Source organism: Centroberyx affinis, unplaced genomic scaffold (genome assembly GCF_046629955.1).
Source record: "Centroberyx affinis isolate AG114_WGS23_722 - 3 ecotype Tasmania unplaced genomic scaffold, CSIRO-AGI_Caff_v1 ptg002878l_1, whole genome shotgun sequence".
Classification (NCBI taxonomy): Eukaryota; Metazoa; Chordata; class Actinopteri; order Beryciformes; family Berycidae; genus Centroberyx; species Centroberyx affinis.
In genome coordinates, this window is record NW_027281010.1 from 92733 (window position 1) to 158853 (window position 66121).

The window sequence follows — 66121 nt, forward strand, 5'->3', positions numbered from 1 at the left end:
CAGCAGCAGAAAAAGCACGGTCACCTTTTGGCTTCAACCGGGTTCGCAGGACAGTGAGAAACACCTGGTCAGAGGATCTAAGTGACCTAGAAGTGGAATGGGGGCACAGGAGGTCAGAGATGTAAGGTGCCAGTCCATTCAGGGCTTTAAAAACAAATAATAAAACTTTAAAATCAATTCTAAATTTGACTGGAAGCCATTGAAGGGAGGCCAGTATAGGTGGGAGGAGGGAGGAGCTAGTAACTCCTGTATACAGTGAGTTGCAGTAGTCTAGCCGTGATGAAATGAGAGCATGAATTACTTTCTCCAGATCATGGACAGAGAGAAAGGACTTGATTTTTGCTAGCTGTCTGAGTTGGAAGAAGCTTCCCTTTACAACAGAGTTGATCTGTCTGACGAATTTGAGGGCTGAGTCGAACAACACACCAAGGTTTTTTACGTGTGGTTTAGTGAAGGAAGATAGTGGTCCAAGGGATGTACAGATATCAGTGCTGTTGTCAGGGGGGCAGAATAGAACGATCTCAGTTTTATTGTCATTTAGCATAAGAAAATTTTTGGACATCCTGGATTAGAAGACAGAAGGACGTCATAGACGGGGCCATAGGATCGGTAAATCCACGCTGGTAAATCCAGGCCTTAAACTTACCTGGCAGCCTTGATTTGTCCACCTTATGGGTGCAGACAGTCAAAGGTCTTCCCTTGATGTCTGACAGGTTTCCCTGTGTTGAATGAAATCGGAGTAGCTTGTAGAGAGAAATGAAACTTGTGAGCCATCTCCCATCTGTCCACTCTTCAGCAACAGGGACTTGAAATTTGCTGGCAATTACAGAGCGCAATCAGTAAGACTTTGCTGTAGTGTTTACTGTAGTGCGGCCCTGAAATGAAATAAGTCAAACTTTTAGAAGCTACAGTCAGTGGTCACCTGCTTTCAGTCGTAATTTGGCAACCATCATTAACAAAATACATGTCAATTTCTTGCCATTTCAAAAGTTGATTGATAGCAGGTCTACTGTTAATTTGATCTAATCATGGCTGCATATTGTAACCAGGTGCAACAAGTGTTTTTTTTAAATAATAAAGCCCTGCAACACTGCTGTTTTAGAATATTCTCTGTGGCACTCGCAAATTATTTTGTTATTTTAATTTCACATTTTCTCTAGCAGTATGGGTGGGTTTTCACTCAGCCTACAGCATCCCAACCAATAATTTCCAATCTCACCATCAAACGCAGTAACAAAAGACTGAAGGGATGGTGACAGTTCATAAACCACAGGACTGAATATCTGTGAGATTTACATTTCCTAGTAACAAGGCGTGGGACAGACACTGCCTCAGTGGAACAAGAGCAAGAATTTGTAGTGCTAAATGAGATCTGCAATCTAACAGATGCCCCAGGTTGTCCCCGACCATGGTGTCTCACATCTATGACTTAATTACTCCCTCTGACTGGAAGGAGCCCTGAAAAAATAAAACACTCAGTTGTGTCTTGCTGTGATGGGGCGCACACAGAAGGGAGATTATTTGTGATCCCAAACTGGCAAAGTCTGGCACCAAACACTGAAATAATAGATTAATGATTAATGAACATATTTGACACTTTTCAGATCCACTAAAGCTACATTTGCTCTGACACTATTCATGTTGTGTCATTTCACAATGAGGTCAGTGTTTGGATAAGAAATTATATAAACTTGCAATACTAAATAACACATTTGAAGTGAATAACTTATTAATCAGTAATTGAGCCTAACAGCTACAGACTATAACGTAAGGCTTTCAATAAGACCTTTTAGCTGTACTGTATTTTATACATTTATTACTGTAGAGAACTCATAGGCATAGCAGGTTTTGCAGACATAAATGTCCATTTCCTCACTTACTCAGTAGTGAGAGCTGCTGCTGCTATAAACAGCTTTAGCAGCTTTATCAGTCACATCAGAGTAATATGTATATTGTGAGATTTCTACCCTCAAATAGACTCCTCCTAGAATTTACAAACAGCAGTGGTCATACCCTGATTATTGTAGATAGCCAAGATAGTATGCAAATGTGTACTGGAGTACACATTTACAATTAAGTTACAAATTTATCCTGCCCAGGGCCCTTGGTAGCTCGAGGTGCCTTGCAGGGCCTGTTGGTAATGCAAGCATGGCCATCGTTTTTTCTATCTTTCTCTCTCTGAAATTGGACCGGAGCTCAGAGGCCTCGACATGGAGCTTTAGAATCTTTACCTCCACAGCCTTGGCAACCTGGGTTTGAGCCTGAGTCTGGGCCTGGGTCTGAGCCTGGGTCTGAGTCTGTGCCTCCTTTTGAGCCTGAGCCTGGGCCTGAGTCTGTGCCTGATTCTGGGCCTTGGCCTGGGGCTGAGTCTGGACCTTGGCCTGGGGCTGAGCCTGAGTCTGGCTCTGAGACTGGGTCTGAGTCTGGTTCTTGGCCTTGGCCTGAGTCTGGGCCTTAGCCTGAGGCTGAGACCGGGCCTGGCCTGGGTCTTGGCCCGGGGCTGAGTCCGGGCCTCGGCCAAAGTGGGCCAATCCTTGGCCCAGGCCTCGTACTGGGCCTGGGGCGCAGCCTGGATGCCAAGGTACTGCTCTTGGTGGAGCATTTCTTTGAACTCCTCAGTTTGACAGTGAACAGCCCCCTTTTCCACCTCAAAGGCCTGGATCTTGATGGCCTGCTGCTCTGTATCATTTTGTCCGCTCTGCAGCTGGAGCTCAGAGGCCTTGACATGGAGCTCATGTCATTTAGTTCACTATTGAGTCCTAAAAATCTTAATTTTCTTAAAATAAGTGAAAAAATCTGCCAATGGCATTAGATAATTTCACTTGTTTCCAATGCAAACCAATTAATTTCAAGAATTTTGTAGAATCGAGTGTCATTTTCTTGATAGTAGTGCAGTGATCTGCCTTATTCTGCCGTGTTTCAAGATATTGACACTAATTTCTTCATTTCATTGGAATGATGAGACTAAATGACTTGTTAAGATGGACTTTTTTTTGCAGTGCAGTACTTTTCTCTGTTGCTCCGTTTGTTCTGCAGCATCAGACTCACAGCCCACTGAGTCCACACCAGCTACAAGTGGGCAGGGTCAAATTAAATGGGAAGCAAGCGGACACAACAGATAGCTGGGAAGTCATTGTCTTCGGTGAATTATTCAGTGACTTTGCAGAAAAAAAAATACATCGAGTCACATCTGGGTGCCAGGCCTGTCTATGTTTTCATGCTGTTACACCAAAAGCCTCAGGAGGGCAGCAGTGATTTTTAGATGGGTTGATATATGAAACCTGTAGTTTGGCAATGAGGACAGAGGACGGGAAAGACTGTGTGTAACGACGAACCTGGCTCTCATGCCTCTCATATGAGGGTTTCAGGTACATTGGCTAAACCTTTATCAATTGTCTGACTAAAGATATTTGACATCATTACCTCCACCATAAGCACGCACACACACACACACACACACACACATCATCACATGTATACACTGTCCATAGGGCTGAACCTGAAAAACAATCCCTTGGTCCCTCTTTCACACACACACCTGCACATGCATGTTTGTCTGTAGTGTTTGTCCTGTTGCAGAGGTCGATCCGAAAAGAAGGAAAAGAAAAGACCGAGGAGCACAGTGAGGAAATACTGCAGCGGTTCAGCAGGTTATACTGAAATACACATTCTCTTGTCAGGGAGGTAAGAAAGAGAGGAGATTGAGCTCGTAAATCAATGCATCTTGGTTTTGTTGCCTCTAATATTTCTGCCCACTCTACTCTCCTCTTTTCACCCTCCTCCCTCCCTCTGTCTCTTAGCACCTCTGCTCTCTTCTCCACCTCTCCTCCGCATCCACCCCCCTCCTCTCTTTTTTCCTCTTCTTCTGTCCTCTCCTGCCCTTATTTTCTCCCGCTATCCACCAGATCTATATAGAGCTGTAAGTCTCCAGAGTCCCTGAGGGCCAATGGATGCTTAAAATTCTTGCCTGTTGTAACCTCTCTATCACTGCCTTCCGTCCTGCCCGCCACTCCACCAGAGGGGGCGTGAGGAGGCATCCATCTTCTGCTGGCCTTTCTGAATATTTTACAGAACCTGAAAGTGCCAGTTAAACTCCCAGACTCAGCTTGACCCTCACGCCCCAGTATCACAGCAGGGATCTCCTCAGATCAGTCCAGAACAGGTAGAATATTTTACTTGACTTTGATATACCGAGACATCTTTTGTCATCAGATAAGTTTGAGATTTCTTTTTAAGTCTCTGGGCACTAACCGCTTTTCAAAACTTGACGAAGTGCCTAGTTGTATGTTAAAGAGGTTTTTGGGGGGTGGCACATTTGTGAAAGCGCACACATGCATGGCACTGTGAAGCTCGATGGGTACAGCACAGCATGATAGGGTTACTAGTTTGATTCCCTCTGAAGCCATTAGAAAATGTATATGCTCGTGGTACTATAAGGTGCTTTGGATAAAATACTTCAACAAATTAAGTATGCTATATTATGTTATGTATATCTTACTATGCGTACATGCAGTGGCAAAAAAAAATTCTGATGAGATGATGAGAAATACTCTACTGATACAAACATCCACTGAAGCACTGGCAAGGAAATCTGACCTGATGCTGTGACATGACCTGGTGTTGTATAAGTCCCACATAATCCCTCTGTCAGCCCAGGTAAGAGAAATGCTCAACAAAAAGCTAGATCACATCGAATACCCTTCCTGTGTGTCCATCCATCCGCTTCTACATAAATGTGTTTCCCAGCAGGCGGTTGGAGGCAAGCCTCTCACCTGTCTGTCATGGCACTCCGAGGGCAGGTTGTCGGTGTGAGGATATTCCACCTGGCCGGTAACTCATTCTAGGCATCCCGCAGGGTGAAAAACTGATGTTTATGGCGGCCATGCTCCAAGAAGCACATTCATTCGTCATCAACAGTGGAACGTTGGCTGACATCAGCAAAGGGAAGAAGTTAGGGCTCAGTCCTGGCCTCGGTGATTCATCTTCGTCTGAGGCTGCTTGGAGCGGGAGACGTCCACAGGGCATCACTTCCCTGCACCGCTGGAGAGACCTCAGAGCCAGCACCACCAGTGCAGAAAAGACTGGCTGGCTGGCTGCTGTGCTGAGTGTTATTACACAGGTATAAAGACTGCTTTATGTTCAGAGACTGGACTCCAGGACTCCCTAGAGGTCAGAGAAATTCAGAATCAGTTTACAATAATGCTGGCTCAGAGGGCTTCAAAAATGCTTTTATAGCTCCTGTTGTCTTGGGTGTTCTTGAAACAGTTCTGTGTACATTATTAGCCAATCTATTCACAAGATCCCCTGCCAATTGGATGCAGCACTGATAGGATGAAATCGAGCCTGGTTGATCTAATCCTCATTCTTGCTGGTTTGATGGATAGGTGGAAGTCCATTTTATCACCATTTAGCTAATGGAGCGCAATAAGAGGGGTTAAGGAATGATTAAGATGGAACATCACTTCAGTTCAATATCCATCTCTGAGCTGGATTACTCTCAGTAAAGGTTAATAGATCTACTAATCACATGACGACCCCTGTGTGCACTGATCGGTCATGGCCTGGTCATAGTTCATCTGAATGTCAGATTCCAGGTTGAAAGGTTATCCAGGTGATCTGCAATGTATTTGCCATTTGAACAATGCGTTTGGTTTTATTTCTGCATATGACCTGTCCTGGTTCGTACAGCTACTGAAATAATTAGATCAGTGGCAAGATAAAAAGAAAAAGGCCACATATCGTACATCTAGAAGTTAGGAAAGATTTGCTCACATACAGAGAGCAACATATATCTACATATTTTTATGGACCATGACTCATATTTGATTTTTTTTTGGCATTTTGCCTTTATTGGAAAGATCACAGTGGAGAGAGACAGGAAAGAGAGAGACGGGGCTGCTGTGACTTACATTTGAGAAGCATCACACATACGCAAACACACATAAACACACTTACACACACACACACACAAACTACCAGTAACACAACACACATATCCCTTTTTCTCTCTTTGCACTCAAACATACACACTTGCTCGCACCTTGCACGAGACACACACACACACACTTACTTTAGACTACCACTCTTAGACTGACGCAAACAATGCAGCAGACAAGTGAATGTGCGATCAACTGGAATTAGACCGATTCACAGTCTTCCTCCTGATTTCATTGTGGGGGACAATGAGAGTGGTGGCTTGGCAGAAATGGTATATAAGATAATATGAAGTTTAAGTGGTATACTTACATCACCAGTGAGCCTAGATCAGCATACCTATGCTTTGAAATAATGTCACATCTTCCATTTGTGACTATTTTACAGTGCATTCCTCTTAGTATGTGTTTGGCTTAGTTCAGTTGCAGATCCAAAAATGTAAGAGTGAACGTTCTGTTTCTTGAATCCCTGACTACACTTTGGCCCTCTGTCCAGTTGTCACTGTGGTAATTTCTCTTTCTGGTTAGTATTTATCTGTCTGAACAGCTGGATGAACATCAAGCTTCCTGTTTAAAAACAGAATAAATCATTATAGGGATTTTGGGGAGGGGGGTGAACCATGTTGATCCACTTCAAATAACCCCCAAAAACCTCTCAGCCACCTGGTAGCAGCTTTTTATCTGGTTGTGGTCACACATGGTGAATCTGACCACCTCTCAGTCATCTCCACTCCCATCGACTAATAGCAGCAGCAGCAGCAGGTTGCATGTTGAGACAACAGCTGAGATCTGGAGCCATTCCCAGACTCAACAGTCAGTGGCCTCTGCCACTGTCAGTTTTAATAATCACATCCAGCCAAAAACTACAGACTAACTGCTCAAATTAAAGCTCTCTGTTTTAAATGCAATGCATGCATTAACCCTGCATCCCAAGCATTGCAGAATGTGTAGTGAATTCAAGGTACTCTCCTGAGATCCTACAAACTCCATTAGTTCTCCACAGTTTTATTGGCATTTAGAGATTGTTAAATGTCCCTCTAAGGCACATATTTATTTTAATCAGCTTCTGCTGTCAGGGAAGGAAATGTTTATTCGCCAATGATGCCTGCATGCATAATGCTGTCACCTTGGCACTGATGCCACCTTCTATTAAAGCAGGATGCACTGAGGCACTGGACACCGTGGGTTTAGTTGGCAGACATATTCTCTGTCAGTAAAGCTGATTTATTTTAGGCATAAAGTGTTGTTGACACAGGTGTACTTGCATACACACAGACAACAACCTTGCGAACACACACACGCTAACGACAATCAAACAGTAGTGTCTGAAAGGACCTGGAACAACATTCAGAGGAAGTCAGGTGGGATGTTGGAGAGAGGATGCCGGGGAGGACAAGTCTGTGCATTGGCTCAGCTCATTAAATCCTAGGTGTTCTGTACTGTAAATCTGATGTCAGCACTTAGTCTGATGTCGCAGTGTGGATCCAGAATGGATGACACAGCGTTGATGAGCCATAACCCCTGGCTCACAGACACAAAACTGCTCATCTCATCGTCTCAGTCCATCCCCGGTTGTAGGGCACACTGCCACAAGATGACATGCTGTTTCAGTTCAGGCTTTATAGTCACACTGATGCTCAGTGTACCTCAACATAAAGAGTGTATGAAATTTTAGATCAAGACAGATGAAGTGATACAGAAAAAATGAAAAAATATAATTACTCAGGGTGCAAGAAGTTAAATGTGCCCTAAAGGCCTGCAGTATCACAGACTAAAAATACATTTTATATTCATTGTACTTTATTATTTGATGTCAAGCACACTGACCTCTCCAGAGAAAATATGTCTCAAATCTGTGAATACTGTATGTACCAATATGTGAGGAAATAGTCTCAAAGTGACAATACTGGAAAGAGCTTCACATTTAGCAATGGAGCCGGACACTTACAAGACCAAAGGGACGTGCGCACGAGTGTGTGCTGATCATTTTTACAATCTTGCCAAATGTGTAGTGTGCCATGACACCACAAGGCTTTATAATGCCTGCATCCATCTGCTCCATCCTGCACACCACCATAAGGTCCCAGTCATGCTGTGGACTGGGAATACACAGCTGACAGCTGGCAAAACTTTTACAACTTCTGACTTTTTATATTCAGAAATTGGCTGAAATAAAGATGTTAAGGTTAATACGAAGCAATATTTATTTTGGATATGAGCATCTGTGAATATGGCCAAAGAACTTCACTGTAGACTACTTTAATAAAAAAAAAAAAAAAAGATATAAACAGAAAAGTGTTGCAATGGATGGTAAGAAGCAAAATGAGTTCTTCAATGGGAACATCGGAAGGTTTATTTATTATAGGGAAATTAATAGAAACAGTCACGATGGGCTGATGTGTTCCTGCATAATAGACTAAATTCAATCTTTAGGACAGAATCACATCCTAAATTTGACGAGTCAACATCAAAATGACTCAGAAAAATCACTGATCCCCTTGACCTCGTGTGCATTTAATTTGCTCGCAGCTCTTCCCCTAACGGCGATTACCCACGTGGGTCTCACTAATCTGACAGACTGCACATGTTTACTGATTTTTTATCATGAGAATAGCCGTGCCTGTTGCTGTCCTGCCCCGCAAGTAGAGCCGTGCTACCGGAGCAAAACAACCCTCTCACACGGTTTACAGAAACCAAAGTTAGCGCGTATGGAGAGAGACCAAAGCCATTCCTGATGGAACAAGACGAAGCGTTATGTGGATGAAGAAGTCAGCCAACCTACAGGAGAGTGAATTACTAGGCCTGGCGAATTTCTAGGCAGTTTTCTCCCCTGCCCGCTAGAGTTAGGGATAGTTACTTTACCGGGCACCAGACAATGTGATCGTTTGTTTCCAGCATTTTCTTTCAACCGAGTGCAGACAGTCACCAAAGCTTTCTTCGGCGCGTACTGGAGCGCTACAGCGGATGGCCAGGACCTGCCAGTTTACCAAAATGATGCTCAACTTTCCTCTCAGTCCAGTGTTCCCAGTTGTCGCAGTGGCTGTTCTCACAGCTATTACCAAAGGTGAGGTTTACGACAGTGGTTGGTTTGTGGTAAACAAGCGCATTCACGCAAGTTATTTTTTTGCATTTCTGAAATAACAGATTTGTGTTTATTATTCTCCATTGCGTAGACCTACTGGGATTATTGATGGAAAAGTGTATGAAAAGTAGAAGGAAAGTAATTTATAATCGCCAGCTGTGTGTACAAGGCAAAATTATTGAGGTTTGTATTTAAATGAACCTTTCCTAAATGAAGACATGACCTTGGTGGATTTAACTATATAAAATATAAGCACCTATTAAGGTAAGCTTCCATACTAAAACTTAGGCTACTACTTATTACGTTCTATTGCGTTCATAAGGAGGCCTATGAGTAGGCTATTGAACCCTATAATATTTCAAATATTTTTTCTTTTGGCTTTTTTGTGGGGGCGGTGGGGCAAGGGGGTCAAGCCCATTTCCCTCTTACCATCTCTGTGTCCGTTTTGATGTTTCCCTGTATCCAAATGAAAGTGGCAAAACGCACTCCGCCATATACTACACAATACCGTGCCTTGGGAAAATTCATCAGTGGGATTAGAGATGCTTGAAGTTGCACAGCCGTGTCTGTGGTTGTTTAGAGATAACCTGCATTAGGAGCCATGAAGTTAAGCTGTCTGTCTCTTGGTGATAAAGATATCAGAGGACTAGTTTTTGAGATTGCCTGTTTAAATCTCTCTCTCTCTCTCTCTCTCTCTCTCTCTGGGTGTGTGTGTGTGTGTGTGTGTGTGTTTGTGTGTGAGAGAGAGAGATTTCCTGTGTGCGTGTGTGCATTCAGGATATAGTGTACGTGTGGCTGCTTTTTTTCTCCTTCTGTAGGACTCAGCTGTGCAGCTGTTGTCTTAATGCTTGTCTAAATGATATAGTTCAGCCTCTGATATCTGCCTGGGAACCATGAATATTCATGGCAGCATTATCTTTCACGGTTGTCCAGTGGTTGAGATTTACTGCCTGTTGTGTCAGGAAGCACATCTGAGCTTGCCCTAGCATTTACAATAACATTTTAAGTATAAGATCATTTTCTTGTCTAATGGCACAGATCAAGGTGCTTCATAAAAAACAACTAAATCATTAAATCATTTATCAATACAAATTTTATATTACATTCACTGATATGCAGCAGTGTGGTTCACATCGGTATACTAATTTTTAGTCTACAGATCAGAGGCTAAATTGCCCAATCACAACTTTAATCTTAGTTGCTATACATTTAGAATCAACCAAGATGGAAATAATCAGATCTTATTATCAGAATGGTTTTGAGAAGGCTTCATTGAAATTAATTTATCTTTGATATCTGCAGATTGAGATGCACACAGTCTGGTGTATCATAGTAACATCCAGCCGTGTGAGTGTTAGGTATAACCATCAGGTCAGTATCAATATGTTGGTTACTTAGCACCTCACCTCATGACCTTCCACCAGTCAGTTAATGCTTAATGATCAGAGGTGTTGCAGTGTTACTAACTGTGCCCTTCTCAGGGATGAGAGGGTCAGTTTCCTCTTTGTGTTTATTTTCTTCCAGTAATTGGTTTGTCCAGTAGGGCTGGGCAATACGGCCAAAAATATTATCACAATATATTTTTTCATTTTGATCGATAGTGATAATATCACAATATCCATATATTGCTCCATTTTAAAGTTTGAAGCATATTCAAAATGCTTAGGGCTCTAGCCCTGAAGGAAGCATAAAGTTCTTATACTGTAATATACTGTATGTAAACTAATCAATACCAACATGACTTTACATTCAGATTGCCTCAACAAGGCAATACCTATAACATGGGCTCCAAATATTAGTAGCTTTTTTCTCTTAAACTAGCATTGGCAATTGTCTTTTTCTCTCAAGACATTTCACATGATTGTTTAGGTTGAACTCCAGCATTGCTGGCAGTCAAAGGACCACTAATAGCTTGGCTAGTGTTCAACGGTAGCATGATACCACCAAGTCACACTTCCTGTGTGCTCTGTGTACCTTTTCACATGATGGAAGAGGTTGGCGGTGTTCATTGTCATGATTAACACAAGCGTCAACATATTTTGTGTAGAGTGTTGCTTTGTGGTTTGTCAGACTTGAGATAGCCAAACCATTTCCATATGATAGAAGTTGTGTGATGCTGCTCCATCTCCATCAGTCACTGTATGCTTTCCTTCTCCGGCTGGCTCATTTTTCTGTCACCACGTATTGTATTATCTTCTCTGGTAACTCAACAAGTGTGGTCACTCTGTATCATCGTATTGTTGTTGAGAGAGTGTGTGTACCTCAGCAACATCAAGCTTATTCTTGCCATCTGATTGGCTGTTGGTAACTTATTTTTGTTGTGAGCCCTGTATAGACGCTGAAAATGATTTCATTGAAAATAAATACCAAAAGTTTATCATCGTTATCGTGGCAAATTTTATTGCGATAATTATCAATATTGTTTTATCGCCCAGCTCTACTTCTCACGTCACTGCCACTGTAGTCAGAAAGATTCAGTTGTGTGCAAGTTTTTTTAGTGATTGATAATGATGTGTTTGAATTCATTTTTTTAGTGCCAACCTACAGTATTTGTAGACTAAATAATATGCCAGCTATAGAGAGGGCCAGAGCCTTCGTATTCATAAAAAAGACTCATATAATATAATTCATACAAATTCTGCAGCGTTGTCTACCGGCTCGGTGTCCGTGTCCGTGGCGTTATTGTCAGCGGTCACCCAGGTGAAAGCCAGTGACAATCAGCATGTTAATGAGCTGTTACATATTCAGTGTCCACACGTGTCAATGTATCCACACTACTTGACGTATCAGAGCAGCAAACTCAATGCTTGTCAAACCGTATTTTCAGAGAAAAGTGGCAGGCGCAGAAAATCACAAAACAATTTGGAATTTTCTGTCTGCGAACACAACAGCTGCCCAAACAGGAGAATGTCATTATGCATAAACTGGAACTGGAACTGTGATAATAACAGAAGGGTGGTTAGTGTCATTATAAATCTGCATAGCACATCCAGTGAGGAAGTGCATCTGTGTCATTTTCATCAAGGTAAAGCATAGGCATGTGTCCGTTTAACACAATGTCATATCTAAAAGACAGATCTATAAAGCCAGACCTGTCAGTAATGTGTTTTCCATGGCAACGGTATTATGACAGTATTCCACTATGCAAAATTGTCAAGAACGGCAAGTTGAAAATATGAATTTAGAATTGTTCAAAAAGCTGTTTTCAGTCAGAATAATGCTGAATGACACAATGAAATGTGATTGTGAAATATTAAAACCTATTTTCATGCAGTGTTTGAATTCAACATTTAACTTACTGCCTCACGGTTAGATGAGTATTTTTTGTGTGATGGTGTGGCTTTATGAATCGCTTAAGGGACATGCAAATGATCTGCAGAGGGTGTTAGTGCTAAAAGAGCACAAGTGGTAAATCACATTTTTGTATTGCGATATATTGAATATATTCAATATTTCAATATATTATCCCGTCCCTATACTACTATACTACTTATTATAAACATTGACATCTTTATTTTTTTAGTCTTTGTTTTTAGTTTAAGATTTGTCCATTTATTGTTGAAATATGGTTTGAAAGTTTTGTCCGGGCACCTCTTGGACTTGGCCCACCAAAGGTTTCTCCCATTTTTTTTTTAAATACGGTCTTCTTGGGAGTTTTTTCTTGCATACACTGAGGGTCTAATGCTGGGAGTGCCAGGTAGGCTAGGCTAGGTTAGGTAGGCCTGTTATGTCTCTCCAACATACTATTTTGTGTCTTGTGCTTTGTTTTGCTTCCTTGTGTTTTATTGTGTTGCATACTGTATTACATCATATTGTTCTGTCATTGAGTGTTGATTAGTTAGACCTTGGTAGGCTCATTCTTTGTAAAATCCTTTGAGACATACTTGGAAAAATTAGGTTCTGCAGTGCCCTACTTGTAGCTTTTGACAAGTTACCTCCAAGCTACATGGGAACTCAGGTCTACACATTAATTTTTGTGCACTTCAGCATGGAGGCTGGCAAATGATCAAGCATCTTTGGCAGGAGAAAGTGGGTGCTGTCGCATACAGCATCGTGTTTGGACAAACTAATTACAGTTATTCCACAGAACATCACAAGAGAGGTTTTTACCACTCAGAACATTGATTGAGTGACATTTGCCATTTCCATTATTATATATCATAGGAGTATTCGGAGATCAGAAATGCAGCTTTATAACAGAAATAAATTGTATTGGGTTTCATAGTGGTTAAGGTCACGATAATGGTCTCTCCAACTGTTAGCGTGACAGGATTTTATAGATCACTGCTTGAAAGGCAAGAGAGCAAAGTGTGCTTTCTGTTAAAAGAAATCAATACATGATCCCAAAATTGACAATCTCAGTGTAACAGTAAAAGATTTTAAGTAATTGTTTTTTCACAGATGTTTCATGTTCAAAAGTAAGCAATATAGCTAGTTTAATTAGTACTACCCACATGTTACCAAATCAAGCACAGAACTCATCAGTTTTGGCACCCATCTCTGCAACTTTGCGTTGAAGCAGTAGTATTAGCATAAATTGCCCCCTGTAGCACTAACCTCTCTTTGTGATTTCTGCCCCTCTAGTTGTGGACAGCCAGAAGGTATCTGACGACATTGGGACTTTCTCCACTCCATCCCCAGTCTATCCCACGGTGGGCTTTCAGGTCCTCAATGTGGACCATGTGCTTCTGAGGCAGAGCAGCATAGAGCAGCCAGGGAACTCCAGCCTGAGGGCTCAGAGGCAGACTTTTCTCATCACTGGTCCAGGGGCTGGGCTCCTTCAGCCAGCCGTCAATGCCTCATATGGCCCGGTGACTGTAGATGCCCCCATTCTTCCAGACCTGCTCCTGAGCGGTCGTAGGATCCTGCCAGTCATTTTGGGTCACCAGGTTCGTTCCTCAGCCCCCATCGTCAAGATCCTCTTCCACATGCCCACAGAAAGTGACATCACCATGATGCAGGGAACGATGGAGTCTGGAGAAGATGATGGCAAGAAAGGGGCTGGAGCCAAAGCCAAGGACGGGGCTCACTGTGTAACGGCATATGCCTTCTGGGAGACTCGGGAGGTTCGTGGGGCATGCCTGGTGTCGCCAGGTGGTTTCTGTGTGGCCCAGTTGAAGCCAGAACCGGCCTGGTTCAGCCCAACTAGCCGATCAAGCAGCTCTAGCAGGGAGGCAGGAGGGACCGAAGGAATGAAGGGGCTCCAGGGGAACCTAGTAGAGGTGTACTTCCAGAGCCGGAGGGACCAGACAGGCCAGTGTGTGCCCCAGGATAGTCTGCAGCGTGTGGGAGTGGGAAGGGGAGGGGGTCTTGGGGGCTCAGGGACGCCCATGAGGAGGATAGGAAGTGTCAATCTGCTTAGAACTCCACCGGGGAACCCCACCTTCCTTCGACTGAGACTAGGAGGCGCTGTGGTGGTCCAGACCTCCTCCAAACCCCTGAAGACCTCAGAAGTGGCAACTTTCTACATCTTCCTGTCTAGCGCATCTACCCTTGAAAGTTTCACACTCAGGTAAGACATTCTGATGGATCAATATGTCATTGTCCTTTTTATTAGGGTTCTCTCTATGGGCACCACAATGTCACAAAATCTGGGGAGAGCTTGCAATGGAGGTATAAAATATTTACAGTTGCAGTATACCTGTTTACCACTCTTTGGGCATTGAAACAAATTGACATAAACTGTGCACCACAGTTCGGCTGCTGGCCAGCCCTGTAGTGTTAAATTTGACACTGGCCTATGATAGACACTTTTTGGGGTACTTTTCCATATCAAAATTAATTGTAGGTCATAGGTGTGACGTGTGTCGTCCTGGGCAGCTGTTGAGGCCTACTGTAAATGCATTCTGCTGGCTATTCTGCATGCGCAGAGGTGCTCTTGACGCTAGATTTGAATGGCTATTGAGGTAGTCCATAGGTTATTGATGTAGGTCAGTGCTACAGCCTGTATCTGCCCTGTGGGTAGGGGAGATCTACGTGGAGGACAAACTGATATTTCAGGGAATCAGTTTAACCATACAGTAAGTATGCCAACATCACATTTGCTCCCTACTGGGTCACAGTTTGAAGCCATGCATAACTAGAAAGTAGAGGAATAGGGTGTTTTGCATGGGTAATGTGTCATTCCCAGGACAGAATATTATTTTTCAACTATGTTGCCCAGTTTGCAGAGGACAGGAGCTTAGTTTAACAGAGAATTTTACTGTCACTGAAGCATGTGAAGCAGAAAAAGAGTCTGGAAAGAAGTTGAATCACCACGATGTATACTTGAGCATCTTCATGAAGGATAAGTTCCATGCATTTAAATGGTTACTTAAGACCACTTGAATAGCAATGGGGCGTGCCACCAAGGCCACAGCGTAAAATGCTTGAATGCCAACATGACTTGTGTTGTCTGCCAGTTCCGCTGGCTTCATAAATTAAAGACATGTTATGTCCTGTCTAGTGGCAGTCTACCTCAACCCCTCTCTTACTGGGAAAGTTATGGAGAGCACTCTTCCATAGACAGGGAAATAATTGCCAAATGATTCACCAGTTTTCATATCTCAACATCCCACTAACGTTTGAACAAGGTTCTCTGGATATTTGACTTCATAAATAATGCATCTATTTAATGGAGCAGGAAAACAAATAACTAACAACTTCCTGACTCCCTTGGGTAAAAGTTAACTTAATATAAAAGCAGCTCTGTCACGCCAAAACACACAGTTCAATCTGTTTTCAAAGTCACTACTCGCTGCCTTCGATGCACATCACCGGGTGGGAAAAAATTGTTTTCATTAGAATGCTTTAGATCAGTAAAGTGTAAAGCCATCTCAGTGAGGTTTGTATTTCCAGCCTTTACTCAGCTTAATGGTTTTTGTTTGAAATGCAAGACAATTTTCTCTTTAATCCCTTGATTTAGTGATATCACTGCAAACATCCAAACCTCACAGTAATCTGCAGCTGGATGTCAACAAGGCATAGGGAGAGAAATACAACCCATACATGTGTTGACCCATAGGTTACTTAGTAGAACCTGTAGCAGTGTGTCCAGAAATGATCAGCCCCGCCAATCCCACTGCTCTGCTGCATTTACATACACAAGCATGGGCATTCCTGCACGCACACACACACACACACACACACACACACACACATGCACTTACGCGCACACACTCACTGACCTGAATCTGCTGTGCAAGCTTTGGGGAAATTATGTGAATAGTTTGGTAGAGAGACACTTACCCTTTAACTCTGGGGTTGTTTTGACTATTTTTAAGGATTTATTTGCTCTCCACCTGAACTTCCCCCAAATCCACATTCACTGACCCCCTACTACTGAAGTCCCTCCAGTTAGGTCAGGGATTTCAGCCCAAGTGTTTCTGACCTACTGCCACAGCCAGAATGAGATTGGACAAGAGGAACGGTCTGAGTCCAGTGGTTAAGTCCAAGTGAAGGCTAGCTCCGAGGAGCTTGGCAAAGTGATTGATTCTTCCTGGGAGAAATCCCTGCTCTACTTCACTCTTTGGCCCAAGATTGAGTCCACTCCACCAGGGTTAGGCCAGATAATCTGTGGCCCTGATTGAAAATGACTCGAGAGGTTAACCCTTTGGGATAGAGATGATCTGGGCTGACTGCCAGGATTTCCCGTGTGCATCTGTATGTGTTTGTGTATGTGTGTTTGTGTATGTGTGTGTGTGTGTGTGTGTATGTGTGTTTGGGGCAGGGTCATTGCATCCACCTGATAAGCCAACTGCCAGTTTTAGCTTGTAAACATAACCTTTGTTATTAAATGTATCTATTTTCAACATTTTCATCACACGGAATTACTGACATTTCAACAGATTGAACATCAAAAAATCTTTGAACTCGCATTTGGAGGCGGAAAGAGGTGGAAAGATGAACAGAAAAAAACATATTTTTGTGTTGTGTGTGTAACCGTTCAGCATCATATATTGAAAATATCCAGTGTTGAAGTATCTGGAGAATATTTATATTCAATTTGAGAGAAACACTGAATGTCATCTACATAGACACCAAATTTATATAAAAAGAGCCTCCTTGCACTTGTCCTCTTCTGCATGAATGGCTGACAAAATTAGTAGGCAAACAACAGAGTCGGGGGGGTTCAAGCTGTAACTTTTTGAAACAAACAAATTGAATGATGAGTCTGGTAAAACAGTAGTAAAGAGGTATGGGAGCCACAAAGCAAAGCTCTCGATTTGCTGATCAGTATTCGTTGCAGCCCTCACCTATGGTCACAAACTCTGAGTAGTGACCGAAAGAATGAGATCATGGATACAAGCGGCCAAAATGAGGTTTCTCTGCAGGGTAGCTGTCCTCAGTCTTCAGGATGAGGAGCTCAGCGATCCGGGTGGACCTCAGTGTTAAGCCACTGCTCTTCCACATTGAGAGTTGCCAGTTGAGGTGGTTTTGGGCACCTGCCAGGGACGACCCCCTGGGTGCCTCCCTTTGGAGGTGTTCTGCTCTGTTTGTCCTGTGGTCACTGTGACTCTGACCTGGATAAGCAGCAGCAAAATGGATTGATGGATGTAGTTTGGTAAAAGCTCAATATGCAACAAATGTGTATTTATCACTTTGGAAAGATAAACGTAAAATATTATGACTGTCCTTTGTTGAAAAATGATCGATTAGTTCACTCTTCACTACGATCACAACAACAGGAATTCTATTTTCCGTTACCTCTGTCTTTTACAAATGAAGAAAAAAATGATTTTTTTTTAACAATTAAACAGTTAAGATAATAGTCTTAATTTAAGTCTCCAGTGATGACAGCTGTCACCAAAAATCTGAAATACACAGGTGATATACAAAATTTTATTGCATATAGTCCTGTATGAAAACCTGCTTGTCTATAGCCTGTTTTTTTTTCACATGACAGGTTTTTAAAAACAGATGTTAAAGGACCATAGCGGTGTTTTTGCATGTTTTAGCTCATTCACTTGAATGCAGATATACTTTACATTACTACTGACCATTTACCAAAGCATACCATACTTTTGTAGATGTTTGAATGCATTTGTTCTACTCGTCTTCTGGTGCGTTCAAAAGCTGGTGGGACGCTCCGACATCCGGGACGCCAAACAGCATTGCATTCACGTGCTTTTTCGTTGGAAAATCAAACCCAGAAGACAAACGTTTAGCAAACATGGGCACCATGACGAGGATGATGTGGCTTGTTCATAATTTAAAAAAAGTTATGATGATTAGTCTAGCCAACCACCAAGTCGAAATTTCATTTTTCCCAAATTAATTTTCATTTTTATTAATTAATTTTCTAAACGAGGCCCCAGTTTTTTATTTTCCTAATTATCATAATTTCATCATCTGATTATTTAATCTATTTTAGGCATATTGAGGCATATTTCTGTTTTAATTCATTGTGAAAACGGAACCAATCTGGCAATCTTATCCACTGTTTGGGTGAATCCATGTCGATCTTTGCCTCTGGCCATTTGTTTTGATCCAGAAATTGATCTCTGCACGATTATGTCTTTGTGCAGCATTGGTTGAATTGCCAGCAGTTGTTGATTTGCATCAAAAACAATGCCATTGTGTTTGTGTGTGTGTGTGTGTGTGTGTGTGTGTGTGTGTGTGTGTGTGTGTGCCTGTCTGTCAGTCTGTCAGCCAACCCTGCCCTTGACCCTGTCTCAGCTGTATTGATTAGTCTGGCTGGCATTTGATAACGAGTCAGTATTTGTAAATGTGTGTATTTGGGAATGTGTGTGCATGGAGTACAAGGACATGCATACTGACCCTGAAAACACACTCCAGCATCTAGAGAACTTGTGTGTATGTGTGTGTTTGTGTGTGTATGTGCCTTTCTGTCTGTCCATCTGTCTTTATTTGTTACTTATTTAAATGCCAGTTTGTGGCCAAAATAAGAAACAGATTGTTTGCTGTTTGTTAGCATGCGGCCACTCTGAGCCATTATTGGGCTTTTCTTCAATGGATGCCCTCACATTATTGTGATTTTTTTTCTTTCTAATTGTTGTTTCTCTTTTTGATACCATCTGCTGACAGTGACAAAGTCCTGATGGAGGAAGATACCTTTGATCCTGTTCATCCTGTATCAAACTAATGGAGTTTGATACAGAAACTTTTAGTATGTGACAAGTCCGCTAGCACTTTTTAGGTACTGAAGTGGTGGAGTAGAGTAGGTGGTATGTATGATTGAAGTGAGTGAACTAGGGATGCCCCGATACGGTTTTTTGCTGCCAATCGCGATCGTCTATGAGCCATATCTGCCGATACCGATCGCCCATACCGATAGTTTTTTTTGTTTTGTTATAGCAGCTGGTATAGCAGTATTATAGGTCTAACAGTTTCCATTTTACATACATTTCATCCATCAAATTGAGTCCTGGTTAAAAAGTATCCACATTTTCTTTTTTTCTACCTCAATATTTACTTGATCATTATGTAAACAAAACCATGTGCGTTCTAGGTAGCGCAACATGATTTAGTGAGATAACCGAAGCACAAGACTCAGACTGTTGCCACTTGCCTGTGTTGTTGAGTCGAGTTAAATAAATGGAGACACCCTCCGAAGATATATATCCGTTTCAGTCTTTGTTTTTGTATAAGTGAATGTTCTTAAGAGAGAGAAATGAGACTTTCCAGTTGCCTCTCCGCTGGTGCAGAGTGCAGACCATTATGTAAACAAACGCACATGGCATGCGATGAATTGGTCGTCCAGCCCTATGCATTCCATGACTTTTCTTGTGATCGCCTTAGCCTTCTCACTATCACGGCTGTACACGTGGGTGCTCTCTAAAGTGGTTTGCCTTAGCGGCCGTTGTGGTGCTTTCTCTGCTTTTTTTTTTTTCACTCTCCGCGGTCAGCTTAAGGAACTCGCCATGCTCCGCTGGGTGATGCAACTTAAGGTGCCGTATTAAATTTGTTATGTTGAAATTTTTCACCTTGCTTACCCCACAAGGTATTTTGTCCTGGCATACATTACAGATGGCCTGTGTTGCATCTGTCTCACACACTTTGTAAAAGTTCCACACCGCCAACATGTTTTGAGATGAGTTAGCATGTGACAATGACACCAACTCCGCTGAGAAATGGCTCACGTGTTTTGCGTCATCGATCGTTTTTTGCAATCGGCAACTATAAAGCGTTATCGGAATTCTCCGATCTCATATTTGTACTGAATATCGGCCGATTACGATTGCTGGCCGATCGATCGCGGCATCCCTAGAGTGAACCTTTGTTGACTTTAAAAACTATACCTAACACCAAAGTGCTGTGGTAGCACAGTCTTGTTGTAACTAAGAGAAATAACAAAATATTTAATTCATGCTTTTACTTAACCACTACAGTTAGAAAATCCCAGAGCTAGTTCCTGGTATATGGATGTACAGACACCAGCCTCCAGCAGGTTGATACTTGTTTGACTTCTACCATACTGCCTGCTGTATGAGGGCACACTGTATTTCTCTCATGCAAGACTCTTGGGGCTCTGCACAGCCTAAAGTGCATACCGTAATTCCCCTAAGCACTGCACATTGCGAAAAGCATTTTACATGAACGAACGAACAGACAGAGCCCGGCTCCTCCTGATCGCCTAATGAATAGACAGTTTTATCTCTTCCAACGCGCTGACTGTTACAATAGATAACACAAGACACTAATGAACCTATCTAGCAGCTGTTTCCTCAGAGTTAATGCGCACTCATGCAACACACACATATACACATACACACACACGCGTGTGCACAAACACACACACACACGCACACACACACACACACACACACACAAAGACTGAAAACACATGCCTGGTTTTAGACAGACACATACACACTGCATCTGCTGCTTAGACTTTGGTGTGACGGTATCGAATTCTGAGAAATTCTGACAAATATCATGATTTAATTATCTTTACTATGAAAGGCTTTTGTTGAGAAAGGTAATCAACATTACATTACACATCCCAGGGCTGCAATATAATCTGAGAAAATTTGGCTTCAATATGAGCTGAAACAGTTTTCCTCAATAGCTTCATCTCCTATACACTGTGTCCTTCTATCTTCCCGTCTCACCTTTCTTCACCCTGTGTTTCCTTGCCTTAAACCTCTCTTGGCCTTCTGGACTCCTGACCTAGTCAGTCCTTTCCCCCACATCTGGTCCCACCAGCCCATGCCTTGGTCCCTCACGTGTCCTTGCACCTCCCCCTCTCTAAGCCTACATGTTAGCTTGGAAACCACCAACAAGCTGTCTGGCTCCTGGATCAGAATGAACTAGGTTTTTCAGTGTGTGTGTGTGTGTGTTTGTGTGTGTGTGCATGTGTGTAAGGGGCCAAGTGGCACAGCTGGAACACACCCAGAGGGAGAAGAGAAGATTAGTGCCTCCTTAGGACACACTGGCCTGGTTAGGACATAAAAAAATGTCTAAGGCATTATCATTCATAAAAGGTTGTGGCAAACTGAAGCAAAGCTCCCAGTCATGCAGAGATATGCACACACACAGTATATACCTATGCTGATGTTCAAACTGTACATTTCAGTTGGACTAAAACAATATGAATAAGGATAGATACATACCTACACAAAGAAAATGAACATGTTCTTTGAACTATGTAGATAGATAAGGGAACACACAACAATTTTTCCAATACTCAATACCTTGTAATACATAAACAATTTTTTTCTTGTGGTAGCTATCTTAGCATATCACACAAATCTGACCAATAACTGATTTGGCAAACTCATTTCAATTCATTTCGTTGATTGTTGTTCAGCTGCAAGAAATGAGACCTCATTCATGCATTTCTGTTGCATCGACTTGCGGTCCTCAACCACTGACATCTACAGTAAAATAGCAATTTCTCACCTCAGATCGTTCCATCTCAGATTACACTACACAATACACTAAAATGAGGGTTAGTCAATGAAATATTGAGATGTGCACAGGGGTTAACTGCTTTGCAGTTGCAGTTTTACTCATTCTGTAAGAAAATTAGAGCTCAGTGAGCGCTGGGAGGCATAGCAGGATTCCACTGAACTTGCTTTTCACCTGTTTTAAGACTGCAGGATTTTCCATGCAGTTCCTTTTGGGAGGTGAGCAACAGCGCAGCACATGTAAAAATAGGATTTATACAATGACTACGTAGGTATGATAGGTATATTATTATTATTATTGTTATTATTATTAATATAATTATTATTAAGGGCATCTCAGAGCACATTTCTCCTTGAGGTGGATGGGCTACAGCAGCAGAAGACCATTGCTGGGTTCCACTCCTGTATAAGAAGATGAGGCTACAGCAGGTGGTGTAATGGTGTGGGGAAGTTTTCTTGGCACACATTAGGCCCCTTAGCACCATTTGAGCATCATTTGAATGTCACAGTGGACCTAATTATTGTTGCTGACCAGGTGCATCTCTTCATGGTCACGGTCTACCCTTTGTCAAATGGATACTTCCAGCAGGATAATGCGCCATGTCACACGTCATCTCAACAAGGATTTTGTGACTTTAGTTTAATTCAATGGCCTGCACAGTCCTCAGATCTCAACCCCATAGACCACCTTAAGGCTGAGGTTATACAGGATATTCTCATCATGAATGTGGTGCTGGAAAATCTGCAGGAACCGAGTGATGCTATCGAGTCAGAATGGACCAAGATCCCTTTGGAACATTTCCAGCACCTTGTTCAATCCACTCCTTGAATAGTTTATGCTGTTTTGGAGGCAAATGTTTCTACCCCATACTATCTAGGTGCACCTAATATAGTGGATACTGAGTGTATATGTGAGTGCAGATTGGTGAAACTTTGCATTGCTCATGTGTATTATTCCCATATCTGAAGTTTTTGTCTTGCTTTGTGACCCAGTCTGTTGTCATGTATCTACTCTAAGTTTCAAAACCCAAGCTTATAGGTGGTTATTACGCCTCCAGGCCTGCCTAGTCAAGTCACATTATCAGCAATGTGGTGTTCTCGCTCTCCTAGTGGAGTGATGTGTGTGTCTGAATCAGACATCTGATTAACTGATGCCTGGATCTCCACAGTGCTAATGGGAATTAAATACCCCTGCTGGTTCTCTGTCTGCCGGCAGCCGGATACACATCAGTCTGTTGGCGACTCACCTCGTTAGGCACAACGTGAACGGAAAAACACAGATGAACACACACACAAAACACACGCACATGTACACACAAGCACACACAAATGCTCTCACAAGCAGATGCACGCATACCCACACACACACACACACACACACACAATTTCTCAAGAAACAAACACATGTACACAGGCATGAAACAAAAAAAACACATGGACACACACTCGCATGCATGCAATAGCTCAGATTGCTATAAAATGTCAGATTTTCCACTTGGAGAACATTATTGCACAGTAAAGTAAATGTACATAAACTGATTCTCCACTATATGATACTGTATTGCAGTCGGACACAAACATCAATATAACAATATGGTTTTTATTTCAAGACCCTTGTTGGTACGACACAGTTCAGTGATTGGTACTGAAAGATAGCATAAAGAAACAAAATTACAAACAAATTCTATGAGTTTTCTTTATCATACTCCCCACAACTCATGCCAAACCTCTGTCAGTCAATGAGGAATCTGTCAAAAGATTATGCCGTTATGTTAATAGTCCGTATTATAATTCATACTGCGTACTAATTGAACTCTGTGTGTGTGTGTATGTGTTTGTGCTTGTGTGTGTGTGTTTGTTGCAGGGCCACGGTAAAGAAGGGTCTGTCATTCAGTGCAGCGCGGCCCAGTGACTCGGCGCTGTGGGACACTGTTCTGGAGCCCGGCCGAGGAGCAGCTCCCAACACTGTTTCCATACACTGCCAGAGGAAGGTTGCTGTCACTGCAAAGAGGTCAGTCCACTGCATGCACAGTATGTGTGTGTGTGTGTGTGTGTGTTTGTGTGTGTGTGTGTGTGTGCCAGCCACTTGCACCCTTACTTTCACTCCACATAAAAAAAACGAAAAACAAAAATAGAACACTTTTCATCTCTTATGACCTCTTATTGTCTCTGTCATTTATGATAATTTCAATAATCCCTACTAGTCACCATAAGGGACAGCTGTCATGTCAATTGTCATGACCAAAATTCCTTAAAGCATAAATCCACTTCAAAGCAGAAGGGACAGATTTCAAATATTCAAGGATTTGTTCAGAGAAAAAGTTATTTGTTGGTGGCCTTGACCTCAGTTGTTGCACACAGTTTGTATGCATGCACATGCCCACATGTGAGTGTAATAGCACAGTACTACTGATTTACATGTAATATACAGTATAATATAATGATACAGGGGCTTTGCAAGTAGACTCAAGAGGCTACTCATTTATATATCTCAAATTATCTATATTGGAAGAAATTAGTCTTAAAAACCCAGAAAGACATTTCAGCTCCACTTGCTGTAGATAATAATTTGCGCAAGAATGCTTCTACCAAAAACACTCTTAGAACATCTTCATATTGAACATTCATTCCTAATGTCAGCAGGTGGTCTGACTACAGAAGATTATGATGATAGGAATAAGAACATCCTAAAACAGAGGAGGGAATAACTCCAAAGTGACATATAAACAGGTTAGAATGGTTATCCATCTTACTTTAATCCTTAATCTTCATATCACATTCACATCTTGTTACAAGTTAAATTCTGGCCGTGTGGCCCTGTTTTCTTTTCTTTAGGATGCATCAAAGCCGACAGTGGGGCACAGCAATGCTAAGAAGTAAGAAATGAATGCAGGATTGTTCCTTGCAAAAAAGGCACTTGGTGAGCCTCAAGGGAGACCAAAGAATATATATAAAGAACAGAAAAAAGTCTTACCACTGGTGTTCATTGGAAGAAAGGGGCACAGAGTTAATACAGATGAAAAAGAATTCCAAGGCACTCATGTGGATGTATAGTAGAAAGCCTTTATTCACTGGGCTAGAACATTTTAAAAAGTGCTGACGACTGACACGCTGCGGCTCCAAGAAGCCTTCATCAGGGTAAAGCGCTCAGAAAACAGACACATATTTATATATACTGTACATATAGGGGGTTTCCTGGCTTGGTTGGCTGGGGTGCATAGCATGTAGCCACAATGGCCTGGGTTTAAGTCCGGCCTGTGACCCTTGTCCCCTGTCTCTGTCCATTGTAAACTATACTACTCAATCTTAAAAATAATAATAATAAAAATATGCGATAAAAGATTAATAGAGGGAACTACAGCATGTTTTGTATTATTTCATTTTCACTTAAACTTCATGAAACATTGGAGTAAGAAGAAAAGTTAGGATGTTATTTTTTTTTCCAGGGGACTCTGTACATTTGACACTCTAGCTAAGCACCAATTTTACCATCCAAATTGCATTGTAGTAAAATAGATTATATGATATTTGATTTGCACATAATGAGGCATTTAGACAAAGTAGCATTGAGTAAAATAATGTATAAAGGAAATGAGTGTGCTAGTGAGATTGCTTCCAAAACAACAGTAAGTTAACAGCGAGTCAATAATACTTTCATAGTACTTTCTGTGCCTGATTTTAATAGTTCATTACATCAGTGTTGCCTGGAGCTGGTGGCACACATTGGAAGCCACCTCTGCCCAGCAACCTCTCGCCCACGCAGACGCACCACCCGCCGTCCGTCCGACCCACTTATCCGTAATCATCCATAATCACGGGTACGTTATCCAGGCTTAAGCGCTTGCACGTTCAGAGGGGGAGATTAGGAAGGAGAGATATTCCAAGTCGCGTCCCTTGTGCTGAGCTCTCACCAGGACACACACACATGCCAATGTGCTTGCACACACACATACTCCCCCAAGTGCTTCGAAGTGATGATACGTCCAGGGGTTTAAAGCCCGCCCTAATAGATGGATTTCCAGGAAATAGGGGAATTAACCCCCTCTGCATTTTCTCACTGTCTCTGTCTGTTTCTCTCTCCCTCAGGCCGCGGCCACACTGATCCATTGTGTCTGTCCGTCTCTGTTAATTTCAATTCATTTTCAATGAGAGCTGTCCGTTGTCTGGGCATCGCTGATGATGCGTCCGTCTCCGTCAGATTTCCGTCCGTTTTGAAGGACAGAAAGTTCAACCCAGTTGAACTTTTTCTGGATGGACAGATTCGTCACTGTCCGTTTAGTAAATACGAGAAAAATACAAATACAAGTTGTTTTTTTTTAATCGGCGAACATGTTGATGTTCCAAAACAGCCCAACGGACAGAAATCTATCCGTAAATAATTCTGTCCATTTTCTGACGGATCAGTGTGGCCGCGGCTTCACACTCTCACTATTTTGAGTGGGGAGACTGTTTCCAATGAACCATATGGAATCTGTCTCAGTCCATTTTATTTATGAAGTTATCACAGAGTACACTTACAGACTCTAAGCTCTGTACAGACCCTAAGCTCTGTTCCGTGAAGTGTGATGGTTAGGTGAAGGGTGCTGTGTCTACAAATATGAAATTCATTGGAGAAATCTTCTGCTTTATTGCTTTAGCAATGTAAGATAAAAACACAGGAAAACAAGAGACCGTTTCAAATAAATTAAATAGACAGTTTAGTCCTGTAGCTGGAATAGGACTTTTTACCAGACAGTGCAGATGGCAGTTGCAAATTAGTGCAAATGTGCATGCTAGTGGTAACTCTGATTTCAAGCAATCGCCCAAGCCACATGGGGCCTGAGGCATGTTGTAGAGGTAGAGACAGAGATTAGGCATTGACTGGCACTAATTCCATACAACACTCTGCCAGAATTATTGCTTTCTATTTTTATCTAATAATTCTTTTGACATATGAAGTCCTAATCAATTTGCCGGTAGCTAGTAATTGATTTACCTGTTACTGCAAAATGAGATACTGCAAATGAGTGAGTAATATTGGTCGAGGTGCTTTTGAGGTGACAAAATGTGCAAAACACATTGGACACCTCATAATTTAGTCTATTCTTTAGTCTGTTTTGCATTCTGTTATACAAAGACAATCCATGCAGTCCTTGAAAACCTTCTGTTTTCAAAGACTTAGGGATATATTTCAACTCCAATCAGTTGATATTGTACTAAATGCAATGTTCCATGAAATCTCACAGAGGCAAACCGATTTCAGCAGGTTTACTGAAGAACATTTGTACAATACAACTTTGGCATCATTTTGTTGGCTGGCTAACCTATCTGTACTGCACATGTATTCCAAGTTCAGGTTCAAATTCTCTTGGTTGCCTTGGTTACTTAACCGCATCACTCCTCATCCTTACTACACAGTCAACATTAATCCATCACATTACGCTACATTACAAGATGATTTCTGATGTATCACTACTCAAAATAATAAACAATCTTCTCTTTCCTGACGTTCCTATACTATGCACCTTACAAGCCGTAACAATAAACTTTTGTTTCAGCAATTTCAAATTAGTTTTCCTTTCTTTTTAACTTCCAAAGTCCCTCTTTTGGTCTTCCAGTCTTTTACCTGGAAATCATAACAGGAACCTAACTCTAGGCTTCCAGGTAGACTACAGGTTAGGAATCTATATGTTAACTTCAAAGCCTTTCAGGTGGGAAGGCTGTTCAATAACTATGCCACACGCTGTAGTTAACACTGGAAGTGGTGGAGTCACAGGTAAGATGCTTTCTTCTCCAGGCTGGGTGTTTGTTCTTCCTCATCCAGCTCCTCACCCTCCTCAGGCTCAGGCAGAGATGTAGTCAGGGACAGAAGATGCAAGTGGCTCTTGTTTCTATGAAGAATGTCTCTCTCAGTGCGGATCAAGTAGGATCTCGGCATGCTGCATTTTTATAGTACAAAAGCAGTGGTGGCCCAACCGTTTTCATTGTCCAGCTTTAGAGCACTTAAGAGTCAGCTTCCACTTAAGAGTCAGCTTCTTCTCAAGAGTGGGAATAGATGTCTTCAACCGGCGTCCAAGCATTACCTGGGCTGGGCTAAAGCCTGTTGCCTGAATAGGTCTGTAGCTCAGTAATGCTGGGAATGGATCCTTCTGTTTCAGGATGAGTTTTACTGTTTACTCACAGCTCTGTCAGATTTCACCATGAGATGAGGGCTTGTGATGTGCTGAAAGTGATATGCTCTGCATCCTGGAACTGTTTATCACAAAATTGAGGACCTAGGTCTGTCATTAGAGTAGTAGGGCAACCCCATCTGGTAAACATGTTGCTAAGATGGGACCTCACAGTGTTGTTGACTATCAGACTGTCAGTTGTCTGGTAGATATGCAATATTAGTGTATCTGGAAAAGTAATCTACCACCAGTAGGTCACTCTTTTTGTTCACCTCACAGATATCAGGGTCTGCTTTGTAAAGGTGTTGTGATGACTGGTTCATTCTTTTGCTGCTTGACAGAATATGCAGCTACACAAGTCTGTATCTCTTTACTTTTGCCTGACCGCTAAAACACCATTCTTGACACTTGACGATTCCCTGGTGACCGTCATGAAGTCTCTCTGTGACCTCTGACCTCAGGCTATTGGAAACTGCTATCCTGTCACAGTGGAGTGGCAAGCCATTACATGTGATAAGAACATATTTTGCTGGAGAGCAGGACTTTATGCTCTCTGGCACTTTGGATGTGTATCTTGGCCATCAAGTATATTGCCTAGCCATTTAACCTTAGATACCGATACCTTGTGCCTGACGAAGAGCTCCTGCGGGCTCAAAATGTTGCTGAACAGATAGTAATCGGAGCATAAACTAGTGCAAGTTCTGCCCTCTTTTTTAAATTGTTTTCAAATCAGCACCTACAAAACTTATGATGTGCGTATGTTTACCTGAAGCTTGGCCTATGCTCTTTAACCTCATCAAGATGTGAATGAGGTATTGGCTACAATGCTTGTGTAGCTTCCTCTTGGGCCTCAGTTTTGTCTGTCAGCTCGACAGATGACATTGGAACCAATGGCTTACAGTCCATCTGGATTGTAAAGCTGTATAAGCCATACAGTACCTGTAAAACTTCTCACAAGTAAACAAACATCATCTAAGCACTCACTTCAATTTATGCATAGCGAGTCTCTGCACCTGCTAGTGTTCTTGAACAGTAGGCAACTGGCTGTAGCTGTCCCAAATGGCTCTGGAGCAGAACGCCTCCTAGTCCATAGCTTGTTCCATTGGCACTGACAATGATAGGCTTGTTAACATTATAAAAAGCAAGCACTAGTGCCTCGAACATCAGCTACTTTACATCTCTGCAGGCCTGCTCCTGTGCTGGACCCCATACCCATGCTGTGTTTTCCCTTAAGAGGTTATTAAGGAGATGGGTCACATCTGCTCGGTTGGGTTTGTAACATCCCAGATAATGTACCATGCCTCAGACGGTTTCAGCTCTGTTGTGTTCTGAGGAGGAGGAATATTCTTTATGGTCTCCACTTTCTTCTTACCAGGTCTGATTCTGTGGTTGTAAATTAAATGACCCAAGAACTGAAGCTATGTTTGTCACAGCAGACATTAGTCTTTGTTCAATCTGGTGTCGCTGAGTGTCTTGAGGAATCTCAGTGCACAAGGATATCAGCCATGTATGCTGTTGCTCCCTCGTGGTCCTTCAACAAGTTGTTCATCTCTCAGGAGCACTGGTGTTTCCAAAAGGAAGGCGGTGGGAGAAATATCCTCCAACGGGGTAAATACATTGTGACTTTGGTGCTGTCTTTATCAAGAGGAATCTGCCAAAATCACTGGCAATGTCAGTGATCAGCCATCCGTAAACTCAAAGGACTCTATGTCGCCCCCCATCTCCTCCTACTGCTGTACCAAAGTATTGTCCAACCCATCCTGCTCTACTGCTCCACCTGTCTCTTTAACATGCTCTTTGTCACAAACCGGGTTAAACTTACATGCATAATCAACACTGCTGCCAAGATAATAGATCTCCCCACTCCCAACCTCTCAGAGCTCAACTGTAAGGCCATCACATGCTTTGCAAATACAGTAGCACTGGACATCACATACCCACTCAATCGCCACTTCACTGTACTGCCCTCTGGGCGCAGGTGCAGAAGGGCTCGCTTTGGCAAAAGCCTGATACCCGCAGCCATAGCAGCCCTAAGCAGGGTGACTCGCTGAGGGAACTATGAGTCTTGTCTTTTTATGTTGTTTTTGCCCGCTACTATTATGTGCTGCTGTGTTATACTTTATGTATTGTTACTGCCTGGTATTGTTGTGTGATGAGGTGTGTAAAGTGTATTGTTGGTTCTCCTTGTGATGTACAGTTTTGTGGAAAATAATTTCCCCCCGGGGACAATAAACTAACTAACTAACTAACTAACTAACTAACTAACTAATGTCAAGCAGGTAGAACACCTTAGCATTAGCTAAATTAGGCAGAATATCATTAATTCTGGGTATGACTGGGTAAGCTGGAGATTCACACTTGACCAGTCTTCCTCGGTACCACACTGTACCACACAATCCAGCACCTGCTTTACCTTTGTGAGTAAAGGGACTGATTTTCTTCTTGCTGTGGTGACAGAGTTTGATCTTCACCGGAGTGGCTTTCAGACTGATCTGAAAGCTCAGGCCATGGCTTTTGAAACATTACTGCCTAGAAAATTGTTGACTGATGGGTCTTAAATGACATTGAACTCATATAATAGCGTGTTGCAGCTAGGAATTTTCCAGTGCTTGTGAGTCTACTCCCTGGCCCATCTAGAATGGTTTTACATATGTCAGATTAGGCTGTGCTTTTAGATTTGAAAATGCATGTGTGTGAGTATTTTGAATCTGTAACTGCACCGTCGAAGGCTTACTTGAGTCCTATACATAAGTAATGGCACCTAGAAAAAATGTCTTTTGCTCATTTCCATCATTGCCATCTGCATTTACATCATTGACTTATAGAGTGTGACACATATCCACTTAATGGCCTCTCATCACATTTACTGCACTTTCTTGCTGCACAGTGATCAGTCTTTAAGCGCTTTTTGCCACAACGTGAACATTTTCCATCTGCTGTATATTCCGGGTGTGATTGTCTCTGCCCTTGTTGCCGCTGATTTCCACATTTGTTCCTTTTTTCATTTTTTAATGCGACTTTTGACCGCACAGAGCTTCCTCGTTTTGCTTTGCGCACAACTTCACACAGTGCCACAGCTCCTTCACGCTCTGTTCTGAAAATTGCCCTTTGATCTGTTCCGACTGGCAGGCATGCCTACACGCTCTCTCTAGCATCAAATGAGACATCATTTGCAATTTCTGTGACAATTTTTTTTTTTACCATAATCTCTGCCAGCTCATGTAAACTATATATTCTTCCACTCTCTTGACTTGTTTTTGCATGCGCTGGTGGAAACGAGCCCTCTCATGTATCACATTCACTTCTGGTACAAAGTATTTCTGCAGTTTGTCCAGCACAACTTCATAGTTGTTCTCATCTCCTTCATTTTTGTAGTCAAATACTTGCACTTCACCTGCTTCCTCATCTGGCTTCAGGCTCAAGATATTGTACTACTTGACAATAATTGTCCTTTTGTGTATTTTTCATTCTCATTCCCTTGTAAAAGTTTAAACAAGATGGGATTTTCTCTCCCACACTCACAAGGCTGCATTGCTATCTATATAGCATATGACAACTAACCTGTCCCTACTGGGTACTATAGGTGTATTTTCAATAATGTCATTGGATGGATAATAATATTACAGTTTTTACATTTATATTTATATTTTAATTTTTGAGTTGTCACTTGCATCAGAGTGTTAAAGTCCTACCTTACCTTCCAAATGAAGGCCTTAATCAAGAATATTTAGTTGTAATGGGGATCAAACATGCATGTTAGCCCAGACTAACTGAAGTTCTAGCTCATGTTTGTTTCACTCTACAATACTACATAAGTCAGGAAACCTCTGAAACAATTCTGTTTAGTTCATTCAGTTCCTGTGATATCGAGCTTTGATTTTGCTATTTAGAGGTCTGAGTGAATAGTAAATGTACAACACTCTTGTAACTAGATGGCTCATCTTTACAAAACCTTGTTGACTGAATATCAATACGAGATGAGACAGGCTCTCCACTAGACCTTCAGTGGGAGAACTGTTTGCATTGGTTTAATGAGAATGAATTGCTAAACACATAATATAGTTTCAGTTATAAAGTGTATCAAGTCTCCTGAACCTCTAACTGCAGCTTTTCTGTATTTTAACCACATTTTATTTTACCACTTCATCACTGAACAGGGGTCTGCTGGAGGTGTTACAGCTGGACTTTGTGCCGAAAGACGTTTCAGAGCACGCTGAAAGTCAAATAGTCTCCTGGCGTCTGGAGTTGCCAGGGAACGTCAAAGATGTCGGCATAATGCGGATATTCACCACCCAGAGAGACTATGTGGGGCTGGCGCCTCTGGTCATGGTGAGAACCTACTGTATATCTGTGTGTATTTGTGTACTGTTGAATTTCAGTGTTTCTGTGTGTGTATGTGTACATGTAAGTATACGTGTGTCTGTATGAGTCACAGTGTGTGTGCTTGTTTGTTTATTAATTTTGTCTCCATTCATCTATGCTAGATACTGTCATACTTTCATACTGTCATGCATTTACTGCTTATGATTTTTGTGCTGCTAACATTCCCTTCGCAGTGTGCAGAGAATTAACTTCCCTGGGACATGCAATTAAGTCAACACTGGTTGTCCAATAGTGTTGAGGCTAGACTGAGAGAAATTTAGAAGGAGCCGAAGATCTCAGCTTGCTCTCCGGCCACAGGGAAGAGCTCTGCAGTGTAACTTGGGCCCAAAACTAGCCATGCTTTAAATGTGTTCAATGAAATCTTAATATTAATTCTATATCTAACTGGTAACCAGTGGAGAGACGCTAAACTTGGGGATATATGATCTCTTCTTAGCACTAGTTAAAACCCTAGCTGCTTGATTCTGAAAAAGCTGTTGTTGTGACAGTGAATTATGTGAATCACGTCTATTGTATAGTCTCATCTGTGCTGTTTTAGGGAGGAGGAGGCTGAGGATGCTATAAAGGCCCTGCAAAGTGTATTAAGTGAAGTCAAGCGCCCCAGAGAGAGTATCAGATGGGGCGAGGATCTGTTAATTGTAGAGAGGCCCCATGCCAGGTCACTTGGCTTCCTCGCACGGAACAGCAAAGCGGGGCAGGCGAGGGTCTCACGCTACCTCACTCAGTCTTAATGAAGTTGGCCTTCATTGCCAGGGTAACAGAGTTTCAGAGGCTAAACTTCCTGATAATGCCCTTGAAGGAAAAACAAGGGAGAGACAACCACCGGCGTCACAGACACTCAAAGTTGGGTTACAACTCAAATACGCAGTCATTTCACCTGTGAGTGGATGCCAGTAGTGCGCTCCTGTTCATACTGAACCACTGGCACAACCTGCTGTGATAATGTTTTCTGCTCTTTGTTCTGCCATCTAGATTTGTAAGGTTTTTTTCCACATAACAGTGCAGTGCAGAATTACATTCATCTTCAAACAATGAGCAACTGTATGCCGCGCTTTGTATGATCTGTCCTGCGTTTTGTCATATATCAAACGATATTGATATAAAACAAAAGGCAGACACGAAATCTTTAAAAGTAATTTTGGCTTTTTAAAAAGCTGCATATTGTTACTGTTGTTATGTGCCAATTAACTCTGACAAATAGTAAAACCCCTGAAAACATACTTATTCTGTTTTTATAATGAATTATTCCTTTTGAAAAATAATAATTACTTTCATTTATCATCAATCATTTCATTTTTCACATCAATTTAAAATTATTTAATAGGTCTACATTGCAGAGGTTGATAACTCTCAAATAACTTGTGCCTCTTTGCAAATGACACTGTGGTCATGGTGTATTTTTTTTATGGTTATACTGATTCTCCACTGCCATTGTATGCTGTGTTGTACTAGTCTCAAAAACCTTTACATTTTGCACAAACCACTAGAGACTACAATGTAGATCCATAAGTGTTTTGACAGGAGATTGAGTAGGCTATTTTGTAGTACACTACTCAACTTGTTAAATCAAACAAGCTGTCATTTACAGGCTCCACATGAAAAGAGGAAGCAACATTTTTGTTTCTTGGAACAATGGAGTGAACAAGCCTGTTTAATAAGCAAGCTGTGGCTATTTTCCCTTAAATTGATTCAAAATGTGTGTAACTGCATTCGCTTATTCATCGCAGAACCGATTATAGTTTAAACCTCCCTGGAACCACCACCACCACCACCACTGAAAACTTTTATCACACTAAAAAAAAAGTTGCTTGTAGGGAAATAAACTGATGCAACCCTTTGCAATGAATTATTATTAACGGCAGGAGGCACGGTGGCTCAGTGGCGAACACTGTTGTCTCACATCAAGGAGGTTGTGGGTTGGATTCCCGGCCCTTTCTGTGTGGAGTTTGCATGTTCTCCCCGTGTTCATGTGGGTTATGTTATATCTGTTTATTTAAAACATGTAACGACAACAAAAAAAAAAAAAATAAGAAACAAAACAAGAAAATCTATTAAATAGGCAAAAATGTTGAAAAACAGTCCCACTCCCACAGTGACAAGACACACAAGTCAGGTGGACTGGAGACTCTAAATTGGTGTGAATGGAATGGAGTGTGTGTTACTTCTGTGATGGACTGGCAGCCTGTCCAGGGTGTTTCCCAGCCTTCCCAGCGCAATGCATGCTGGGATACGCTCCGGTCCCCCGCTGTGACCCTGAAAAGGAATAAGCAGGTAGATGCGATGAATGAATGAACGCTCATGTAAAAAAAATACTGTTTTGGAAAAAGATTTCAAATAGAGAGCTGACGACTTGAGCTGCGCTTGATTGCTGCGCGCCAGACTCTCGCGGAGCCTGTGAAAGCATCAAAGCATCAAACGGCAAGATCTCTCAGTGCGGTAGTCGTGGCACCCTGGAGCACCGATGTTGCTCTCTGATTTTGTTCTACCCTCATTCAGTGGCTTATGTTTGGGTCAGTGTCGGAGTCTGAACTAGAGCATGTCCTTTTGGAATTGCGGTCAGCAGCTGTCAAGCCGACAGAGTTCAGGATGTGAGGCTGCCAGGGAACATCTGCCGAGTTGCTGCCTGACGCTTAGTCCGCAAGCATCAGGAGAAAAAACTGATCACCCAGAGATTCTTACACACACACACACACACACACACACACACACACACACATACATACGCACTGCGCCACCTATAATAGATTAAAAAGAGGTTATTAGAGAATTTATCAACTGGAAAGTACTTCCGTAAATCCGTGTTGAAGGAGGATTTAAAAGTGTAAAGGAAAAGCTAGATGGGGGTTGATGACAACTTACAGGATGTATAAGAGCTAAGCTGCTGCTAAGCATTGACATAGATGTACAAGGTAGGGAAATGGGTTGGACGAGTTGAAATGTAATCAGGTTTAGGTGTTAGTGTGAGTAATATTGTTGGTGTGTGCTTGGTATAACGTAGTAGAGGATTTGAAGATTTATTATTTTCATTCAGGTGTGTGTGTGTGTATGTGTGAGAGAGGGAGAGAGAGAGAGAGAGAGAGAGAGAGAGAGAGAGAGAGAAAGAAAACACCTGCACATGCATGTATCATCATAGAAATCTTACATCATACAAATATTTTTCAGTGTGTGTGTGTGCGTATCTGTGTGTGTGTGTGTGTGTTACATCTATGTAATGTGTGAGAGCATTTGGTAGCCTTTGCAGACCAACCCCATCGTGCATCTATCCTGTGTTATTCCAGTAGGATATTCAGACAAGTTTCTCATGGGCATGGGTCTAAAACACAGAAAATGCAAATGTGTAAAATGACTGCCTTCTAAAACAGTTGCATTTCTAATTAACCTCCTGTCTGTCTGCTTTGAGTCTCACATGGAATCAGAACGAAGCAGTTAAATTCTGCCTGTCTAGCAAGATAGCACACTGTCTGTCTGTCTGTCTCTCTGTCTGTCTGTCTGTGTCTGTCTGTGATTCTGTACCTACCTAGCTATCTAACCCTGAGTCTCTCTATCTGCCCTTTCCTCCCTATACAGAACAGTGATATCCTGAACACTGCAGTGTTGACTGGTAAGACGGTGTCAGTCCCAGTGAAAACTCTGGCTGTGGAGGCCGATGGCTCAGTCACCGATGTCACCAACTACACCAGCTGTAGGTCTACAGAGGAGGATGTACTCAAGGTAAGTCAAATCAGGGGTTCTCAAACATTTTACATACCCAGTATCCCCAAATAAACTGATGGCTAGGTGCTCTTGTAAATGAATAATAGGAAAATGAAATTAGCCTTTATTTTGCTTGGGATTCCCTAGTCCTCACTTTGAAAACCACTGACTTAAGCAGCATTTCCTAAGAGGAAAAGATCCAAAGCTTTCCAAAGATACCAAATATGTCATGCTGAATTATAGGGAAATGTGTATGAAATGGTGCACAAACATCAAGATTTTTTCCATTTCATGTAATTGGATTTGAATATTTCACTCAATTTAAGCGTGCCATACCTTCAGTGAAGCGTTGGAATGAGCAGATACAGACTATGTAACATTATCGTACAGTATGGGAAATGTTTATCCTAACTTTGAAACTACTTAAGTGGAAATTTAAGGGGAAACACAGGGTGCGAGGGGTTAAAATGAATTTGGAGGCATTGAAAAACAAAATACATTGTGGTGATGCTGCTGTACGTATATGCCATCAGGTTGCTTTGTGTATGACGCCTCAGAAACATCATACTCAACAGGTCCAGCACTAGACCCTGTGTGTGTCAGAGCATCGTGGATAAAAGCAGACTCTCCCATATGGCATTAGAGACGGAGCTCATGATCCCACCACTCAAGCCCTAAGCACAGTGATTTGTGTAATGGATCCATGTTACTAGGACAGTGGGAGTAGAGAAAGAGATGTTTTGCAGAGAGAGAGAGAGAGAGAGAAAGAGAGAGAGAATGATAGAAAAAGAAACAGAATTATGTTGTTTTCCATTAGACGACATGTCACTCACTAGCTTTGTGAGTGTGAGACAGTGTGTGTGTGTAAGCCTGTGTGAGAGAGTGGGAAAGAGGCAGCCAGAGAGGGACAGAGAATGAGTTTGTAATGACTTCTATAACGGTAGTGGAACTTAATCCAGTTATTATTATGTCTCTCAACTGTCTCTGACGCTGCCTGCGGTCACTGACCCCTCTTAGAGGAAAGCCATTGACCGGTTTAAGTTAAAGGGTGAAATTGCAGGCTCTCTCTCTTTTATAGTACAACTGCTACCTGCGGGTTATCTCTGTACCAGAGATAGTGTTCATCACACATCTAGAATCTCACATACACTCGCAAATGTATGCATGACCCCTCACACACACACACACACACACACACACATTTACATATTTTCATATATTTACATAGACTTACATTCATTTCCTGGAGACTTACCCTAACCATAACCACTACTTGCCTAACCCTAACCCTAACTCTTACCCTGACCTTAACCTAACTCTAACCTTAACCACTGACCCAAAAATCAGCTTTTTACCAATTGGGGACATGGCTTTTGTCCCCAATTGCACAAGCCGTCCCTAATCAACTGGTCTTAAGTCTGGTATGTGTCCCTGAAAGTGACTTAAGTCATACCCACACACACACACACACACACACACACACACACACATACAGTATTTACTGATTCACACAGTGCATTAATGCTCAGACATGTACACATACAAACATAAGACCAGACGTGTGTGGATGGACACACACACACACACACACACACACACACGCAGTTAAGTCGGAATAGAAACCTCTATTCCAACCTCATTTTTGACCTGGACCCTATTTTCCCATCATTTTTCATCGTACCAATCGATTCTGACCAAAATCTTGTGAATTTGACTCTCTAATACAGTCCTATCGGGCCAGTGGACACAAAAAAAACCAACACCAAAAACACCCACATTGATTCCCCGCTCTGTAATGACACAGGTATATTTTTATTTTTCAGTTTATCCATGGTCTGACAACTTTCACTATTTATTTTGCACTACTTTACACAGTGGCACATGTAGACAGGCAGCTGGCAAAGAGTAAACAAGGAAGTGCTAAAACAATGACCAATGAAGCATCAAAACTGTAAGGGGAAGGTGTGACTTAAGATCATTTTCATTTACATCTTTTTTTTAGCAACGTGCCATTAGAGCAGGCAATTGATGTGACATTCTTTGGGTGCTTATGGGGTTGATTTTTGGAGTGTCACGCATCCAGGCAAGCGAGACATAAGAGATATTTTGCCAGAATTGATCAGTATGATGGGAAAAGGTCTTAGGAGATTGGTTTCCCTCAACATTTCCACAGGAGTTCACAGTTTGACTTACCCTGGAAGTGTTATACCCCCTCCCGTCCTCTCTTTCCTTTGCTTTTGTCCTCTCTTTTTTATGCCTCCCCCTTTTTGCCTCCCCCTCCAGTGCTACACTCTATTCTCCAGTCTAGTGCTCTGCAATTACCTCTGTGGAGCTGCTGGTTTGTTAAGATAAGTGAGGCGGCTGTGGAGATAGGCCTCCAATGTTAAATAAGACACACCAACTGCTGTGTCCCACCACACTGCTCCTGCTGGTGGGGACTGCAGTGCTCCTCCATACAGCACTACAGGAACAGTCATGGGGCAAAACTAATTTTTTATTCAGTAACAGTTTCACAGAGACCACAGTCGTAAATTTACATGACATAAACAGAAACATAGTCTGGATTCCCTGGCCAGACTTTGGAAGTAGTTATTTTATGAATAAAATCTGTAACTGCTTTTTTTTTTTTTTAGCTTATTTGTATGGCTGCCCGTGTGTGTCCACTCTACTTTCTTTGTCAGTTCCTCACTGAAAACTTTCTCATTCATTGTCCATGGGGCTGAAAATTAAAAAATGTCCCCCCAAGCACATGAATGTGCATTTAATTAGAGTAATTTCTAATTATTTTGTGTCAGAGTAGTCGTGATTCTGTCACTCTGTCTCACTGTGTCTCTTTCATTCTCCTTCTCCTCCCTCTCTCTCTCTCGTCTGTCTTGTCCAGGTGTCAGAGCGCTGTGACTATGTGTACGTGAATGGGAAGGAGACGCGAGGGAAGAGCAGGGTGTTGCTCAACTTCACCTACAGCTTCCTGAGCGCCCAGCTGGAGATGAGTGTGTGGATGCCCCGTCTGCCCCTGCTCATTGACATGGCCGACCCCGAGCTCAGCCAGATCAAGGGCTGGAGGGTCCCGGTTACAACCAGCAACAGGAGGTAAGGCCCGATCAGTTCTGACCCTACACTTTTTATACATCGATTCCAAAGTGGTAGTTGAGCACAAGGAGGCTGTGCAGTGGTACTGAGGATGTCAGACATGGTGCGCAGTGCAACACTTGGGCGCAGTGAGAATTTTAACTGACTTGGTTAATATTTTACCTACCAAGTGGGTGATACCTCTGCACAGTCTACATTTCAACAATGTCTGACCGCCAAGATGTCAGTGTCACCTTCCTACTGTTCTCCTCTTTGGTGCTTCATTGGACATTTTAATCAACTGCCAAGTTCATTTTCTGATCTGGGAGTCTAAACTTAAGTTAGATACTGTTATCTATTAAGTACACTTATAAGCAAGTAAGAGGGACTGCAAGACGTTCCTCAATTCACGCGTCTCTCGATACATTTTCAACTCAGGATAAAAGTCACTTGGGTGGATTTGTCAGACCTGAGCAACAAATCCTTGGGAGACCCACTGTACATCCACAATGGATTAGATTGCGGAGATAGAGTAATATATATGGTGCAGTAAATAGGTTGCTATGAAGACTGGAGAATAGGAACATTAAATCCCTTCAGCTTAGCATGGTTACCCACGCTCTAATGTTTATTAAAGAGATGGATAGAAATATATATTGTCAGTCATAAAACATAATCACATCTGTGTTAGTTACATTAGTGTATTGGTATTCTCCATAGAGAGGAAACTGTAGAGGCAACACAGTTGCCCCGGGGATAAAGGTTAGTGGGATTTCACTCAATACTTACAGTAAAGTCATTATTTTTTGCTCGATACTAATAACGATGGCACACTGATGGACCATTTGTTTTCTCCAGGGTAAAAAAATTCTTTGGGGTTTCCTTTTTCCTAAAAAAAAGCTAATAATCTACCCCAGGCACAACCAGATAAAAGGTCCAAATTTCTGTGGTTCTGGACTGAGTCTGATTGTAATGGCATGAGTCTCGGCTCATATTCAAAATGTGTGATTATCCCAAAGTTTTCTCATGTCTGTGTTGCTGCATGCCACTGTGTGGGTGTGGCTGGGTGTACTTGGATGCATGTGCACATACTGTATGTGTGTGTCTGAGTGTGTGTGCAGACCATGCTTGTGCACAAGAAATGTCAGCTGTCTATTTGGCAGCCACATCACAGACTGACAGTAGACACTGGGCCTCATTTACAAAACTTTTCTGAAATTCTTTTTACTTTTGTTCTTGAGAAAAAATGGCTACAAAAAGCAACGTGGGATTCATAAAACATGCGCAACCCCTCAATTTTGTACGTGCCCTCAGATGTATCTGGTGATGAATGCTAATTGTTTGGAAATTGGATACATGTACCTGTTAATTAGCTTAGTTAATTAGCATAGGTAGACACCCTGGTAACCCCATGAAAGGCCTGCTGACTTGAGTGTTGTGTGCAAATAGATAGCACTGTAGAAAAGTGGTGGTGAAGAGACGAAAACTTTAAACTCTGAAATAGAAGTGTTGTTTTCGGGAGTGAGAGAAAAAAGAAATAAAAAAATGCAGGGCAATAAATGAATGATGCAGTCCGTTCAGTAACATCAGAGACTTGCACGTTGGATGAAATTAAAAAGAAAAGAAATGGCTTGACTTAAGTGAGAATCTAAAAAGCGCATAACTTGAAATAAGCGCAGTGTGTTAGCTATGGGTGGACGGCATGGCACTATAGAGCTATTTGATTTGGAAAATTTGATTTGATTTGATTTATTTGATCATTTTAAAACAAGTTACACATATACAATATATTGTAATACACCTGGTTAAAAACCAATCAAGGTCAATGAGTCAATATAACAATAAAAACAACAGACCAGTAATATACAAATACTATATGTCTTATGCAATACAAACAATTCTTAAATTCTACATAAAACCAAAATTATCACCACAATCAAATAAACTAAGATGCCACTAAAATGGCTTTCAGTGATCCACCAGCCATGTTTTCACCATCATTTTAAAGCTACTCAGAGTGGAAGTAGTTTTAACAGTCGAAGGCACTGATTTAATTCAAGCAGCATAATGATCTTGAGGAGTGTGAGGGTCGGTGATAGGTGTCATCAGCCTTGAGACACTGGCTAATTTAACTTCCAGTCAGTCAGTGGAAAAGGTCACTTACCAATGAGCCGTGCATCTCCAGCAGCACCTGGTCAAGACCACCCTGCTGTTCTGCAGCACCAGCGAGGGAAACAACATTTAGGAGGTTTAGGTTGGCATCAGATTAATTGAGTGTTTATAGAATGTTGTTTGTGTGTGGTTGTGATTTAAAAAGGGAAAATGCTTTTGGAGAGGGTGCTTTGATGTGCACATGTGTAGGCTAGAGTCTATTGTTCCTATGCTGTTTGGCAGGCCGACAATAGCATGGAAATCTGTTTTTATTTGAGTCTGTTCTACTGCAGAATATGGAAGTTTGATATATTAGGGTGCCAGCGTAAAGAGTAACTAAACTCCAAAAAGCATGCTACTGAAACTGCCATCTGCTATTGGCTGATCTTTGGTGCTATAGGTGATGTCACCTTCTATAGAGTACAACAGGTGGTGACATGGCAGCAAAGATCAGCCAATAGCAGATGGTAATTTCAGTAGCATGCAGATTTGGGTTTAGTTAGTCTTTAATGATGCTGATGGATGGCTGTGATACACCGGCCCGATCACATATCTGCCTCAGCAAACAGCACTGGGACATGTGGAGGGACAGGCTGGGACCTTTTTTACTCTCCTGGTCAGTTTTAGCTCCAGGGTGTTGCAGAGATTCAGGAGAATTGTCCTTGAAAGTCTAAATTACATCATGAGCCATCCATCGCTCTCAGATATCTCTGCGGTCCCTAAAGACTCGCTCTGTCCCCAAGGCTGCTCCAGTAACAGCGGATGTACCATTGTCGGGTTTGACTGCACCCTTGTGGGTCTTTTTGTCATAATTAATCAGTTAATCAGTCACCTAAACATATGTTTCCAATTGAACGTAATTGTCTATTATGACAATGAATTTGTTCATATAGCTTTGTTAATACGCTTATTATCAGTAGCGTATTTAGGCTTACAAATGCTGTGATACACATTTTGTTGTTAATATGAGGTCTATAACTACTTAAAGTGACTTTAAATAAAGATTAAAACGTTTTAAGTAGAAAACTCTTCAGTCCTCAGAGAAATCTATCTGCCCTCACACATGCTCTAAACACACATTTTGAACGTACCCAGGAACAAATTCAGGGAAGAAAAAAAACATAATGAATGGTGAAATGTTCATGGAAACGTTCTTAAGTACACTTTGAGATCAAATCTGATCAAACACGTTTTATGAATAAGGCCCATTATGCCTTACTCAGTAAATTCACCAATTTGGCCAAGGTAAAAATTAAGAGAAAAGAAGACCAGAACTAAACTTAAATTAACATCAGAACCTGTTTTTGAACTGGTAATTATTGATTCCACATACTTCTATGGCCAGTTTGTCATTGTAGACCTTCCCTTGTTAGCTTAATGGCAATGCATTTTGAATTGTCCCTTAGTATACCACTCATTTAAATTCAATCATGCCATGTTGAAATGGTAATCACACAGAAACAACACTTTAGTGTAGAATAATTATATGTCTGTAAATATGAGTTTTGTGCTTTGTACATACAATTATAATAGCTGGTTTCATTCTCAGTGATACTGTACTTATACTGTTTTTAGAGCATTTGACTAATTCTCTTTGTTTGCATTTTTGTCAATGTGCTTGTGTGTGTGTGTGTGTGTGTGTCTGTGTGTGTGTGTGTGTGTGTGTGTGTGTACATCCATGTGTGTGTCAGGTCAACATGGGACAGTGAGGAAGAGGAGGAGATGAGGAAGGGCAGGGGTTGCATGCTGCAGTACCAACACTCTCTGCTCCGAATTCTCACACCCTTCATAGCCCAGTCTGCTTCTGAGGTGCTGCCAGACCCTCTCTCTGGGGTGGAGCCCGTCGACCACTTCCTGGGGCCTGACTGGCAGGTAAACAGGCTCAACAGCCAAAACCAAAGCTGAAGTGCCAGCACTTACTAACAGGATTTGGCATCTTTTATGCCTCCAGTCTTTACCTCCTGGAACAAGATTTGTTGTTCCTATTGTTGCCAGGAAATAAATAAAATCCCATGTTCCAAGAATTAAAAACAGTGGTTTAGAAGTTTAGTTTAATTACAGGAAATATAAATTGAATCACTGGAAGCATAATGAGCAGACCCCTTGTTACCACAATCTTTTGAAAATCCATTTAATAGTTTTTTGTAATATAAGCTTTGGCTAAGGATGTAATAAAATTAACGCAGTTTCTTTTAATTTCATTACATATTCTGCAACTTAATTGCTGAGTATTTTTACTCCCTCCTGATTGGCAGGTGGATGTGACCAACTTGGTGCGCCACTCTCTGAAGGTGGTAGATCCTGATGTGGCCAGGCTGCAGGCTGGTGTGGTGCTGCAGGGACGGGCTATGGGCACTACTACTCTACAGGTGAGTCATGAGGTGTGTGTGTGTGTGTGTGTGTGTGTGGTTATAGAGGTTTTAGTGCATTGTACACTACCAGTCAAAAGTTTGGACACACCTGATTGAATGTACTGTTTTTCATTATCTTAAAGCCATTTTGATCTAAAGGCTTATGCTTAAATGCTTGAAATCTGTTTCTTAGACAAATATAAATAGTGAAGTTGATGCCTATGTATGAATTTCTTTCCAAAGCCTTTGTCTTTCCATCAAGGCAAAGGGCGGCTACTTTAAAGAATCTAAAATATAAGATAGTTTTGATTTGTTTAACACTTTTTTGGTCACTGCATGATTCCATTTGGGTTATTTCATAGTTTTGATGTCTTTACTATTATTCTAAAATGTGGAAAATAGTACAAATAAAGACAAATGTGTATGTCCAAATGTTTGACTGGTAGTGTATATACTGTACATGTGTACGTGCACCTGCTGTACAGAGGAATTAAGTGTGTGTGTGTTGCAGGTGCTGTCCCCTGTGTCATCATCGGTGCTGGCTGAGAGGAGCATCAGGGTGCTGGATGATAAAGTGAGTGTGACAGAGCTGGGGGTGCAGTTGGTATCTGGACTGTCTCTGTCCCTGCAGCTCAGCCCAGGGAGCAACAGGGCCATCATCGCCACTGCAAACACACAGGAAGTCATCACACAGCTCAAACAGGTACGTAACCTGAAGATTTTAACACACAAGTCGTCCGGTTGTGGGGTATAACAAATTATTCATTTTTACAGTAACTATTGACAGTGGAGATAAACAAATGTGAGACGTTTACTTGGCTAAGATCACAGTGTAATACATAGAATAGCTGTATAGATTTTGGCCCATGCACAATACAATATAGATTTTATATTTAAAGAATATCAAGCAAAAGAAAATGACTTTAATATGGCATGCTAAACCACATTAAATGAACAATTAAACAAAAGTTACAGAGCAGAAATAGCACAAGACTATAGAAGTAATATCATGGTAATAAAAACCTTCTTCTTCTTCTTCTTCTTCTGCTTGAAAGAGCATCCATCAGTTCAGCAACTGCTAAGTGGCTTGTTACAAAATATAAATCATATTGGACATTAAACATTTTTAGAAACTACATAATGCAATGCATTTAATCAGTTCAATGTCTGCTTATAAAAAAATAGTTTTCAGTTTTGTCTGCACATCGTATTTCCTTAGGCTAAGGGTCAAGGGTTAAAGTTAAGGTTCTCTAATAATGCTCAATAATCGTTTTTCTCTTATCTAAATTTTGTAATAGTCAAAAGGGATTTGTCTTTTGATATAATACTTCACTTTGTACATATAGATTAAGAAGCTTCATAATGTAAGTTTGGGCAACACTCATAACACAATCTTAAAAGTAATCAGTAAAATCTTAAAATTTATTCTAAATTTCAACTGCCATAATTTTCTAAATTGGTGGAAATTATACAAAACAACTCCTGGGAATTGATTCTCATAAAATTCAGACTCCCAGATGAAAAATGACTTTTTGAAGAAGATTTCTGCCAGTTGGTTGATATTTTTTGCCACATTGCAAAGATTTTCATGAATTATCAAAGTTGAAAGTTGCATTTGGTGGGACAAATATAACAACGTTGCATTTATCCATATAAAGTCGAAGAATGTTTTGACACATTTCAGCATTTAATATCTGCAAAAGAGTCTACAGTATCAAGCCCATGCATATCTCTGGATTTTACAGGCAAATGCAGTCATGTATAATCAGCATTAGGTTGGAAAGAAATATGTCTGCAAATTATGTTTCCAAGTGGGAGCATAAAGAGAACAAAATCTAAATTATTAAAACTAAATCATCTGCAAAATAATCAATTAAGATGTATCTTCAGAACTCAAGTAGGCCATACGCCAGTATTTGCTGTTAAAAGAAGATCTCTTGTACCTCTGCAGTCTTCAAAGTTTTCAAGTGGCTTTTTTCTTTTCTGCTTGTGTAATGATGTAATTGTTTAACATTTTTCTTGAATTCTCTAGAGTTTAAAAATAGATCTGAAATAGTCCATACCAGGCTTTTCAAGAATAGGTTGGACACATACAGGTCTGAAATATAATAGGACACAGCCAGTGGCCGGGGAACTGTTTATGATAGAAAGAATAATAAGGAAATAGTTGCCATAACTTGTTTCAAGAGTCTATTGGGTATTATATCTAGGGGACATGATAGCCATTGCATACACTAGACTAGACTTGTATGGTTTGTAGTAGACTTGTATTGGTGCAGAGGTGGTCCACCTGCGGTGCAGTTGTAAAAGGGGTTGGATTAGGAGGAGTAAATAATACATTTAACAATAATAATAATGCATTTAATTTGTAATGCACTTTTCATTAGAAGCAAATCTCAAAGTGCTATAGAGTAAAAGAAAAACAGGAGCATAAAAACCGATAAAAATGAACCAACAGCAAAGATAATTAAAAGCCACACAAAGGAAAAAGGCCTGATTAAAAATGAAAAGTTTATAGACAATGCATAAAGACAAACATAAAAAAAAAAAAAAAAAAAATTATCATGTGCGGTCGGGGCTGATGTCAATCATGGCCAATCATATCAGCTCCTCTCATCCCCTTTTAAAGCAGTGCTCAGCCCATCATGACGTACTGATAATGGAGAGGAAAGTCCAGACTGGCTTCTCCCAATAGGAAACTTTCTTGTGAGGGAGGTGCAGAATTGCAAGGCGTGAATATGCCGCAGATGATGTCCTCTTTTAAGTGGAATTAATGTTTCTAGAGATAATTTGTAGTACAATAAAATGTGTTTCCATTATTTTGCCAGTTACCTGCAATTTGTTTTCCTTAAGTGGTTAAAAAGGTTGCTTTCAGTTAGTCATATCTGGCTATGTTCATGTGCACAATAATGCTACTATTGCCAATACTGTGAGTAAAGTAATAGTGTGTTTAAGCCGTTTACATGATTGCATAAACTGACAACTCCCCATAATAATCCTGTTTTTATATGACTGAAGTACTTATTTAGATTACCCAGAGAGAATTGCTGAAATCAGAGCTTTTTGCTAAAAAAACAAACTATCAACTATCAAATTTAACCAAAACAATAACGGCCATGATTCTGCTGTACCACATCATATTGTTTGTCGCAGCCATAGGCCTTTCACTATTGCAATTAGAAAATGCTATGCTTCAATGCTACTTTTGGGAAACCCGTTGGAAAGAAGGAGACAATGCATGCAGTTGTTGCGGTGTTCTTGGGTGAAGATGCAGAGTGAGGATTGGTGGGAGTGGGTGGTTCTGATGGATTTCAGTGATGTAGAATGGAGAGAGTCCTGAAGATCTTTCATAGAGCTGCATGATCTACTGCGTCCCCAGGATGTCACCGTCTGTACTCCTGGACCCCTGATGATTTGCACTGTATAAACTTGGCAGCTGTGCAGAATACCAACTTATAGCCAACCGGTTTGGTGTACACAAAAGCACAAAGGTTTGTGTAACTACGTTGGGAGAGCATGGTGCTGGTTGTGCAAGATTTAATCAAGGTACCTACATCATAGGAGGCATGCATAATTCTGCAGCGCTTTGAAAATACGCACCACATCCCTCAAATTAGAGGCTGTAGATGGAGCGCACATGCCTGTCCTGACACATGCCACATGCCTTCGGATGGATATGGGAATGGGAGGCACCACTCGTGAATAGGACAAAAAAATATCCTTTTATCCTATCCTATTAATTGAATGAAGTTAATGTTTTTGTTTTGAGCAAACTGTGTCCTTTTTTTGCACTATAGTTCTCATGTTGCCTTGTTCTAAAGTTGCCGCTATTCTGCTAATGTCCTTAAGGGCTACACTAAGTAATTGTACTGTCTTTATGGAAGCTCTGATCCACCATGGATGAGCATCAGGCTACCCACGTGTGCTATAGACAAGGTTTTATTAATGAGGTTACCCACGGGCAAATATACTATACTTATATAATACTATACATATATATATATATATATATATATATATATATATATATATTGTGTAAAGGTTAGTTTAGGTTATTTCCATCTTCGCTCTGTGCCACTAACATCGCAGCCATGCCATTGCCTGTGCGCAAACTTTTAAGACATGCTTTTCCCAGTTCTTAAATAATGTGGGTAATCAACAGATAATTGTGAGCCTCTGGCGTTGATAAATCACATCCACTGACAATTTCAATATTTCTCTCCTCCTACTCTGCGCTCCAGCCTTGGAACACCCACAAATGCATATATAATAAGGCAACAGCATAAAGAACAGCGGCATCCTGATAGACCCATTTTTCAAGCGCAAATGCCCTGTGCACTGTTAGTAGATCAAAAAACAAGATATTAGTGGCTATTTGATATGTGCATGTGCAAACCTTCAGTAAGTAAGTAAGTAGAGCTTTATTTATAGAGCACCTTTTAAAGCCTCCATTAAATGAACTCCCATTAGTTTTACTTTGTGGAAAACAGAGTATCTTTAATGGTGACCTCATGCTGCACTAGTAGGTGTAAATGTGGTTGTTTCTGACCAATAAAACAATCAGATTTATGAACAGTCCCACCCCTCCCATCAAAGAAAATTGCCTTTCTCTCTCTGACTGACATTCCATTGGTTTAGACTTTTGAATGATCCCTCACTGCATTATGTCCCGCCACCGCAGGCTGTTTCAACAGGAAAGGCATCAAATCCAGGAAGTAAAGATGCACTTTCAGACAAAAGAGCAAAAACTAAATACTGATCTTAATGATTAGATTTTAGATTGGCCGGCACTGCTGCTCTGTTCAGACCTGCATGCTTAACAGTTCAGAGGCCACATTGGACTTGATCAAATTTTAGTTGATTTTAATTTTAAAGTTACAATTAATCCTAAATCTACTGGATTACTAATGCACTGCCATGCACCAGGAGAAAACACTAAGAGCATCTTATGGAGCAGCTGACAATGGTAGGTAGGAAACTTGCATCATAAATAGGCAGTGGTCCTTTTGCTACAACCACTGCAGAAGTTTCAGTGTGATTCATGTGTGAGTCATATTGACGTCTGTAGGGACAGAATGGTTGAAAAACACCGTTTGATGATTCATGTTTACGATACAACAAAGCATGACACAATGGCTTAGGGGGAAATAGTATAAAGTCGGGATAGGTAATAGGAACTGTCCCCGCTGAATAGGTCGTGCTGCTTAGTCAGAGCTTGGGTTGGAGGGACCTGGAAACTCTGGTGTGGGGCAGGGATTGATTCTTCTTGATGGAGGAATCTGACAACTATGGATTTAGGTCAGGGGAGGGACCTGGCACCTCTGGAAGTAGGGGGGAGGAGGGAAACTGACATCTCTGGAAACTGTGAGGAGGAATGTGGGAACTCTGAATGAAAGGAGAAGAGGGATCTGGTTTCTTTGAAGAAAAGGAGGAGGGGAAACCTTGCATCTCTGGGAGGAAAGTGGAGGGAAATCCAGGCATTTCCTGGTAGGAGGTGGAGATGGGCCCTGATCTCTGTGGGAGAGTTGTGAAATATGCCGCTGTCTTATCTTTGAGAGGAGTCCTGGCTTGCAAGTTACGTCATCTTTAGAAGAGGAGGATCTATTCTTCTCTGAGCTGGAAGTGAAGAAGCCTTCTGCTCTCTGTGACAAAACGGTGGTGATGCATGATCACCTTGACCTTCACAACTCCTACTGTTATTTTGTTTGGCAACTTATGAATATTCTTGTGGAGAACCACAGATCCATTGGGCATATTTTGCATTATTCAGCATTGTGATTTATGATGTTGAGAAACATCCAAATATGAAAGCAAAGTAGGGTTGGTTATTCTTTCTTTTGGATACTTTGCAACTGCTTGAAGCGCAGAAGTCAACATTTCAATGGCAAAGTCCTTTTTTAGGTTTGAAATCATTTGTCCCTGTATGTATAATTAAATGTTTTGCTCCTCTCACTTTATCTTCAGAGATAATTTTCAATAACTGAAAAAATATGGTTATGTTAGGCCACTGCGCCAGTGCTTTTGACTACATAATTTTACAGATTGATTGCTATTTTACAGTTGTCATATATTTACAGAACTTGTTGAACCATAAATGCCGATGCATGACAACAATAACAAGGCTAGATGAGTAGTAGTAATAGTCATTGAATAAACAATAATATTGCATAAACATAATAATAAAGTTGTGCTTTGGATTCCAGATTTTTACTAAGGAATTTATAATGAGTTTATCTGAAAATGTCCTGATTTAAAAAAACCTAAATGTACTTAATGTGCCGGACAGAATTAAGACCAAAATTAACATGTCTGTATACCTTTTAAATGCTCTCATTTTGTAAATTACCAACAATAAGGGTTCAGTCGTTCCTGCATCATTAATAGACCAGATGCACTGTATGCACCACACACACTATCATTTTAAACAGCTTTATTGTGAAATGTCTGTAAAAGGGGGCTTAATATTTCGCTATCAACTTAGTAAGATAAGATGGCATCTGTGTTATTAATGCATCCTAAGTGTTCATTTCCCAACAAAGAAATGATGAGCTTGTGCAGAGCGGATTTGGATAACAGGAGAGTATAACAATAGAGCATATTTAACTATGACCTAGGGGTCTAATAACATTTGCGTATTCTTTTTGCTTCCCAGAATGCAAAGTCATTGTGTTCACAGCCCAGACTATCATTTACAGTTGTCATGCTGTGTGAGAGAGGCGGAGGCAGACAGGGTGCACAGATGATCATTTTAAAAGCTCACTCACACATTTAGCCGTGGCAGCGTGCCCATTCCAAAGCAGCTCCCCGAAGCAGGCATGGGGCAACAATTAGGCGGTCCATAGCTGTTGGAATGACAGTCCATGTTACCTACAATGTCACTGTGGCTGGCCTGCCCCCGTCAATACTAAACTATTAGAACCAAGCGCACATGACTGGCCATTTGTTTCTGTGATGGCAGGCTGTTAATGTACTGCTCAGGGTGATTCATAATGTAGTCAAACACAAAATATAGGTTAGATCTGTGGTGATCCAGTGGCTCACTTTAGCAAGAAAATAGGTCATTCTCTATTAATGTGATTGGATTGGCTAATTCTCCTCTTATGATGATGAGGGTGTTATTTTATGTATTTGTTCTTATTATTTTATTCTTCTTTTTGATCCACTACGGTTAAGATATATCTCACACTATGACTTTATAGAGCTGTGATTTATGGTACAATAGCACCCAATTATAAGGAGATTAGCATAGAGAATTTACTGCCACCAACAATCATGGCAATATAATCTACAGAATACAAAAATACAGCAATGCAAATTGAAAACTGTAAACGCAGGTTACTGTTAATCGTAACTCCTGCACTGGACCATTAGCTAGTTATGCCAGAGAACATGTAGAAAGAAATTGGCATATGCTTCAGCTGTCAGTCAAGGCTGAGGGAGAATATTGATTCTCTGTTTGTGTTTTGACCTGCTTTTCTGCATGTGAACTCTGCATTGCTCTGTTGTCATATAAACTGGTTTTGTCTTTTCTTCTTTCCTTCTTTCACTCTCTCCTTCTCTCTTTATTTCTGTTTTTCTCTCTATCACTTTCCCTCTCTATATCTCTCTCTCTGTATCTCTCTCCAACACCCTGTCCCATGCAGGAAGCAGTGGTCAGCTGCTGGGTTCAGTTCAGTGACGGTGCAGTCATGCCTCTGGAGCTGTTTGACCGCAGTATCTACTCTCTGACCGTCTCTACCCCAGATGAGGGGGTAGCCACGGTACGCCGCACCCCACAGTCCACATTTGTAGTGGTGCAGGGTGAAGGTGAAGGCCAGGGGGCGCTGGTGAGGGTGGAGCTGAGGATCTGTGAGGAGTGTCAGAAGTCCAAGAGGAAGAGCAAGTTGGCAGTGGGCATGGGGATTCTCAGGATCAACTTCCAGGCGAACAGCAAAATCACGGGAGGAGGTGGGGTTAGTGGGGTTGGCACAGATGGAAATAAAGACTATGATGGTGATGTGTCAGAAGTGGTGGGAGAGCGCAAGATGGTGGCGACGTCGCAGCGTGCTGTGACAGATGGGGACAGGGATAAACGGTTGTTCAGAAGCACAATGCCTGACCGTCGAGACACCACCCTGGCAGAGACCACCACCTCGACCACACCTTCAACCACCAGATATGTTCAGCCACAGGTGGTATGGATAGGAACGACTACCAGAGCTACCACCTATAGCATCAGCTCCACCACCACCGCCACTACAACTACCACCACCACCACCACCACCACCGCAACTGTAACCAAACCTGGCACAAATAAACCACTGGGCACTGGCGGACCTGGTATGGAGAAAACAGTGGGTGTAGCGGGTAAAGGAGACGGGCAGAGGAGAAGCTATGGGAACATGCTGGATAACCCCAATCCCCCCCCTAAAAAAGACATTCCTAGAGCAGAGCTGACACCCAAGAAGGAGCCTCCCAAGGCTAAACCCCCCAAAGTAATTGAGAGCGACCTCATCAGGACATTCCGGGCCATGTCGGACTTGGAGATCGGCATGTACGCCTTGGTGGGGGTCTCGTGCGTGGCTATCTTTGCTTTCTTGCTCAACTGTGCCTCGTACAACCTCTGCTTCCGGAATCACAAGTCCCCCATACAGGCGAGCCCGTCCCCCAGCGGGGACCCGAAGGATCACAAGCATGACTGGGTGTGGCTGGGGACGAACAGCCGCGGTGCTCCGGCCCCAGAAGCCCTGGTCCAGGCTTCCTCGCTGAAACGGGAGGCCCATCGCCCGCTGGAGTCCCACCATTCCATAGACTCCATGGGCCACCGCAGCCTGGAGAGCAGCCTGACCTCGGTGAGCGCCGCCCCCGTCCCCGAGAGAACAGCCACTCTGGGCCGCAGCCGGTCCAGCTCCCAGCAGCATATTCAGGGAAAGGTGGTTGACCCCATGGCAGGTCGCTCAGCCACCCTGCTGGCGAGGCCACACCGCAGCGAGCCCCTCCATTCCCCCACCAGTAAGAGGAACCAGGTCCAGTTCACCACCTTCACCACCCTGGACATCAAGCACTTGGCCGCGCTGAAGAAGAACGGTGTGGACTTTAACTGGGCCAACCAGCAGCCGCTGCAGCATCATGTGGTCTCTGCTGAGCTCCAAACACCGTTACCTGACATGCCCTGGCCTGTAGTCAAACCATTTGGAGAGCCGCAGTGAGCTTGTTGGTGTGTGTGTGTGTGTGTGTGTGTGTGTGTGTGTGTGTGTGTGTGTGTGTGTGTGTGTGTGTGTGTGTGCATGCGTGTTTGCGTGTGAGCGATGAAGTGTGGAGATACTTTAATGTGGTATGTCCCAAAAAAAAACAGAGACAGAGTTCATTTTGTGATCAATAAATCTTTATTAAGATGATTAGTAGATGTATTTAATGAAAAGTTTAGGTTCGATGCGTTTTATATGAATAAAATGTGTGCTCAGTGGGAGAGTGTAAATACAGTATATATTGGTGTACACATAAATAGCATCATAAGAGATACTGTGTTGATTTAATAAAAATCCAAACCAAATGCAAGATTTTATCCTCTAGATGCAAGATTCTTGTATTTGAAAAAGATATACTGTCCAGATTTGGTGCTGTAAATAAACATATATTTATACTGTTAATTATTTCTACATTTCTAACTCTAAACAAATTAACTTTAATTTCCTTTTACTTTTGTACAATTCTAACCCTAACCCTGTAGAAATAGTGTCAGACATACAGTAGCTAGTTGTCAGGGTAAATGCAGTATGGGAGAGATTATTTCTTGTAAGTAATTTTATGCTTTCCAGCCTTTTGTACTTTTTGTATGATTCCTCTGCAGAATACCTGATTAGTTTATGCAATCTGTTGGAGAATTTGCAACATTTATGAAATTTATTTTGAGTGATTTTCCACCACTAGAGTTTTATTCAAATCAAATGCATGCTATGCAAATACAGTCCATGCACAATTTGAAGTGGACATTTTTCCAGAATTTGCAATGAAGTTACCTTGGGCTCCGGGCTTCCCTTGGGGGCCTAGTTCTGCAATTTGTAAAAATGTTGAATCTTGGTCTCTTGACACACAGCAATACATATTCAAGCATAAGTTTTTCATGTGTAAATGAAGATGGATGATGCCTTGTCTATGCAACAACCTCCTATTTTTTAAACCAAGATGTGATGTGTAATTCCTATGAGATCCTATCAATAAAGAGCAAATGGATACACTGGTTGTAGTTGGAATGAAATTCAATTAGGATTGATGTCCTCACTCTGACAATTTACAAGTGCAGTGCAGTATTTGACATGTCTGCCAATATTGGGATTCTGTGCATCTTTGGCTTTTATTTCTGCTCAAATAAAAAAAGTCTGTTACACTGAAAATAAGAGAAGATTGGAAAAGACAGATAGAGAATGTGATATCTCCTCATCTTGTGTATTGTGATCATGTCTCCCAAGGATTTACAGGTGTTTTATGCCCTGTGAAGGCTCACATATGAGAACGCTCCTGACTCATTTGTCTCCCTTTCTCCATCTCCCCGTCTCTGTCTCTCTCTGTCTCTCTGAGCTGACCAAAGCCACACATCTCTAAATTACATTCTAGGAGCTGTGATGCATAAACACTGTACCCAGCTTAAACTAGCCCAGATAATCTGATGCCCTGCACCTCAGGAACCGGCAGCTGTGGATATGACAGCACGCATCGCCACTCCCTGCTGCACAACAGCATCGGGTGGATTTGGAATTTTGATAAAAGCAATTTTAATAACTTGCCCCAAAATACTCTACCTACAGGCCTAGCATTTTTGTTATGCGTATAAACTCTCTCCCCTTTCCAGTCGATTTATCTGTCCAACAGGAGTAGGAAAGGTAAACAAACTCGCCTCGGAGATAAGCAATGATTCAAAGTGGTCTCTGCAGTGCATCGTGGTCCAGCATCTTTGATTGCAGACCTGCTGTATCATCGACGACGATGCAGAGCTCAGAGAGTTCAGAGAAATATAATCACTAACATTTAAAAGCCTGCATTGATATTATGACAACAAGGGAGTGAGTACAATTTTCTCAATTAGCTTGAATACCGAAATGCCATAGTTTACTTCATTCTTAAGACATTTCTTCAGCCAGTTTTGAACACTAGGTCTCCCACATGAGGAATGAATTCGCCACTAGGTCCTATACTGTCTATGTGAGATATTTAGATTTATGACTGTTCCAACTAATCATACTCATCATGCAAGCTTTGGCTGCCATATGAGTTTGTATAATTTCCTAGCTGCACCATCATTACATTGATCGAGTGAGATACAGGCATATAGGCTTAGCAGTCAGGGTTACTCATATGCATATAATGATGTATTTCAATCAAAAACCATGTGAGTTTGTCTTGCAAACAACAGGATAGGAGTGGAGTCTCTCAGTATCATTACAGCAGATCTCTAATCTGGAGCATCAGCTTCCCTATTGACAGATTTAAGGGATTGGGGTCATTGTGTTGGAGGATTAGTGTGCATTAGTGGACCCTCTCCATGGCACATGACCGTTAATGTGGGCCAAAAGAGACAAGGTCATTTACTTCACAAGGCTTGCTTTCCACAGGTTGGGCACATGGTCGCAGATGGAGGCAGGTGTTTGTGAAAAGGTGCAATTGCAAATGGATGAAGAAAAAATATATATATAAAATGAAGTTCATAGCGGACATGTTTTTAAAAGCATTTCCTTAATTGGGATATATTTATAAATGGTACCATACAGCTACTGCATCGATATAGATAGATATATATATAGATATATAGATATATAGATAGATAGATAGATAGATAGCAGGTGACTCAGGCTGTGTGGCAGCTCATTAAAACAAAGCATTGCAAACATCCTGGTTCTCTCCTGGTTGTTGTCATCTCATGTCAGACTGACAGCCCTCTCTGTGCGTCATGAGATAATGTCACCAATTTTACAAAGAAAAGCAGAAGAAGAGTATTTCACGCTAACGAGACAGAGTAAAGAAAAAAATAGTTTTGTAAGAAAAAACCCCCAAAAGAAATAACAGCCATAATTTACAGGAGATGAAACTAAACCATACCTAAAACAAGTTGCCTGATGAAAGTGAAATCTACATGGTCTCAATAGTCCCCAGTGATTCATACTGTACTGGTACTAAATACAGTTCTGGCCAGGAAGGTCAACAGTGCTGTGCTATTCATACATGAGGGCCAAAAATGCTGAGCATCGCCTTCGCTGGCTAAATGGTCTCCAAGTCACATTGTAGTTTGAATGATACCAAGCTGTGGGAGATTGAAACTCTTAAACAGTATTTTCGTGTATATGATAAATAAACTCTAATGCCAGTAAATTGTCAGAGAACAGTAAATTGGATGTGTTCTGCAAGAGCAGTGAGATGTTTAGTAGACTACTAAATCTTAACTCCTGACTGTAGATATGGAGCGCAGAAAAGTTTGAAATTACTTTGTGATCCAGAAAAGAGTGGCTGTACATAACTCTGATGCAAATTTATTAAATCAATTGCCGACATTTTGACAGGCAGTCCATCTTCATGAGGGTGAGACATGAGGTCAGAGTATTTGGGTGCTTAAATAGTTTGATAAGTAAGTAAGCACGGGTGACACTAATTACCAATGTCACATGATAAGTAGAGTCACATCTCTATAATAGAATTTGTACATACAAATTTTGATTAAAAATGGTATATGTATTAGAGGCAATCTATGTATACTCATAACCATAAAAATCAAAATGTGAAAAAAAAGAGTGATCCAAAGATTCACCCAAATGTTAAATATCATAGACCAACAATGGCTAAAGATCAGAATATTCATACCCTCTATTCTCCCAGTACAGCTTAATTCATACAAAAAAACAATTATGTGAAAGATTGAAACTATGCAGGTACAAAAATAAATACAGCACCGCAAATAGGGAAATGTATAAGAGAGCTAAACGGCTCTCTTATAGGTTTTGTTATGTAAATTATCAAAATACAATGACAGAGAGGTCGAAGATATATAAATAAAGCAATAAATCTGAAGTCGTCATCATTGGCCCACACTCCCTCACCCGCTCCGCCCAGACCTTCTCACTCAACATGGACGGCTCCATTGTCACCCCCTCCACCCAGGTCCGCAACCTCGGAATCATCCTCGACCCCACCCTCTCCTTCCTACCTTACGTCAACCAGGTCACAAAAACTGCCTTCTTCCACCTCAGGAACATTGCTCGCCTCCGGCCCTCCCTGTCCTTTGCCGCCGCCGAAACACTTATCCATGCCCTCATAACTTCCAGACTCGACTACTGTAATAGCATCCTCTACGGCTCACCCAACAAAATCATCAATAAACTTCAATACGTCCAGAACTCCGCTGCCCGCCTGCTCACCTCCACCCGCCGCCGAGATCACATCACCCCTGTCCTTCACAACCTCCACTGGCTCCTGGTCAAATACAGAATTGACTTCAAAATACTACTCATCACCTACAAAGCCATAAACAACCTGGCCCCTCCCTACCTCTCCGACCTCCTCCCCCGACACACCCCTACCCGATGCCTCAGGTCTGCTGCCACTACCACTCTAAAGACCACCAGGACCAAGCTCCGGACCTGGGGTGACAGGGCCTTTTCAGTTGCTGCACCCTCCCTCTGGAACGCCCTCCCCAACCACATCCATCAGGCTAACACCCTACCATCTTTCAAACAAGCCCTCAAAACCCACCTGTTCAAGCTCGCTTTCACCTGCTAACCTCCTTCCCTCTCTCTCCTGTCCGTCCACCTCATGATTCCTTTTATTTTTTTTATTATAAATGCACCTATTAAATGATTTTACCCTGTATGTGAAGCGTCTTTGAGTACCTAGAAAAGCGCTATACAAGACTAATGTATTATTATTATTATTATTATTAAAGCAGCATAGATAAAAAGTAAAAAAAAATGTAATATCGTGACCAACAACATTGGCCATGGTATCTACAATAGCATTCAACATCAGGCATCGCTACACAAACAAGCAAAGTGCGAAACAGAAAAAGTGCTTTACACTGAAAGTCTGAGACAGTATGAATGATTAATTATTTCAGCAGCAGCATAGCCAATGTGGTGTGAGATATTTGTCAATATGATGCTCATATTCTGACAGAGGATGAAGACTTTGTTTATTGAAAGTGTGAGTTGGGTATTAATGAAAGCCACCGAGCACCACACAGTCTGACAAGGCCATCGCTGGTTCAGGTTGGGCCGACTTTAATTACAAACGAAAGTGCACAATGGCCTTGTCATTTTGATTTTCAGATTTGTCCGGTTTATGATTATGTGACCATCTTTGTTTGTATGAGTTTATCTCTGTGCATGGAAATAATTTGCAATATGCAGCTTAGATCAAACCGCTAGTTGAAAAATACTGTGTTTTTTTGGGGTTTTTTTTTTATGTTGCTACTCATTTTCTGGTCCTGTGCATATTGAGAGAAAGAGAGGTTATAATCCCTGGGTTGAAAATGATTCAGTTTTCAGGAAAATATCAACTCTTGCTCCAACAGCCAAATGTTTCCAGCTCAAATCAAGAGACCTGACAAGAAGACATCAAGTCTAGTGATGTTTATATGGTACACTTGTATAACTCATTTCACATTAATAATTTTTAGCAATATGGGAAAAATTACCATTGAATATAATGATAATCTGTCCAAATACCTTACGAACTATATACCATATACACATTACATACACACTGAAAAAGGCAACCATGTAAAAAAGGGCAGTCATTTTTTAGTTGTTCAGCCTACAGCTGAATTTTCTTTAATGTTAACATTCATCATGCACCTTGATCCTGCTCTGCTGCAATGCCTGTGCCTACATCTGCGTATTTTGCCTCATACTGCTTCATGGTCATCACAGACTATTGACTCTTCACCAGGAAACGGCAAAAGAGAGATCAAAAGATCTTTTAAACCATTTTAAAGACTGTGTGCAATTCCCTTATAAGTGCAATTAGTAGGAGAGGGTTCAGGCTGGATAGAGACTCAGCAATGATCTTCTTCATCACCTCTTAGAAAAAAGTGATGAAAAGTGATGCTTGTTCATGACCAACAAGGGAAGAACAGTACATATTGTTATCACTAGATAACAATAGGTCTAGTTTTTTATATAATGGAAAAAGCATATATGTTTTTGTTTTTTTGTTTTTTAAAGATTATTTTCTGGGCATTTTTGCCTTTATTAGAAAGTTGAAAGTTGAGAGACAGGAAAGAAAAGGCTGGATTCAAACCCAGGATGTTATGCTTACATGGTGCAAACCTTAAATCACTGAGCCACCAGGACACCAGAAAATAAATATTCCTCACCTATATTTGTCCAGGGAAGGTTTGTTGATCATGTGCTCTCTTTTTTCTCATCTTCACTTTTATATAGTTACACAACAGCGTCATCACAACCCAGAAGCATTGGAGCATCTGGGGGTTAAGGACACTAGTTGTTGAGGGGAAGAAGAGTTGTACTTGTTTACTCCACATATAGGATGCGGTCCCGACTATTATTGCCCTAATGTCATTTCACATTGACACACAATCACAATTGAATTCACCTTGAATACTCATAATATCAGCATGTTTTATCAATATTGTCCTTCACGTCTCTCTTCTACTGTATGGTTTGCATGTCACTTCCTTTCTCTGAGTCAACTGTTATGATTCACACAAACCCTCGTCTTAATCTTAGCATGTTCATATCCACAATATTATATTCACATTATATTCAATGTTATCTTCACAAATATACTCACATCCCACACACATACAAAACCCCTCACACAATGTACACATTACATGCACCTACCCACGCAGACAACACACACATACACAAAGCACACGTGCTGTCATCAGTTGAGTTAACTCCCCTTTCTCATTTGTACTTATCTTACTGTAATGAAGGCAATATGCCAGCTTCAAACATTACCTAATATGGCATCCTCTGCTCAAGTATAAAAGCGATGTTTCACCCCTGCTCTTTGCGCATTACTTGTACCCTCTTGACATTATGGCTCAGCTACACCGTGTGCGTTTCTGTTCCATCCATTTGTGTTGAAAGCGTCGGATCAGCTACCATTTACTTCAGTGCAGCTCCACTGGCCGCACTCGCAGCACGTTGACGGATCTGAAACGGAGCTGGATCAGAGCCGCAACTGGAGATACATATGGATCCTACTTTTTGTTGGGCTATGCAGCGGTCTGTTGTGTATTTGAGCCATATAAATGTGTATGCCAAGACTTTGCTTATTATAGTCATGTATCACCATGTCAGTAAAGAAAATAGAGGATACATAAACCAATGTCACTTAAATGTTAGAGATGAGTAGTGTTGTAGTCGAAACCACCTAAACCGAGACCGAGTCAAGACCAAGACCAGAGCGTATCAAGTCTGAGTCAAGACCAAGACTTTGAGGGGGCGAGACCGAGTCAAGACCAAGACCGAAGGGGGGCGAGACCGAGTCGAGACCGAGACCAGACCAATGCGAGTCCATTTTCAAGACCATGTAATCAGAGTGATGGCTCAACATTTACACCATTTCTCTGCTAAAATTAAAAAGAAAGAAAGCATTATTTAGGAATTTAAGTAAAATACAAATGGATGTACAGTATGTACTCAGTGACAGAAGGCAATCCTTTGAAACATTGCAATTCGATTTCACTGACCTTTGGAAAGGCTCAATACAGTGGGCAGAATGAAACAGAAGTGTTAAAACACCCTGAGCAGATAGCTTCACTAAAACATTCAAAATTATTATCAGGTTATAGCTGACCCTTGCTTTTATGTCACAATGTATAATTATTTTGATTCCTGAAATGAGAAGAAACATAAACTTAATGTCATGTATAGGCTACAAATTGTTTTTATGTTATAGTCTTTTGACTTTGACCAATGTGACAACTTGCCCCGCTCTCCCCTACTCAATCTGCCAGAGCCCTGCTGTGCAGACGAAAGTGAAACTTAAAATTCCACAATTTACTCGCCTGTGTTAGTAACGGTATAAACAGTAACCTGATAACACGTCTTCTGCTGCACTACAGACTTTAACGGTAACGTTATTACCTTGTGGAATTTAAGCCTAACATTAGTGAAATTATAATTTAACCGATAACTGTGTCGCAATGCTTTAATGCAGCGCGTTGAATTGAACGCGCCATGTGCCTGTATGGAATCGGTGCTTGTTCTTAGAACTGTTTTGCAAAACTCTCTGTGATTTCTGTAGGCAAATTGTATTATTCTCATTCTCTCCTCCTCAGCCACACATGGTGCTCTCTCCTGTATCCTGCGTTCTCTTTCTTGGCGCAGCTCAGAGGGGGGTGAGTGAGGGTGGCAGCATTTAATGGTTAATAAACTTTAAAAATCAAAATAAGCCAAGTTATCGGTTGCAATTTGAAGGGGACAGTTTTATATCCAATCACAGTAAAAAATAAATAAATCAGACAATGCACCGGCAGGTAATGATGCTACTGCACTTATGGTCTCGACTGGTCTTGAAATAAAATTCCGAGTCCTCTTTGTCCGAGACCGAGTCAAGACCGAGTAAAAATGCAGTCGAGTCCGAGACGAGACCAGCAAAATGTGGTCTTAAGACCGGTCTCGAGACCAAGACTGATCTCGAGTACTACAACACTAGAGATGAGGTTATCTATGAAGCTGCTGAGAAGCCTTCAATTGCTACAGTAGTAGTACACTCTCAAAAAAAAGTTGACAAAAGACAGTTTTAACCCACACAGCAGCCTTCATTGCAGAACAGCGTCTGAAAGGGAAGCCACACATACAGAGGAACACACCCACAGTGGACCAGGCAGGATGTCAGGCATAACATGTTGGTACAGCCTGCCCTTTATAGAGTTTTATTGAGTGGAATACTTTTGGTTCTTCCATTTGACTGCTATCTATTGTGGATTTCGCTGATTATTTCAATGATTTGAACCAATAATTTAGGGGTGGTTTATTTGGAAGTGCCTTTGTGTGACTTAACTTTCCTGTTTCTCTGTCTATGACCCTATTTTTTGGTATGTCAGAGGAATTTTACTGAAGTGACTAAAACCAAGCATTTAAACAAACCCCATACGAGTATAGAGAGAAAAATGAATATGAATGACTGCTTTAATACTAGCGTTTTTAAACTGTATTTTAAACTGTTAAAAGAAACCAGAGATACAGATGTATTATATGCCAGTTTCAATCCAGTTAATCTGACTAGGTTCATTTGACACATTGCTTGATTGCCTACTTGTCCACAAGCCATTACTCTGCCCAGAAACCTCCCAGACATCATTAGGCAATATTCAGATATTAGGGTTTTATTATCTGTCGTGGAGTACCATCTAAGTGTCTTAAACTTGGTCCTACTTAATTAACATGTCTCCAACTGGGCTCAAATATTCTGCTGTGTACAGAGTTATTAGACCGTGGTCTGTCTACTCACTTGGATACAATAGCAGATAGAGACCATTGTATATTAAATATACTTAGGAAAAATCCACCCTTGGATTGTTTTTACACTGATATATAATGTTCAGTGCATGTGGGCACTCATATTGGAAACAAGCTCCTGAAATTTGAATGTGTTCATATAGCAGAAAAATATTTCTCAAATATTGAAACTACTGGTTGTAAGTTGTTCATCCTCTTCCAGTAATCACAAATATATATTTCCTATTAAACTGTATAGTCAGTGCAATGGAAATATCTCGACGTGACATCATCTACATTTGGCCAATTGTCCACGGAAAAAGAAAAATACATCACTAAACAACAAAACGGACCCAGGAATAAGGTACATAATAGCTGTTTTCCAACAGTGTTAATGTTGTAAGTTAGATGCTTCCTTTAACTTCCCTCTGACACTCACTGCATACAATTACTGAATGCCCTATGCCACTAGACTAGGACACTAAAACACTAAGAAAACACTAAGGACAATGAGACATTAAGAAAATCAATCAGAGCATTCTGTTGTTGTTTCATACACCCGGTCCCAAGTGTGATATCAAGCGAGGCACAATGAAAGCCTCAATTAGCCTCCTTTCCTTTTAAATGAATACCTAGACTGGAAATTGGAGCCATGTTTCCAATGGGCAGAAGTCAATGATTCATCAGATCCCCAATCTTACAATCTTAAAATCATATTATCCCAGGTTTGCCCCTTCCAACAAGCCATTAGGGAAACCCTGGCTACACCCCACTTCAGCCAAATCGAATGCTTATTAACCAAACAGATTACGGAATTGGAAACAAGACATCATAATTCTGCTATCTTTATTCTGACAAACTTTAACAACTGTAACCTGAGAAATGAAGTTACCAAATACATATAATCAACTGATCAGCTGTGCAGGGAGAAAACACTGCATCACTTTTACCCAAACAATTGAGCTGCATTCCACCATTTTTCCACCCCCCTTGGGCAATTTGGACCATGCCACCAAACAGGTAGACACTGAAGGCAACCAAACTCTGGTTGGTTTAAGGGACTCCAGATCCTGAGCAAACTCAAGAACTAAGCTCATAGGAAGGGAAATTGAGATAAATATTGCCTGGCCAGAAGTCAGATCAATGAGGTTTCACAGCTACCAAGCAACAATGCAAGACCAGTTGGAGAGCCACCAATGACTCTCACAGTATGGCAGTCCCTAAACTCACTCACAGGCCATTTTCAAATACATGTTTCCCCAACAATAGTCGGCACAAGGGGAGCTAACAAACTGACTGGTGTTCACCAATTTCTTAAACCACTAGCTGTCCATAAGCAGCTATAAGTCACTATCTGCTTCAAATCATTTACCATTATCGGGTACCAAAGAAAGACATGATTACTTATCTGATTGCCTTCAGGCCAGTTGCTCTGACCTAAGTCATAATGAAGATCTTTGAGTGACTGGTACTGCCCAATCTGAAACAAGACCTGCTCATTGACCTTTTGCAGTTTGCCCCACAATACCTGGACACACATGGCTCCTCTACCAGGATTGTGTGTGTTGACTTTAACATTCGACAACATCATCTACCTCCTCACAAACTGTTACAACTAATCATTGTCCCAAAATCTGTGGGTGGATGTCCAACTTCCTGACAGACGGCAGTTTGTGCGGCTGGGACGAAACCTGTCAGACTCCTTCGCTGTAAACACAGGTACGTCAGTGCTCTCTCCCTTCCTCTACTTCCTGTACTCTAATGATTGTACATCCTGTCCATCAAACTGTGATGTCTGTGGTGGCCTCAGCACCAACAATGATGAATCCATGTGCAGGAGAGAGGTGGACCTCCTCATATCATGGCCTGCCACACATAGCTTGAGGCTGAATTCTGTCACGACTGTTGAGATGAGGATTGAAATCCAAAGGACCCCACCTGCTAGTCATCTCCTAGAGAACAATGGCTCAACTGTGAACTCAGCTGAATGGATCAAGTTTCTATCCACAATCATCAAGACCCTCAAATTGACGAGAATGCTTCCTTTTTAATCAAGAAACTCCAATGGAGGATGTTCTTTTTGGAGTAATCAAAGCTCAGTGTCTCACAAACAACCCCTGATCCATCTATTACAGGAACAGTGAATATTCAATATTCAAAAACATCCTCATCCTCCATCACGGTCAGGTTTTGCTTTGCCTCCTCCTGTTCCAAGGACAGGCTCCACCCAATTGCCCACACTATTAAGCATGTGATTGGCTGTCAGCTGCCTTCCATAAAAGAACTGCATGACACCAGGGTGAAGAAAGGGGCAGCAAGGATTGACAGTACTTGTCCAATAACAAGAACACCCTTACTTTGACAATTCTTCCCAACAGCTCTAACCCTAATAAACCAGCCATCACAAGACTCACCTCCTATGCACCATCTCAGTTTCTGGACTCTTCCTCACCATTCCATATAGAACACCCTGTATAGCTTTTTCTAAACCCACTACTGTTACTGGTTACTACCATGGTATTTATTACTGCATCATCATTTGCACAATCTTGCATGACTCAGTATCTGTGTGTCTTTTCATGTCACACCTCTTCAGTCCCGGGAATTATGTCAATGTTCAATAATGCTCATAATTTATTATATCCATCCTATCCTATTGGGAATAACTACCTCAAGCTACACTATACAAAGTACTCAGTAGACACTCAATACACCACCTGCCACCATACTGTGTACCAGGCTGCCTGAGTGCAGATAATGAATGAATATTGAGTGTATAGTCTATTGATTATTCCATGTCTCGCACTGTCCTTTGAAACATATGGTCCTTTTGTATTTGTACCATGTCAGTATATGCTGTGACTCTATGAAGGTTGTCAGTAGGTCTCTGCACCATTTCCACCAAATCAAATTGTTATGTATTTATTGTACTTGTCAAATGAGGTGATTCAGATTTTTGACTTCCATTTAATAATAATAATAATAATTGATTACATTTATATAGCACTTTTCTAGGTACTCAAAGCACTTCACATATGGGGGGGGGGGGACTCAACTCATCCACCACCGATGTGTAGCACCCACCTGGGTGATGCACGGCAGCCACCACACATCAGCTATCACAGTGGAGAGTAGAGGACTGAAAGAGCCAATTAGGTAACAAGGGAGGGTGGCTATGATGGAAGGAAGGCCTGTTTGGGAATTTTGCCAGGGCACCGGGGTTACACCCCTACTCTTACGATGAGTGCCGATGGGATCTTGATTGACCACAGAGTCAGGACCTCGGTTTTTAATGTCTCATCTGAAGGACGGTGCTCACTCACAGGACAGAGTCCCTGTCTCTGCCCTGGGGCATTGGGGGTATTATGCATGAGACCAGAGGGAAGAGCACCTCCTACTGGTCCTCCAACACCACTTCCAACACCAGGTGGTCTCCCATCCAAGGACTGACCACAGCCAAACCTGCTTAGCTTCCCAGGCAAGCTAGCAATGTGATGCAGGAGCTATGGTGCTGGCTGTGTTTGGAATGAATGGGAATTGTTTTTCTTGTTGCAAAGCCTGAAATACTGAGAAAATGAAACATCACCTCCCAGAAAAAAGTAGTTTATTTGCCTATCCAAACTAAAGTCTAAACCTCCAAACAATAAAACAAAAATCTAAACATTTTTACTATAGTGAACCTATTTTTTGTATCATGTTTAAGGGCATGGCACCTGACTAGACTGTGACAAATGCCCTACTGATCGAACCATTCTGACACTAACAGGAAATACACACTAAAAGTAACTGAAACTCAGTGAAATATAATGCATCCCTTCTTGTTCTGTGAGACACTTTTTTTGTTTTTTTGTTTTGTTTATTGTGTTTCCTTAATGTACTCTTTTACATCATTGTTATATTTTTTTTATCAAATTAATAATAATAATAAAAATAATAAAATAAATATGCCAAACATACATACTGCCCCTATATGGGTCTATATATACATAGAGCCACATCAATTCAGTAATACTTGTGTTGTG

General features: G+C 41.4%; 1 protein-coding gene across 1 annotated transcript; it reads left to right on the forward strand.

The window, feature by feature from the left end:
* Positions 1-8924: 8924 nt before the first annotated feature.
* LOC139658371 (transmembrane protein 132D) lies at positions 8925-52850 on the forward strand. The gene is made up of 11 exons (XM_071536485.1): positions 8925-8997; positions 13600-14527; positions 23731-23877; positions 32173-32344; positions 35966-36109; positions 38973-39181; positions 43003-43183; positions 43567-43680; positions 44174-44365; positions 51306-51627; positions 51667-52850. The coding sequence occupies exons 1-11, from the start codon at positions 8925-8927 to the stop codon at positions 52848-52850; spliced, it is 3666 nt and encodes a 1221-aa protein (XP_071392586.1).
* The last annotated feature ends 13271 nt before the right edge of the window (positions 52851-66121 follow it).

Bases quoted from the DNA above. Each gene is read 5' to 3' on its own strand.
- LOC139658371 (XM_071536485.1), top strand. From the start codon at position 8,925: ATGATGCTCAACTTTCCTCTCAGTCCAGTGTTCCCAGTTGTCGCAGTG. The intron at 32,345-35,965 runs GTGAGAACCTAC...CTCCCTATACAG, and splicing joins GGCTGGCGCCTCTGGTCATG to AACAGTGATATCCTGAACAC. The intron at 43,681-44,173 runs GTGAGTCATGAG...TGTGTGTTGCAG, and splicing joins TGGGCACTACTACTCTACAG to GTGCTGTCCCCTGTGTCATC.